Source organism: Oncorhynchus kisutch, linkage group LG8 (assembly GCF_002021735.2).
Source record: "Oncorhynchus kisutch isolate 150728-3 linkage group LG8, Okis_V2, whole genome shotgun sequence".
NCBI lineage: Eukaryota > Metazoa > Chordata > Actinopteri > Salmoniformes > Salmonidae > Oncorhynchus > Oncorhynchus kisutch.
Window position 1 is genome coordinate 59,409,262 of NC_034181.2, and position 72,089 is coordinate 59,481,350.

General features: G+C 41.3%; 1 protein-coding gene across 1 annotated transcript; it reads right to left on the minus strand.

The window, feature by feature from the left end:
- Nucleotides 1-37,015: 37,015 nt before the first annotated feature.
- On the minus strand, nt 37,016-41,214 carry LOC109895485 (cytochrome b-c1 complex subunit Rieske, mitochondrial-like). The gene is made up of 2 exons (XM_020489193.2): nt 40,904-41,214; nt 37,016-38,344 (listed from the first exon to the last, which is right to left on the minus strand). The coding sequence occupies exons 1-2, from the start codon at nt 41,112-41,114 to the stop codon at nt 37,734-37,736; spliced, it is 822 nt and encodes a 273-aa protein (XP_020344782.1). The 5' UTR covers nt 41,115-41,214; the 3' UTR covers nt 37,016-37,733.
- Between the last annotated feature and the right edge of the window lie 30,875 nt (nt 41,215-72,089).

The window sequence follows — 72,089 nt, forward strand, 5'->3', positions numbered from 1 at the left end:
CAATGGCTTTTTCTGGCCGCTCTTCTGTAAAGCTCATCTCTGTGGAGTGTACAGCTTAATGTGGTCCTATGGACAGATAATTCAATCTCCGCTGTGGCGCTTTGCAGCTCCTTCAGGGTTACCTTTGGTCTCTTTGTTGCCTCTCTAATGCCCTCCTTGCCTGGTCTGTGAGTGTTGGTGGGCTGCCCTCTCTTGGCAGGTTTGCTGTGGTGAAATATTCTTTCCAAGTTTTAATAATGTATTTAATGGAGTACCATGGGATGTTCAAAGTTTCGTATCTTTTTTTATAACCCAACCCTGATCTGTACTTCCCCAAAACTTTGTCCCTGACCTGTTTGGAGAGCTCATTGGTCTTCATGGTGCCGCTTGCTTTGTGGTGCCCCTTGCTTTGTGGTGTTGCAGACTCTGGGGCCTTTCAGAACAGGTGTATATATACTGAGATCATAGATTGAGCACAGGTGGACTTTATTTTACCAAGTATGTTACTTCTGAAGGTAATTGGTTGCACCAGATCTTATTTAGAGGCTTCATAGTAAAGGGGATGAATACATCTTTTCATTTCACTTCACCAATTTGGACTATTTTGTGGATGTTCATTACATGAGATCCAAATAAAAATATTTTTAAATGACAGATTGTAATGCAACAAAATAGGAAAAACACCAAGGGGGAAGAATACTTTTGCAAGGCACTGTATGTATGTAATGTTTACTTTATTGGCACATAATCCTTGCCTTCTGTTATGTCTCCTGTTTTGTTGAGGAGAAATGTCAGCCATAGTATGGAGCAAATGCTCCACGGTTCAAATCAGATGGTTGTATGCTAAGACGACTGTTCATGCGTTCCTTTGATTATAGCCTACACATGGTCATGTAAGAGATGAAAAGAAAAGTAGGCAGTACAAGAGTTTTCGTCATGAATCTTGTTCTGCAGGTAACTCTGCAAAGTGGTCACTACTGTAGCTGGCACAGCCACAAAGTCATCAAAACCTTAACCCTACCTATAACCACTCTGCTAACCCTAATGCCTTACCCTAACCTTATATTATGACCAAAAAGCACATTTTTGTTTTCATAAATTTTTACAATATATTCTATTTTGACTGGCCTATCTAAGGGGAAATCGCTCAGTTCTGCCTCCAGGACAAGAATCCTGACAATAAACGTCAATCTAAGAAAATTTGAGACTTTGCAAACATCTCAGTGTTTAGTTCGGTCTTGAAATTGAAACAGGCATGACTGTCTACTGTACTGGCCTACTGTAAAAATATATTTAAAAAAAAAAAATTATAATAATAATATATATATATATATATATACAATATCTGTCAAAAGTTTGGACAAACCTACTCATTCCTGGGTATTTTTTTTGTATAACGTGTTAAAACATTTCTTGGCAATTTAAGTTCAAACAGTTCAAACATAAAATAGCAAACCACCAGACAGCTTTGGGAAACAGAAAGGTCAAGCACCAACTGTTTTGTCAACTTTAATTTTCATCAAAGTGAGTCAAGTTTGTAGTAACTGTTAAAACATCTAATGAGAATGTAACAGTCAACTTTGGCAGCACACTATTTATAGAAATTATTAATCACGGCATGCCAATTACCAGTATTACAGATGCCATATCTTAATTTAAGCCAGTTTCACTCAGCAGGAAAATAAATCCTGCAGCAACAGCAAATGTGAATTGTTACGTGGATTATAATTAATGGACATTTTCTTTGTAGGGTTCGTATTTTTTCGTTAGGGCAAATCAAGTCTGACGATTTAAAGAGGAAATTACAAACTTTAGAAGCCTCTTTATACCTTGGATACACTACAAGTTTGCATTTCCTGCTGTGCAGGAAAATTCCTGCAACACAGGATGATCAAATTAAGATGCAGCATCTGTATTTGTTGGTATCATGTATATCAGGGGTGTTCAAATATTACCCTACGAGGTCCAGAGCCTGCTGGTTTTCTGTTCTACCTAATAATTAATTGCACCCACATGGTGTCCCAGGTCTAAATCAGTCGCTGATTAGAGGGGGGAAATGAAAGGAAACAAAGCAGCTGAACTGGCTTCGAGGACCAGATTTGAATTTGAGGGCTCTATACACGGATTCTATACGTTTTCGAACTTCATAAAGGTTGAAACAATCCCTTGGATGCTCGCACATAGCTCGCCCATAATTCCTGATTACATTTTTGATCGACACTACAAGTTACAGAGGGAGATGGAAGAGAGGGTAGAAGCCAACCTTAGCTCTGAAACTATAATCTTACAGACTCCCAGCTGCTAGCATTGATAACAGGCATGTCTTGTTTGTCACGTGTGGCTGATATCACAGTGTGGGCTTTATGGCAAGAAAAGCAACATAGCCTTGACATCAGCTCTGGTTATATCTCTGTTTTGCTTGTCACTCTGGGCTAAACTAAAAATAGAAGCCTCTCTGCAGGGGCAGCCTGGAGTCTCATGAGCAACCCACATCATAAAACACAGGTAACAGAGTAAGGGCCTAGGGTAAGGGACATGTGAAAAAATAATATGTACCTGTCCAGCAGCAACAGAAGTTACCTTTATTCACTTCAGTACTGATCAAGTCAGAATTATTTGCATCATAAAGCCATCCGAGGTTGTACATTAATTGATGTAGTATGTGTTGTTTTGTCAGAAAAAAATCAAGTGAGCGGTCCGCTTAAAAAAGGATGAAATATTGATATATGAAATATCCTCTTCCTATTTGTAATGTAGACCAAGCCAATTACATGTTCTCATAATCTGTGTACATGATTTCTGTACTTGAGGGCAGTGGTGGAAAAAGTAACCAAGTAACCAACTTTTACTTGACTAAATGTAATAATACCTTAATAGAAAATGACTCAAGTAAATGTGAAAGTCACCCAGTAAAATACAACTTGAGTAAAAGTCTAGAATTATTTGCTTTTAAATTTAGTTAAGTATCAAAAGTATTTGCTAAAATATAATATTACATCCAAAAACTGTATTTTGGTATTAGTTTCATTAGTCCATGGTTGACATAGTCTTAAAAGCTAAGCCTGTGTCCTATTAAGAAGGAAACGGAGCACATGGGGCAGCAGGTAACCTAGTGGTTAGAGCGTTGGACTTGTAACCGAAAGGTTGCAAGATTAAATCCCTGAGCTGACAAGGTTCTGTTGTTCTGCCCCTGAACAATGCAGTTAACCCACTGTTCCTAGGCTGTCATTGAAAATAAGAATTTGTTCTTAACTGACTTGCCTAGTTAAATAAAGGTCAAATAAAAAAACATGATTACAGCGTAACATTACATCACCTAATTTAATGTTCTCTCAAAAAACAGCAATTACCTGGTTTTTTTTTCAACTTGGGATTGTAGACTCAAATAAAACATTTAAACTTTGTAAGACACAATAACCCAAACTGGATAAAGCAGTGGTGTAAAGCACTTAAGTAAAAAATACTTTAAAGTACTACTTAAAAGTCGTTTTTTGGGGGATATCTGTCATTACTATTTATGCTTTTGACAACATTTACTTTTACTTCACTATATTCCTAAAACAATGATGTACATTTTACTCCATGCATTTTCCCTGACACCCAAAACTACTCTTAACATTTTGAATGATTAGCAGCACAGGAAAATGGTCCAATTCAATAACTTATCAAGAGAACATCCCTGGTCATCCCTACTGCCTCTGATCTGGCAGGACTCATTACCAATCAAATTTTCAAGATATATGACTTTCAAAAGACATAAATTTACTTCACAGCATAATTTTTTACATAAGGCTGGCCATCTCCACATCCTCCCATTATCATTGTACAGCTAAACATCCATACTGATAGAAGTGGGTCGAGCTTTTGATGTAAATGTATTCCTGGAGGATGACAGTATTTGCACGGCTAGGTTTGGTGCCAGAGGTTTCTCCTACCACCCTAATGTAAATGCCAACTCCAAACTACAGTATCTGTGAACCAGGGGTGTTGCCTTTGGCTACCCACCTGAGAACTGCCTGAGAACTGACACACACAGCCAAAGAAAATGAATCCATTAGCTTTATTCCAACAAACTTTGTTTGACAACAACTTTGCCCTAACTGACTAAAATTATTATCCTCATAGCCTAATCCTATTAATAGGTTTCTCCTGACATTTTAATGTATGTCAATGTAATGTACATATTTCAATGGTCATTAGGATAATTTTTAAATATATTTTTTAAAGAATATTGAAAAATCTATATTTTATTGCTCTGCCCGTCCATTTCCTATGGTGACAGGCTATTTGAGAACGGCCATTCAAACCGCTCATATCCTTTGGGAGCACAAGGAAACAGAATGCTCAAATAATTAAATTAGCAGATGCAAGTATGAAATGCAGCCAGAGATTAGTCTCGACAGCTGTCATCTTACCCTATACCTGCAACCTAGCCTGACAGGCTCCAGAGCATGAGCTTCGTTACAACTGGAAGCATCTCGATTACATTTGAAATGAGATTGTGGATAAAGATACACCCCAGAGTTCACCCCATGTTTTAGCATGGTTTAGCGTGGTCTTGCATATAACAGTAGCTAAGAATGTTTCACTATGTGGGCCATTTTAACTGATTGCTTTGTAGTTTGGTTCAAAACACAAAACCTAAATTCTGCTCCGTACTAAGCTTGACTTATTAATTAGAAAGTCGAATGAATGGGCTACTGCACACCCACTGGGCACAAACGTCAATTCAACATCTATTCCACGTTGGTTATAATTTCATTGTGATGATGTGGAAACAACGTTGATTCAACCAGTGTGTGCCCAGTGGGCAGTCACTATGGGAGCTCTTTATAGAGCACCCGGTTAAATTGTGCATAAGCAACCAACAAAAAAATCTCTAAATGGTTAAACTAGTGAGAAATATCTGTGATTATTGAAAACCTCTGTGAGTTTGCTTAGTTTACTATCATCCTAAATTAAGATGTCAAATAATTTTGCTATATCTAATTCATTTATGTTATGCTACTGTCCTTGATGTGGACAGTTTGTGTTACTACATTACACAAGCTGACGTTTTGACCATGTTTAAAGAGAGCATACAACCCCCTGTTCTATTGATTTCAATGTGTAATTATATGTGTCACACCTCGATCTGTTTCACTTGTCCTTGTGATTGTCTCCACCCCCTCCGGGTGTAACCCATCTTCCCTTTTACCCTCAGTGTATTTATACCTGTGTTCTCTGTTTTCTGCTGCCAGTTCGTTTTGTCTTGTCAAGTCAATCAGCATGTTTTTCCGTGCTCCTGCTTTTTCCAAGTCGCTGTTCTTCTTGTCTTGCCGGTTCTGACATTGAGCTGCCACTCTGTACTTCCTGGACTCTGACCTGGTTGATGATCTCTTGCCTGCCCCTTGTTTTATAATAAATATCGGAGACTTTGTGTCTGCCTCCGGGTCTCGCCCTGTATCATATGTATTATATGAGTGATGAGCAAAACAGTGTTGTGCTACACTTACCTTGTTGGCGACCCACTTCAATCAAAATGCAACACTTCAAAATGTAGCTGGCTGTCTTCTACAAGTTGTCCTCTACCAGTGATATACATATTATTCCCAGACGCCGTGTGTTTTATCAGCTGTGCTAGTGGTATTGCACTTAATCAGGTAAAAACTGCGATGGATTGATCTTGATGATATACCAGAAATCACCAAATCGCATTTGCCCTGCCTATTATTAATGCATCAGTGTTTAATCTTGAGTTTCACAACCATACAACTTTCTGTGCTTCAACAATACAAATCAGGACTCACCATAGCATGAGATCTATGATCAACTGATCAATGAGAGTGTCGTGCAGTTCCCACTGCCCGACCATGACAATAAAGAACATCACAGTGTGCTTCATCTGGGCCAAACATGAACAGTGGGGGGGGTTACTACAGTTTGATCTGCCATCTCAACTTTGTGGTTGTAACACATCAAGGTCATAATGAATGATTATGTGCCAGTAGATATACTGAGAGAGTGAGGAGAGGAGAGGGATCCTAAGGTTCTCCTTCATCAGCATCCCCTTGTATTATTTTACAGAACTCAGAAGGTCTTGCTGAGTATGTGGCATCGATTGTTATTCTGTCTTTGACTTCTCCAGAATCTGTCAACATTCAGCTGGGCCTTCTGCCGAGAGCGGTGAGATGGCCAGTGTGAATTCTGGAGTTGCCATGTACCATCTGTCATTATGTTTACTTTCCTCATGTTTTTCATCCCGTTGTTTTGTTGTTGATTCTGAGTTGTTCTGGCCTGCGGAAGGCATACGGATGGTCAGTAGGGGCTTGGGAAATGCATATGGGCTTAAAGATATCATTTACATTAACTAATGAAATCAATCATAGCTCGCTGTCAGCTCCTGGTAAACATCTGGCTGGAGATCTGAGCCCCTGTTGTTCAAAACTGGCCCTGTAGAGTAAAAGCTGGGGGATATTGAGGCTCGGAAGAGATCTGTGTGGCCCCTTGGGCTTCTGTTTAGCCCAGTGGCAGGGGCATCAAAACCACACACCCCTTTTCCCCATGCTCTAATTGCACAGTGTAGAGCCAGGCCAGGCACTTCATTCATTTTTATATTACAGTAAGAATCCTCTGTGTCTCTGAATGTGGTGTGTACTGTATTATACATGAACTGCTACTCCCTGATTTGTTGCATGGTCACTCAATATTTTGTTGGAATTTCCCCCTCAAAATGACCTTTTTCATGTATAGACTAGACAGGGTGAAATTCTTCTTACATTTGTTTTGTCATTTAGCAGAATGAACCCACAACCCTAAACGTTGCAAGCACCATACTCTATGAACCGAACTGCACAGGACTCTTTTCTGCGAGTCCACAAAGGCCTGGCTATTTTATGTATGTCACCCTAAGTGGAGTGGAGTCACGGCGATGAGAATGGATGCATCAGAGAGTGAACGTCACAGCAGAACCATGACTGGACCACAATAACACACAAAACAGCTAAAGATAACACTGAATTAAACATTGTATTTCAAATCAACAAAGGCCAGAGATGTGTGGTTCACTCTTATTCTGTGGTAAGCACAAAACAGCATTCTCAGTGCACAAAATAAGCTTCACAGTGGACACCTGACTAAGCTGATTGCCAGCGTTGTTGTCTTTGAATGGCATTAATGAAAGACCCACCTAGCCACTCTTAACGGGGCCTCATGGGAGAAGTGACTTAGTCATCATACCTTTTATAGAAATGTTCAGATCTTTATTCGCTCTGTGTGATTCACTGTAATGGTGTTCTTTCTATTCTTAAAAATGTTTTTGGCCCAGTCCATGATTATTTTGAAGAAAAAAAACAGCTTTTTGAATGATGTGAGCCACCATGGGGCTTCATTCTGTTCTTTTCGAAGTACTCTGATTCATAGCACACAGGATAATGATGATTAATCATTCAGTGTAATTTCCATGTGGAGGAATGTGCAGTGGTATACAAAGCAGTCATACCATCATGCATGGCTTTCTATTGCCAAAGATCTCAGTTCCCATTAAACTGTTTTATATGTTCAGAGTGGTGTGATGGTGATTAAAAAAAAGATTAGCCATGCTGATAGTGAACAGGTTGATATTGATTAAGCAGTGTGGAGTAGGCGTCATGCTTGGAAATGTCGGAATATTGTTTCTCTTTATATAAGTGCAGTTTTTCCTCACCTCTGACCTGTGGAGCAGTTACACTGACCTCAGTGGGACCCAGGGTCAAGGAAAGACACAGTGTATTAACACAGTATAGATGAGCTCACACTGGGATTTACTGCTACTTCACTGGGGATGGTTAGATGCCTCAAATGGTCCTGCTGCAAACCAGCCTCTGGGGTAATGGTATTGCACTGCAAAGTAATTCCTACATCAATTCAGCCATCTTAGACACTGCACGACATACCAAGGCAGTTTGTTTACTAATGTGTGAGTCATACAGCTTGCATTTGGCTTTTAAGGAAACTCTAATTGCTTTAATGAGTGACAACAACAAAAAAGCAAGCAGAATGTGAAAGGAAGACAGGGTCTTCTTCTAAATCAGGCACGGTGAGCCATCTTTCTAAACGGGGCTAAACAAGTGTCCATCTATAGATTTTCCCCCTGAAAAGATTTAATCAGATATCTGCCGAGATTCTGAAAGAACAAAACGCTCTACTTAACCCCATTGTCACACATTTCAGTGGTCAAAGATTACATAATGAGTAACAGATAGCACAGTAAGGGCTCTATTCAATCTGTAGCGTTGAAGATCCCATTTATAGTACAATTGAAGGCAATGTTCCGCCAGTTGCGGTAAACATTGCATATGTCACCTCAATTGGAAATTACCTTTACATTTTAATACGGATGGTCCACAGTACTTCGGCGAAACGGTTGAATTCAGCCCTAAGAGTAGAGATAGGCATACTTGTTCTAAATAGCCACACTCTATTGCAAAACTCATATCTGGTGGTATCACACATTATCACTACTGTAAAACCAAAAATAACTCAACCGTAATTACATTCTATTCTAGTAGTATTCATGCTTCTCATTACCGTATTGCTGTAGGGAGTGGAATGGTCAATTAGAGGGTCGATTAAATGTGTTGGATGTTTTTATAATGTACAACTGCAAAACACGCTTTAATACAACGAGCACAACAACGTTACGATGAAGTATCAGCCATTGGAAACTAATTCCTTGGAAAATCACCTTGTATTGTTATTTGAAGTACTATTAGGGTCGTTATGCTCCTGTACACCTTGTTCCTCACTAGGCATAGCCAAGGAGAGTTAGAGACGTTATGTAAATCTCTGAATTGTTCATATTTTATGCATTCTGTGACTCAGGACCCCCCCCCCCCTAAGTGTGTGTGTGTGTGTGTGCGTGCGTGTGTGTGTGCGTGCGTGTGTGTGTCAGGAGTACAGTGTAGAGAGGTTTTCATTGAACCTCGTTACTATGCTAAGGGTGCAAGCGGATTTGCAAACAGCCTCTCCTTTCCTGCATGTGCTGTGTGCCTCAGACATAACTCACCAAACGCTAATTACACCCCCCCTCCACCAAAGGCACAGTGAGAGGTTCCACCTGCTGTGGAAACCTCTCCCTGACCTACCTTGGAAAAAGCCCCTCTGCACAACCCTCCATTCATCCATGGAATAATGAAATATAATACAAATAATGGAACAAATGAGGGAGTTCTGAGAATAGAAAAAGACCCTCACATTTCATACCATTACACCCACATAACCTTAATTGGACTTTGATGTTGCTGCCGGCTCACAGGAAATGGTACCCTTGCCAATGCTATTGGGAATAAGTTGAAATGTATCACAGATGATCGGGCGACCACCTGTGTAATACTCTTAGGTAATTGAAATTGAGGATATGTTCTCACTGGGGTATTTATTTCCCCCCAAAAAGAAAGACATCCAAGTTAACTTTTTGAAATAACTTTTGCAAAGCAAGTACTTTTAAATATGTCCTGCTGAGAAGTGGATTACCTTATTGATTGGTTCATTATCACTCACGCAGTATCAAAGCGGAAAGTGATGGAGTGAACCCCCCCCCCCCCACCATCTTTAAGTTTAAAATAATATATTACAATATTTCCTGAATTAGAAACGCTTATTGAAGAATCACTGCATTAGTAGAATAGCTGTGGGGCATGTTCCTTCATCACAAGATAATGACATTGTACACCTTACCTTAGCGGACATAGCATTTACATCAGCACATATTCTTTTGGCCGTGTGATTCATCCAACTAAAGATAACGCACACGTACCTGGAACATTCCAATCCCATCCTCAGTACAGGCATACACACCAGTTGGAGGCTGCTTAGGGGAGGACGGCTCATAATAATGGCTGGAAAGGAGCGAATGGAATGGCATCAAACGCATGGAAACCATGTGTCGGATGTGCTTGATACCGTCCCACTCGTTCCAGCCGTTACCACAAGCCTGTCCTCCCCAATTAAGGTGCCACCAACCTCCTGTGATACACACACGCCATACTCTGTATGTATGGCACCTGGCCAACGTGTTGTTTGCATACATTCATTGTCTGTATATTTGGGCTACAGTCTTTGTCTGTATATTTGGGCTACAGTCGACAGTCTTTGACTGTATATTTGGGCTACAGTCGACAGTCTTTGTCTGTATATTTGGGCTACAGTCGACAGTCTTTGTCTGTATATTTGGGCTACAGTCGACAGTCTTTGTCTGTATATTTGGGCTACAGTCGACAGTCTTTGTCTGTATATTTGGGCTACAGTCGACGGTCTTTGTCTGTATATTTGGGCTACAGTCGACAGTCTTTGTCTGTATATTTGGGCTACAGTCGACAGTCTTTGTCTGTATATTTGGGCTACAGTCGACAGTCTTTGTCTGTATATTTGGGCTACAGTCGACAGTCTTTGTCTGTATATTTGGGCTACAGTCGACAGTCTTTGTCTGTATATTTGGGCTACAGTCGACAGTCTTTGTCTGTATATTTGGGCTACAGTCGACAGTCTTTGTCTGTATATTTGGATTCAGCTACAGTCTATGCATCTCAAATGATCTTCTGTAGCTCGTGTTGGCACTGTCAGAGCTATGTCAGTCCGACATTTGTACAGGTGACTATTTGCGAGGAAAACATCTTCAAACAATGTGCACCAGTGACATTTTAATTGGATGCAGCTGAATTAGCTGGAGGGTGATTGAGCAAAATGTTGATGTTGTCTTGCTTTGCACATTATACACATATGTTGGGGGGGACAGGGGGGGCTTTAGTTTTATTTTGGTGACTGCATAGCGGTAAGCTGATGCACTCGCTGCCAGGTTTTGGAAAGTTAAAATGGTTTGGAACCCGTCCCAAAGTGCTGTGTCACATGTTGCTCAGGTAAGTGCAACCCTTACGAGCTGCTGTATGCGCTCTCCTGCCTTTGGAAAACAATGGCTCGTCTCGTACAATGACGTTCTTGTCTTTATGATATGAAACCCACTTTAAGTGGGGCAAAATCTGTTTTCATCTTAAAGTGTCATCTCAGTGTGGTAAGCATCAAATCTGCCGAGACAAAATGGTATTTTTGTGTAATGCCTCATTGCGAATCCGTGACGTTCGACGCAAAACAAAAAAAACATGTTCAAGCCGACAAGGGAACACATTTGACAGGATATTTATGAGGTGTGAGTGACAGGCACTGTGGGATCAGTTCTTCCAAGCTCAATCACACAAACACATGCACGCATAAGCATAAACACAAGAACACAAAGGCCTACACCTTGCTGAGACAGACTGCATGGATTTTCTGCTTTGACAACTGTTTCATAATATTTGACAAACTTTCCATAATGTGGCAGTATGCCATATGCCCCCGCATGCCGCAGAGGCAAATGATGCTGCATACATTACAGGAAGTGGGATTCGAAAATGGGACATGTGATTAATAAAAGAAAATGTCATAGAGAGAGTACAATCTGATACTGGTCAAGTTGGTCTCAACCTCTTTCTTTTTTTTGTTTTTTTAAACATTTTAGCCATCTAACAGACTCCCATCCAGAGCGACCCACAGAAGCAACCAGGGTCAACGCCCTGCTCAAGGGCACGTCGACAGATCTCCCACAAAAAAACGGGGACCCGTACCAGCGACCTATCAGTCACCGGCCCAAGCTCCCAACCGCCAGGCCTCCAGCATTCCAAGATCCCTCCCACAGTTCCCCTCACCCATCCAAGACCCCCCCCCCACAGTCCCCCCTAGAAAATTTGAATTAAATAATTCCATTCCCCACCCTCCCATGCACCAACAACCAACAAAATAAACAAAAGAGAAAAAAGACAAAGGAAAAACAGAGTACAACCATGCAAAAAAACAAAAGACACCAAGGACAACAAAAATCATAACAGCAAGGCCAATGGAACATGTTTGAGTGTATGTCTGTGTATGTGCAGGTGTGTGCATTTTAATGAGAGTGTGTGTATATGCATGTGTACAAACACCTGCACGGCATCAGCCTCGGGCAAACAGGCATTAAACATAAGAATGAGTGTGAGTTTTGTCACAACCCGGCTTGTGGGAAGTGACAAAGAGCTCTTATAGGACCAGGCCACAAATAATAATATAATAATAATCAATAATGTTGCTCTTTATTTAACCATATAAAACCTTATTTGTTCATCATAAATGGTGAATAACTCACCACAGGTTAATGAGAAGGGTGTGCTTAAAAGGATGCACATATCTCTGCAATGTTGGGTTGTATTGGGGAGAGTCTTAAATCATTTTCCACACAGTTCATGCTAGTGAGGGCCGAGAATCCACTCTCACATAGGTACAGTAAGTGGTTGCAAATGGCATCAGTGTCTTAATAGTGCAATTTGCCAAGGCAGTGGCTTCTGATTAAATCCAATTTTCACAGAACCGCTTGTAGCAATTTCAATGAGGCTCTCTTGTTCCGATATCGGTAAGTGGACTGGAGGCAGTTGTTTGTGTCGTCCGTTTCGGGAAAGAACCTGCGCAATTGCGCACCCAGCTCACTCAGGTGCTTCACTATATCACATTTGACGTTGTCTGTAAGTTTGAGTCCATTTGCACACAAAAAAATCATACAATGATGGAAAGACCTGTGTGTGGTCCTTGTTAATGCAGACAGACAAGATCCCCAACTTCTTAATCATAGCCTCAATTGTATCCCGCACATTGAATATAGTTGCAGAAAGTCCGTGCAATCCTAGATTCAGATCATCCAGGCGAGAAAAGAAACCTGTCATTATGCAAGCAGTCAGACAAGTGACAATTATGGTCAGTAAAGAAAACTTTAAGCTCGTCTCTCAATTTGAAAACATTTTTTGTAAATACTTTGCCCCTTGATAATCAGCGTACTTCTGTATGTTGTAAAAGCGTCCCATATCATTGCATATCATTGCATATATGCCCATATCATTGCATAATGCAAAAAACCCACAAGAGTTCAGGGGCCTTGCTTTAACAAAGTTAACCATTTTCACTGACCTGTTGTCTGATGCAGCACTCCCGAGAGGACATGTCTATCCCCTCTCCTATGCGGAGAGCGAGGCCATGGAGACCTACAGGAGAGTCTCATCTCCACGGAGGGAGTGGAGATGGAGGAGCAATGCGTCAGCACAGTCAGGTCATGGCCGTGAAAGCAGTCCAGCGATTCCTGGGGTTCGCCAACTATTTTCAGAGGTTCATCCGGGGCTTCAGCACAGTGGTTGCGCCCCTTACCTCCCTGCTGAGAGGAGGTCCCCAGTGGCTTCGTTGGACAGCGGAGGTGGAGAGAGCGTTCGAGACTCGGAAGGCATGTTTCAACACTGCTCCTGTGTTGGCACATCCCGACCCCTCACTCCCTTTCATCGTCAAGGTGGATGCCTCCAATGCAGGAGCCGGGGCAGTGTTATCCCAGCGCAACAAAACCCTTTCAAAGCTGCCGTCCTGCTCTTTCCACTCCAAACAGCTGAGCCCTGCCAGGTGGGCTCTATTCTACATCAGGTTCCAGTTCAAGATTTCCTACAGGCCAGGCTCGAGGAACGTGAAGACGGATGCCCTGTCTCGCCTCTATGACGCAGTGGAGAGGCAGGGAGAAGAGACCCCCATCATCCCTCCATTCCGCATCATCGTGCCAGTGGTCTGGGATGTGGACACCGACATACGGCAGGCCCTCTGTATGGAACCCGCACCTGCACAGTGCCCGGAGAACGTGCCTACATGCCCACAGGTGTGCGAGACCGCCTCCATTCCTGGGAGCACACGGAGCCTGTGTCGGGTCATCCTGGGATAGGCCGTTCCCTCGCCTACCTAACGGAGAAGTACTGGTGGCCCATCTTGGATAGGGACGTCCGGGCATACATCTCTTCCTGCTCCATCTGTGCTCAGTCAAAGACACCTCCCTTATGGAAATCTCCATCCCCTGCCAGTTCCACAAGAACCCTGGTCTCACCTCTCAGTGGACTTTGTCACTAACCTTCCCCCCCAGAGGAACACCACCATTCTCGTCGTTATGGACCGGTTTTCCAAAGCTTGTTGCCTCCTTCCTCTGCCTGGGCTTCTGTCGGCCATGCAAACCACAGAGGGTCTTTTTACACACGTCTTCCGGCACTACGGGATCCCGTAGGATATTGTGTCAGACTAACCTCACTCCTTTCCAGGGCGTTTTGGGGTATTAGCTGGCCCAAGCCAGACCAAGGCCCCTGCGGTGGATGAGTGGTTTCATCGCACTGGAATGCTGCGCACACTCGTCTCCAGCCCGCCGTGCATCGGCACAAGGAACAGGCCGACCACCACTAAAGTAAGGCGCCAGTGTTCTCCCCAGGCGACCGGGTCTGGCTCTCCACCCTCCGCTTGCCCCTCCGCCTGCCATGCCGGAAGCTGAGCCTGTGGTTTGTGGAGCCGTTTAACCTCTCTGGCCAAAAACCAGGGAAAATGCAGAGCGCCAAATTCAAATAAATTACTATAAAAATCGAACTTTCATTAAGTCACACATGCAAGATAGCAAATTAAAGCTACACTTGTTTTGAATCCAGCCAACATGTCAGATTTCAAAAAGGCTTTTCAGCGAAAGCAAACAATGCTATTATCTGAGGATAGCACCTCCGTAAACAAAGAGAGACCCTTTTCAACCCTGCAGGCGCGACACAAAACGCAAAAATAAAATATAATTAATTCCTTACATTTGACGAGCTTCTTTTGTTGGCACTCCAATATGTCCCATAAACATCACAAATGGTCCTTTTGTTCGATTAATTCCATCGATATATATCCAAAATGTCCATTTATTTGGCGCGTTTGATCCAGAAAAACACAGCTTTCAACATGCGCAACGTGACTACAAAATATCTCAAAAGTTACCTGTAAACTTTGCCAAAACATTTCAAACTACTTTTGTAATACAACTTTAGGTATTTTTTTACGTAAATAATCGATAAAATTGAAGACGGAATGATCTGTGTTCAAAACAGGAAGAAAACAAACTGTAGCATGCTTTCTGGTCACGCGCCTCTATCTAACAGTACACTTCAAGTGACCCTAGTTCAAGATGGCCGTACTTCTTCATTACACAAAGGAATAACCTCAACCAATTTCTAAAGACTGTTGACATCCAGTGGAAGCGATAGGAACTGCAAGAAGGTCCCTTAGAAATCTGTTACTGTCACAGATCCCCAGTACTGCTGCTCATTCTGTTCACCAGTTCCGGACACCGGCCTTCTAGGCTACGCTGAACTGTGTCATTACGCACACCTGGTTACAATTCCTCACTGATTGTATTTGTATAAATGTGCCCTTTGTTTCCCCATTGGGCTGTCAATTATTGTTCCCATGTACATTGGTGGTGTGAGTACCTATGCGTTGTCTCAGCCTGTGCAGCGTGTTTTGTGCTTTGTGTATTACCAATCTCGTCCCGTGTCGTTCTACGAGGTTTACCCTCGCTCTTTTGTTTGGGGACATCCCAGTGTCTTGTATACATGTTTGTTTTGGGTGCATTAAAAACACAGATGACGCATTCCTGCGCCTGTCTCCAAATCCTTTATACCAGCGTGACAGTAGAGCTGGTACGTGTCTCTATGGACGCAGGCCTTACTTTTTTTCAACCATTTATCAATTTTCAAGCAAACAGAATGAGCAGCAGCTACGTTTGGCTAGATACAGACCGTTAGTGGAATTCCTGCGTGAGAGGAACGGTAAATTTGATTGGATGTTAATTATTTGACTGGGCTACCCGTATTTGACATTGTGTTGTTATTTCACTAAACACTAGAGGGTTTAATTTGATTTTGGGCAGTGAAACGAGGCTACTCAGGCGAGAAAAAAACATCACCCAAATGTATAGACCTGTTGGAAAATCTAAATGGACTGTTTGAAAATGTGAATCACATTTTTATTTGGCACACCCCTGACGACATTATGCGTACCCCTGCTTGGGAATGAATAGCCGTTCTAGAATAATGAGCATGATCTGATTCTGTTTTATCTTGAAAGCAGAGGGTTCACTAATTAGTATCTTTTGGATGCTGAGAGTGCTGAAACTGAGGTCTCTGACATGGCCCTTGACAAATGGCTTAACTTGTGTTTTGATCATTGCCCCTATGCCTATATTGGTTCTGTGGCGTTCACTGTGGGAAATCAAAAGGACATTTAATTTGCAGTTACATGACTAATATTTAAATTATCCGCACGCATCTGTCACAGCTTTCCGTCATCTTAATGTCCTTATAATAAAACAATATATATATATAATAGTAATAATGCACCACCATGTGAGGAATTATTGTTATGAAACAGAAACATGCATACACATCATGCATAACACAAGGCAATTAAATGATTGAAAAATAATTGTAAACTTTTTTTTTAGAAGGGCTTTATCAAAATATGCTCATGGTACATACTGTAACTCAATCCTGCTTAAAAGGTATGCTCTCTGTACACGTAAGCTAAAAGAGTGAGCGTAGGAGTCAATCATATATAATCTTGGAATGCTGCTTTGGTAAGACTATGAAGTCTCAGATGATAAAATATTCATATCATAACTAAAGCTGGGTGATGGAAGATTGACGTATACAGCTCCCTTTGAATGTCTATGTCTGTTTTGCATACAGGTTTCTGTAAATGATTTCAGAGAGCTCTGTGAAGGAGAGTTGTTTCCATGTGGAGATGGAAGCGCCACAGTGTTGAAAGGCCATGGTAGCAGACCTTGTGCCACAGCACTCCTGGCTGAGATCACTAGGCCTCATCACCTCCATGTGTTATACACCCTAGTCAAAAAAAGGATAATTGGGCTTAAATTATTTATGGGCTCTTGTAGTTATTTATGCTTTTCAGTAGCCATATTTTTACCCCTCCGGTGCTTATCAATAATAACAAATAAACTTGTATTCCCTTTGAAGTAAACAACAACACATACAGTGCCTTGCGAAAGTATTCGGCCCCCTTGAACTTTGCGAACTTTTGCCACATTTCAGGCTTCAAACATAAAGATATAAAACTGTATTTTTTTGTGAAGAATAAACAACAAGTGGGACACAATCATGAAGTGGAACGACATTTATTGGATATTTCAAACTTTTTGAACAAATCAAAAACTGAAAAATTGGGCGTGCAAAATTATTCAGCCCCCTTAAGTTAATACTTTGTAGCGCCACCTTTTGCTGCGATTACAGCTGTAAGTCGCTTGGGGTATGTCTCTATCAGTTTTGCACATCGAGAGACTGAAAATTTTTCCCATTCCTCTTTGCAAAACAGCTCGAGCTCAGTGAGGTTGGATGGAGAGCATTTGTGAACAGCAGTTTTCAGTTCTTTCCACAGATTCTCGATTGGATTCAGGTCTGGACTTTGACTTGGCCATTCTAACACCTGGATATGTTTATTTTTGAACCATTCCATTGTAGATTTTGCTATATGTTTTGGATCATTGTCTTGTTGGAAGACAAAACTCCGTCCCAGTCTCAGGTCTTTTGCAGACTCCATCAGGTTTTCTTCCAGAATGGTCCTGTATTTGGCTCCATCCATCTTCCCATCAATTTTAACCATCTTCCCTGTCCCTGCTGAAGAAAAGCAGGCCCAAACCATGATGCTGCCACCCCCATGTTTGACAGTGGGCATGGTGTGTTCAGGGTGATGAGCATTGTTGCTTTTACGCCAAGCATAACGTTTTGCATTGTTGCCAAAAAGTTCAATTTTGGTTTCATCTGACCAGAGCACCTTCTTCCACATGTTTGGTGTGTCTCCCAGGTGGCTTGTGGCAAACTTTAAACAACACTTTTTATGGATATCTTTAAGAAATGCATTTCTTCTTGCCACTCTTCCATAAAGGCCAGCTTTGTGCAATATACGACTGATTGTTGTCCTATGGACAGAGTCTCCCACCTCAGCTGTAGATCTCTGCAGTTCATCCAGAGTGATCATGGGCCTCTTGGCTGCATCTCTGATCAGTCTTCTCCTTGTATGAGCTGAAAGTTTAGAGGGACGGCCAGGTCTTGGTAGATTTGCAGTGGTCTGATACTCCTTCCATTTCAATATTATCGCTTGCACAGTGCTCCTTGGGATGTTTAAAGCTTGGGAAATCTTTTTGTATCCAAATCCGGCTTTAAACTTCTTCACAACAGTATCTCGGACCTGCCTGGTGTGTTCCTTGTTCTTCATGATGCTCTCTTGCGCTTTTAACGGACCTCTGAGACTATCACAGTGCAGGTGCATTTATACGGAGACTTGATTACACACAGGTGGATTGTATTTATCATCATTAGTCATTTAGGTCAACATTGGATCATTCAGAGATCCTCACTGAACTTCTGGAGATTGTTTGCTGCACTGAAAGTAAAGGGGCTGAATAATTTTGCACTCCCAATTTTTCAGTTTTTGATTTGTTAAAAAAGTTTGAAATATCCAATAAATGTGGTTCCACTTCATGATTGTGTCCCACTTGTTGATTCTTCACAAAAAATACAGTTTTATATCTTTATGTTTGAAGCCTGAAATGTGGCAAAAGGTCGCAAAGTTCAAGGGGGCCGAATACTTTCGCAAGGCACTGTATGCAAACAAAGACACATCCACTCGAAACCTCATAGTAGGTATCCATTACAGCAGGTATCCATCAGAGAGTGTTTCTATTACAGCAGGTATCCACCAGAGAAGGTTTCCATTACAGCAGGTATCCATTAGAGAATGTTTCTATTACAGCAGGTATCCATCAGAGAATGTTTCTATTACAGCAGGTATCCATCAGAGAATGTTTCTATTACAGCAGGTATCCATTAGAGAATGTTTCTATTACAGCAGGTATCCATCAGAGAATGTTTCTATTACCGCAGGTATCCATCAGAGAATGTTTCTATTACAGCAGGTATCCATTAGAGAAGGTTTCTATTACAGCAGGCATCCATTAGAGAAGGTTTCTATTACAGCAGGTATCCATAAGAGAATGTTTCTATTACAGCAGGTATCCATTAGAGAAGGTTTCCATTAGAGAAGGTTTCCATTACAGCAGGTATTCATTAGAGAGTGTTTCTATTACAGCAGGTATCTATCAGAGAATGTTTCTATTACAGCAGGTATCCATCAGAGAATGTTTCTATTACAGCAGGTATCCATCAGAGAATGTTTCTATTACAGCAGGTATCCATTAGAGAAGGTTTCTATTACAGCAGGTATCCATTAGAGAATGTTTCTATTACAGCAGGTATCCGTTAGAGAAGGTTTCCATTACAGCAGGTATCCATCAGGGAATGTTTCTATTACAGCAGGTATCCATTAGAGAAGGTTTCTATTACAGCAGGTATCCATTAGAGAATGTTTCTATTACAGCAGGTATCCATTAGAGAAGGTTTCCATTACAGCAGGTATCCATCAGGGAATGGTTCTATTACAGCAGGTATCCATCAGAGAATGTTTCTATTACAGCAGGTATCCATTAGAGAAGGTTTCTATTACAGCAGGTATCCATTAGAGAATGTTTCTATTACAGCAGGTATCCATCAGAGAATGTTTATATTACAGCAGGTATCCATCAGAGAATGTTTCTATTACAGCAGGTATCCATTAGAGAATGGTTCTATTACAGCAGGTATCCATCAGAGAATGTTTATATTACAGCAGGTATCCATCAGAGAATGTTTCTATTACAGCAGGTATCCATTAGAGAATGTTTATATTACAGCAGGTATCCATCAGAGAATGTTTCTATTACAGCAGGTATCCATCAGAGAATGTTTCTATTACAGCAGGTATCCATCAGAGAAGGTTTCTATTACAGCAGGTATCCATTAGAGAGTGTTTCTATTACAGCAGGTATCTTTCAGAGAATGTTTCTATTACAGCAGGTATCCATCAGAGAATGTTTCTATTACAGCAGGTATCCATCAGAGAATGTTTCTATTACAGCAGGTATCCATTAGAGAGTGTTTCTATTACAGCAGGTATCCATTAGAGAATGTTTCTATTACAGCAGGTATCCATCAGAGAATGTTTCTATTACAGCAGGTATCCATCAGAGAATGTTTATATTACAGCAGATATCCATTAGAGAAGGTTTCTATTACAGCAGGTATCCATTAGAGAAGGTTTCTATTACAGCAGGTATCCATTAGAGAATGTTTCTATTACAGCAGGTATCCATTAGAGAAGGTTTCCATTACAGCAGGTATCCATCAGGGGATGTTTCTATTACAGCAGGTATCCATTAGAGAAGGTTTCTATTACAGCAGGTATCCATTAGATAATGTTTCTATTACAGCAGGTATCCATCAGAGAATGTTTCTATTACAGCAGGTATCCATCAGAGAATGTTTCTATTACAGCAGGTATCCATTAGAGAATGTTTCTATTACAGCAGGTATCCATCAGAGAATGTTTTGTATTACAGCAGGTATCCATCAGAGAATGTTTCTATTACAGCAGGTTTCCATTAGAGAATGTTTCTATTACAGCAGGTATCTATCAGAGAATGTTTCTATTACAGCAGGTATCCATCAGAGAATGTTTCTATTACAGCAGGTATCCATCAGAGAATGTTTCTATTACAGCATGTATCCATTAGAGAGTGTTTCTATTACAGCAGGTATCCATCAGATAATTTTTATATTACAGCAGGTATCCATTAGAGAAGGTTTCCATTACAGCAGGTATCCATTAGAGAAGGTTTCCATTACAGCAGGTATCCATTAGAGAGTGTTTCTATTACCGCAGGTATCCATAGGAGAATGTTTCTATTACAGCAGGTATCCATTAGAGAATGTTTCTATTACAGCAGGTATCCATTAGAGAATGTTTCTATTACAGCAGGTATCCATCAGAAAATGTTTCTATTACAGCAGGTATCCATCAGAGAATGTTTCTATTACAGCAGGTATCCATTAGAGAAGGTTTCTATTACAGCAGGTATCCATTAGAGAATGTTTCTATTACAGCAGGTATCCATTAGAGAATGTTTCTATTACAGTAGGTATCCATTAGAGAAGGTTTCCATTACAGCAGGTATCCATCAGAGAATGTTTCTATTACAGCAGGTATCCATCAGAGAATGTTTCTATTACAGCAGGTATCCATTAGAGAATGTTTCTATTACAGCAGGTATCCATTAGAGAATGTTTCTATTACAGCAGGTATCCATTAGAGAAGGTTTCCATTACAGCAGGTATCCATCAGGGAATGTTTCTATTACAGCAGGTATCCATCAGAGAATGTTTCTATTACAGCAGGTATCCATTAGAGAAGGTTTCTATTACAGCAGGTTTCCATTAGAGAATGTTTCTATTACAGCAGGTGTCCATTAGAGAATGTTTCCATTACAGCAGGTATCCATTAGAGAGTGTTTCTATTACCGCAGGTATCCATAGGAGAATGTTTCTATTACAGCAGGTATCCATTAGAGAGTGTTTCTATTACAGCAGGTATCCATCAGAGAATGTTTCTATTACAGCAGGTATCCATCAGAGAATGTTTCTATTACAGCAGGTATCCATCAGAGAATGTTTCTATTACAGCAGGTATCCATTAGAGAAGGTTTCTATTTCAGCAGGTATCCATTAGAGAGTGTTTCTATTACAGCAGGTATCCATCAGAGAATGTTTCTATTACAGCAGGTATCCATCAGAGAATGTTTCTATTACAGCAGGTATCCATTAGAGAAGGTTTCTATTACAGCAGGTATCCATTAGAGAATGTTTCTATTACAGCAGGTATCCGTTAGAGAAGGTTTCCATTACAGCAGGTATCCATCAGGGAATGTTTCTATTACAGCAGGTATCCATTAGAGAAGGTTTCTATTACAGCAGGTATCCATTAGAGAATGTTTCTATTACAGCAGGTATCCATTAGAGAAGGTTTCCATTACAGCAGGTATCCATCAGGGAATGGTTCTATTACAGCAGGTATCCATCAGAGAATGTTTCTATTACAGCAGGTATCCATTAGAGAAGGTTTCTATTACAGCAGGTATCCATTAGAGAATGTTTCTATTACAGCAGGTATCCATCAGAGAATGTTTATATTACAGCAGGTATCCATCAGAGAATGTTTCTATTACAGCAGGTATCCATTAGAGAATGGTTCTATTACAGCAGGTATCCATCAGAGAATGTTTATATTACAGCAGGTATCCATCAGAGAATGTTTCTATTACAGCAGGTATCCATTAGAGAATGTTTATATTACAGCAGGTATCCATCAGAGAATGTTTCTATTACAGCAGGTATCCATCAGAGAATGTTTCTATTACAGCAGGTATCCATCAGTGAAGGTTTCTATTACAGCAGGTATCCATTAGAGAGTGTTTCTATTACAGCAGGTTTCTTTCAGAGAATGTTTCTATTACAGCAGGTATCCATCAGAGAATGTTTCTATTACAGCAGGTATCCATCAGAGAATGTTTCTATTACAGCAGGTATCCATTAGAGAGTGTTTCTATTACAGCAGGTATCCATTAGAGAATGTTTCTATTACAGCAGGTATCCATCAGAGAATGTTTCTATTACAGCAGGTATCCATCAGAGAATGTTTCTATTACAGCAGGTATCCATTAGAGAAGGTTTCTATTACAGCAGGTATCCATTAGAGAAGGTTTCTATTACAGCAGGTATCCATTAGAGAATGTTTCTATTACAGCAGGTATCCATTAGAGAAGGTTTCCATTACAGCAGGTATCCATCAGGGGATGTTTCTATTACAGCAGGTATCCATTAGAGAAGGTTTCTATTACAGCAGGTATCCATTAGATAATGTTTCTATTACAGCAGGTATCCATCAGAGAATGTTTCTATTACAGCAGGTATCCATCAGAGAATGTTTCTATTACAGCAGGTATCCATTAGAGAATGTTTCTATTACAGCAGGTATCCATCAGAGAATGTTTTGTATTACAGCAGGTATCCATCAGAGAATGTTTCTATTACAGCAGGTTTCCATTAGAGAATGTTTCTATTACAGCAGGTATCTATCAGAGAATGTTTCTATTACAGCAGGTATCCATCAGAGAATGTTTCTATTACAGCAGGTATCCATCAGAGAATGTTTCTATTACAGCATGTATCCATTAGAGAGTGTTTCTATTACAGCAGGTATCCATCAGATAATTTTTATATTACAGCAGGTATCCATTAGAGAAGGTTTCCATTACAGCAGGTATCCATTAGAGAAGGTTTCCATTACAGCAGGTATCCATTAGAGAGTGTTTCTATTACCGCAGGTATCCATAGGAGAATGTTTCTATTACAGCAGGTATCCATTAGAGAATGTTTCTATTACAGCAGGTATCCATTAGAGAATGTTTCTATTACAGCAGGTATCCATCAGAGAATGTTTCTATTACAGCAGGTATCCATCAGAGAATGTTTCTATTACAGCAGGTATCCATTAGAGAAGGTTTCTATTACAGCAGGTATCCATTAGAGAATGTTTCTATTACAGCAGGTATCCATTAGAGAATGTTTCTATTACAGTAGGTATCCATTAGAGAAGGTTTCCATTACAGCAGGTATCCATCAGAGAATGTTTCTATTACAGCAGGTATCCATCAGAGAATGTTTCTATTACAGCAGGTATCCATTAGAGAATGTTTCTATTACAGCAGGTATCCATTAGAGAATGTTTCTATTACAGCAGGTATCCATTAGAGAAGGTTTCCATTACAGCAGGTATCCATCAGGGAATGTTTCTATTACAGCAGGTATCCATCAGAGAATGTTTCTATTACAGCAGGTATCCATTAGAGAAGGTTTCTATTACAGCAGGTTTCCATTAGAGAATGTTTCTATTACAGCAGGTGTCCATTAGAGAATGTTTCCATTACAGCAGGTATCCATTAGAGAGTGTTTCTATTACAGCAGGTATCCATTAGAGAGTGTTTCTATTACCGCAGGTATCCATAGGAGAATGTTTCTATTACAGCAGGTATCCATTAGAGAGTGTTTCTATTACAGCAGGTATCCATCAGAGAATGTTTCTATTACAGCAGGTATCCATCAGAGAATGTTTCTATTACAGCAGGTATCCATCAGAGAATGTTTCTATTACAGCAGGTATCCATTAGAGAAGGTTTCTATTTCAGCAGGTATCCATTAGAGAGTGTTTCTATTACAGCAGGTATCCATCAGAGAATGTTTCTATTACAGCAGGTATCCATCAGGGAATGTTTCTATTACAGCAGGTATCCATTAGAGCAGGTTTCCATTACAGCAGGTATCCATTAGAGAAGGTTTCCATTACAGCAGGTATCCATCAAAGAATGTTTCTATTACAGCAGGTATCCATTAGAGAAGGTTTCCATTACAGGACGTATCCATTACAGTAGGTATCCATTGGAGAAGGTTTCCATTACAGTAGGTATCCATTGGAGAAGGTTTCCATTACAGTAGGTATCCATTGGAGAAGGTTTCCATTACAGTAGGTATCCATTGGAGAAGGTTTCCATTACAGCAGGTATCCATTGGAGAATGTTTATATTACAGCAGGTATCCATTAGAGAATGTTTCTATTACAGCAGGTATCCATTAGAGAATGTTTCTATTACAGCAGGTATCCATTAGAGAAGGTTTCCATTACAGCAGGTATCCATCAGGGAATGTTTCTATTACAGCAGGTATCCACCAGATAATGTTTCTATTACAGCAGGTATCCATTAGAGAAGGTTTCTATTACAGCAGGTTTCCATTAGAGAATGTTTCTATTACAGCAGGTATCCACTAGAGAAGGTTTCCATTACAGCAGGTATCCATTAGAGAGTGTTTCTATTACCGCAGGTATCCATAGGAGAATGTTTCTATTACAGCAGGTATCCATTAGAGAGTGTTTCTATTACAGCAGGTATCCATCAGAGAATGTTTCTATTACAGCAGGTATCCATCAGAGAATGTTTCTATTACAGCAGGTATCCATCAGAGAATGTTTCTATTACAGCAGGTATCCATTAGAGAAGGTTTCTATTTCAGCAGGTATCCATTAGAGAGTGTTTCTATTACAGCAGGTATCCATCAGAGAATGTTTCTATTACAGCAGGTATCCATCAGAGAATGTTTCTATTACAGCAGGTATCCATTAGAGAAGGTTTCCATTACAGCAGGTATCCATTAGAGAAGGTTTCCATTACAGCAGGTATCCATCAGAGAATGTTTCTATTACAGCAGGTATCCATTAGAGAAGGTTTCCATTACAGGACGTATCCATTACAGTAGGTATCCATTGGAGAAGGTTTCCATTACAGTAGGTATCCATTGGAGAAGGTTTCCATTACAGTAGGTATCCATTGGAGAAGGTTTCCATTACAGTAGGTATCCATTGGAGAAGGTTTCCATTACAGCAGGTATCCATTGCAGCAGGTATCCATTGCAGCAGGTATCCATTGCAGCGGTTTCCAATTGCAGCAGGTATCCATTGCAGCAGGTTTCCATTACAGTAGGTATCCATTAGAGAAGGTTTCCATTACAGTAGGTATCCATTACAGCAGGTATCCATTAGAGAAGGTTTCCATTACAGTAGGTATCCATTGCCTTTATTAATAAAGATGCGTCATTCTCCTGGAAGATCCCTATCCATCTCTCTCTTCCACCATCCCTCTGTAGCCTTCTCTTGCAGCAGCAGACTTCCCAGGTGGGTGGGTTATTGATCGTTGGAGGTGTTGCCTGAAGTGACAGCATCTGAATAACAGACACACGGGGTCTCCACGTCAATACCGCTTCTTCTTAGCACTTCCACCTGAGCACATACAATTTATTTTGCATAGATATTAGTAAATGTGCAGCCCCAAATTGCTGTACGGGATGCATAGTATGAAGATCTACAATCATATTAGATCTACAATCATATAATTTTAGATGTAGTCTTTAGTCTTATATTCAGCAAAAACAAAAAAAAACATTAATATTTCCAATCGGCACTAGCATTTGCAAACCGGGAGAGCGAAAACACAGATTAATAAAAATAGAGCCTCTGATGTGATCAAAGCAGAAACAGCCTACATGAAAGTAAGAGAGGTTGAACATTACTGTTTCTACTTTAGGTTAGTTACAATTGAAGTGTCCTGGTTGTGTAGAAGTTCACAAGACTGATGAGTGATTGAAGTAACCGCCTGGGAGCTGTGTGGAAGAGCAGGGCAGATTAGCCCAATCAGACCACGCAACCGAAATATGTTAATTCTTCCAATGAGAGGATTGCGTTACATATTTTGTAAAGCTATGCATGCTTATGATTGGACAAGACAGGTAAAAAGGAGCTTTCATGTTAAACTGAATGTCCATTCGTCTCACATGGATTTCTGGTCTTTTCACATTTCCGTCAAATAAAATGAAAACTCCCTTGTTACAGTTACGTTTTCTTTCTTGGTATCAGGCAAAATAGGTTGTTGACACGTTTTTTCATCATCGTTGGTTTTGTTTGCATGAACTGATATCCAATTGCATTCCCAAAACAAGTGTTACACTTTAATGTCCTTAGCACTTAAATTGTCCTTTGAATAACCCGTTCGAAGAGTAAATCGGGCCATCAATTTAACAAACGAAACCTACCATAAAGTCAGTAGATTGTATGTATCGCTATTGTCCTTGCTAATAATAACATTTATCCTAATGGCCGTTACATTTGAAAGTCTGTCAACACACCTATGAAAGAGTGCAGAGTGCTTGCGAAGATGGGTGCTGAATGGACAGACAGGTTCACCTAGAGGTCTAGAGAGGAGGGTTGAGTTAGGCTGTCTCTGTTAGAATATGCCATATGTGTGCGTGTGTGCGTGCGTCCGCGTTAGTTATTGTAATAGAAGAAACCACCTACTAAGCCTTGTTTTCCCTAACATACAGTACAAGTTACTCTCTCTTCCTGATTAAACGACGCAGACATTTTATGTGATTGTTGTTCACCTGTGTCTCCAACTGAACTCTATTTGTTTCGTCGTTGTATTCAATCATGTTGACAAAAAAAAGAAGAAAAAAGGAATATAAATGCATTACAGTAGTCTATAAACATTGATCATAACAATGTGTTAAACCAATGAGGGGGACATTCACGAGTTGGATTTGGTAAAGACCCTCCGTTTATCATCCAGATGTTTTATCAGCGTTTAATGATTACTGCAGAAACGAGCATGCATAATTAAAAGAGAGCGAGTTCTCTGAATGCTCGGGGCAGTGCAGATATGGGCTGGGGAAAAGTTGTGAGTTAATTTAGATTACCAATTAAATCTGTGTTGCCAAAGTCATGAGAGGGAGGAGAAACCAGAGGAGACATAACAGGCCTCAGAATGGAAGGAAGTAGCCCAGGCTTGTAAATAGATATATTGTTGTGCTTGTACAAGATACATAACCCTTCTGAGAAAAATGCTAAGCAAAGCAGGTTTGCTATTCAGCATAGATATCTGATGTACAGTACCTTTCTTATCTATTTCCAACGGGCTTGACTTCTGTTCGAGGGAGTTTTTCATATGAAAGCAAGTGGAAAATGAGGAAATGTCCAACAATGGGACATATTTATATGTTTCTGTGGTAAGGGGTGTGGAACCTACTTCTCATCAACCTCTCTCAGAGGAATGCAACCTAACTCAACCTGTTCTGCACCCTCTGCAGTTTGTTGGAGGCTATGAGAAACCCCAACACGCTGAAAAAGAGACATGTAGAGGCCAAATCCACAGCTTCTATGAATAATGAATGAATCAAGTTGATCCGGGTCCTTTTCTTGGAACTAATTGTGTCTACAAAATACGAAAACACAAAAGCAAGTGTCTCTAAAATGACTAGGTACTACGTAAGCAAGCAGAATTAAAATAAAATACATTTGGAATGACATTTCCATCTATTTAGTCACACACAAATGTATAAACTTGTGAAGCACTTTTAGCAACTAAGGATGTAGTGTGTACCATCTGGGAATATTAAAGACACATTTTTATAATGCATAATATACCATATGTTCTAGTTGGCAGTAAGTAATAAAACATATAATGATGTGCCTGTCCCCCAAAACGTTTCCCCCAAGCCTACCAAGTTACTTCAGACAAAACATCATATCTCCTAAATGACTGATGTAAAATTGAAGCAAAAGTAAACACCTATTTTCAGGTAAGATATTCTCATGCCTGAAGGGCAATGCAGCAGCTCGTCTTCCATGATATTCTGCTCTAGTCTGTACCAGAGATCTGTAAACAGACCACCTGACCCGCACCTCTTCTGTTCAGTGGCTGCCGATGATGAATCTGTGAATCATAAAAAAAACTGATTGCCTCTGCCAGCATCCGTACAGAGAAATATATTTGACCACGCCACCGCTGCCATAGCAGATGTGCTAACCCCTAGCCTGTGCATCTGTCTGGCTCTTCCCGACCTCATCCTCCATATGACAGTCCTTTGCACCGCTCCCTCTGAGATGGGAGCGCAGCTGCTGTGTCTCCCAGACAGCGGGCAGAGAGGTACATGTATGTCTTGTCCACCCACCTGTCGCCTCGCTGGGGTGATTGATCACCTTCTCAAAGGGGGAGACCAGTAACATGAAGGTTTTTAGCATGTCACAGGCATCAAAGCAGAACAGTGTTGGCCCCAGCCTAGTGACCCGCCTATACAAGGCCACATGGAGAAGGAAACACTCTCTCTGAACCCCGAACATCTCTGCCCTCAAGCTTGTCTGCTTTACAGCCATGCAATTGTCTGTCACAAAAATGCTAATGGTCTTACAAAAGGCTGCCAATACAAAATTTCCTCAGATAAGAGATCAATGGCTAGATTCATTTTCATTTTCAGTTTGTTCATTTTCATGTTAGTTTGGGCAAATTTTCCACTTACAGTGCCTTCAGAAAGTATTCACACCCCTTGACTTTTTCCACATTTTGTTGTGTTACAAAGTGGGATTGAAATGGATTTAATTGTAATTTTTTGTCAACAATCTACACAAAATACTAATGAAAAAAAATAATGATAAATAAAACACTAAAATACAGTATCTTTAATATAAAATACTCAACCCACTGAGTACATGTTAGAATCACCTTTAGCAGTGATTACAGCTGTGAGTCTTTTTGGGTAAGTCTCTAAGAGACAACCATTTTCAGATCTTGCCATATATTTTCAAAGTAAAATGAAAGTAAAAACTGTAACTCTGCAATTCAGGAACATTTACTGTCTTCTTGGTAAGCAGCTCCAGTGTAGATAGATTTGGCCTTGTGTTTTAGGTTATTGTCCAGCTGAAATGTGAATTAATCTCCCAGTGTCTGGTGGAAAGCAGACTGAACCAGGTTTTCCTCTAGGATGTTGCTTGTGGTTAGCTCCAAACTCCCCAGTCCTTAATGATTACAAGCATACCCATAACATGATGCAGCCTTGCTTGAAAATATGGAGAGTGGTACTCAGTAATGTGCTGTATTAGATTTGCCAGCAAAATAACACTTTATATTCAGGACAAAATGTGAATTGCTTTGCCTCATTTGTTTTTGCAGTATTACTGTATTTCCTTGTTGCAAACAGGATCCATATTTTATTATGTACAGGCTTCTATGTCAGTTAGGTTAGTAATGTGGAGTAACTACAAAGTTGTGGATCCATCCTCAGTTTTCTATCACCGCAATTTAAATTCTATAACTCTGTAAAAGTCACCATTGGCCTCATGGTGAAATCCTAGAGCAGTTTCCTTCCTCTCCGATAACTGAGTTAGGAAGGACACCTGTATCTTTGTAGTGCCTGGGTGAATTGATACACCATCCAAAGTGTAATTAATAACTTCACCATGCTCAAAGGGATATTCAGTGTATGCTTTCTTAGAAATTTTACTCATCTACCAATATGTGCCCTTTTTTGCAAGGCATTAGAAAAACCTCGCAGGTCTTCGTGGTTGAATCTGTGTTTGAAATTCACTGATAGACTGAGGGACCTTACAGATAATGAATTGTATGTGGGGTGTACAGAAATTAGGTAATCGTTCAAAAAACCATGTTAAACACTAGTTTTGCACACAGAGTGAGTCCATGAACGTATTTAGGCATTCCATAACAAAGGGGTTGAATCAAATAATTACTGACTCAAGACATTTCAGCTTTTTCATTTTTTATTCATTTGTAAACATTTCTAAAAACATAATTCCACTCTGACATTGTGTGGTATTGTGTTTGGCCAGTGACCAAAAAATACATCTCCATTTAACCCATTTCAAATTCAGACTAACACAGCAAAATGTAGAAAAGGTCAAGGAGTGTGAAAACTTTCTGAAGCCATATAAGGAGCCATAGCTGTTTGAGCTTCCTTAGCAGGAAGGAGGGTTGAATAGCTTACTGTCATTTCAGTGATAGTGGTGTAATCTGTTACTTCATGAGAGGCATTTGTTGTGCGTGTTGGAGAGGAATAACTGCCTCTTGCGAAACATGCCCAGTGATATGCAAGTAGTATCCATTATTAAGTGCTTGAATTCAATTTGGTCAATGATTCAAAATATTTAATGCATCACAATTCCATGAAAAAATTGTATTATCTAATGTCTGATATAAAACTAAATATCACAAAATGTATTTTGTCGAATTCAACACCTCTGAATAACTCAATGAATTGGAAAGAACGTGAAAGTATTAGCCTTTTTCCTGTAGATGCATATTAGATCAAATACAATGCCAAATGACACTAAAAAATACTAATATAGCAAGTAAAAAAATATCCACATATATTTGCACCAAAGAAAACAAGTGATAAACAACAACACAGATAAAAACAAACAAAACGGTGTGCAGATGTAGTTCGATGCCCAATGGCTTTGGGTTTGTTAAAATAGATAAAACATACTCATTATGAATGTATAAATTAAATGATCAGTAATCATGAGAAAAACAAATAATATTTGTTTTGTTTAAATGTATGTATGCATATGAATGTATGCATATGAGTGTTCAAATCAAATTGTATTATTAGGCACATGCGCCAAATACAACAGGTGAAATGTTTACTTACAAGCCCCTAACCAACAATGCAGTTTAAAAAATAATGAATAAAAAATTAAAAGAACAAGTCATTAAAGAGCATCAGTAAAATAACAATAGCGAGACTATATACAGTGGGGTCAATGTCAATGTGCACGGGCACCGGTTAGTCGAGGTAATTGAGGTAATATGTACATGTAGGTAGAGTTATTAAAGTGACTATGCATAAATAATAACAGAGAGTAGCAGTGGCGTAAAATATTGGGGGGGGGGGGGGGGGGGGGGCAATGCAAATAATCTGGGTAACCATTTGTTTAGATGTTCAGGAGTCTTATGGCTTGGGGGTAGAAGCTGTTTAGAAGCCTTTTGGACCTAGACTTGGCGCTCCGGGAACTGCTTGTTTTTTTGGGGGCCTTCCTCTGACACCGCCTAGTATAGAGGTCCTGGATGGCAGGAAGTTTGGCCCCAGTGATGTACTGGGGGGTACGCACTACCTTCTGTGGTGCCTTACGGTCGGAGGCCGAGCAGTTGCCATACCAGGCAGATATGCATCCAGTCGATGGTGCAGCTGTAGAACCTTTTGAGGATCTGAGGACCCATGCCAAATCTTTTCAGTTTCCTGAGTGGGAATAGGTTTTGTCGTGCCCTTTTCACGACTGTCTTGGTGTGCTTGGACGATATGTTAGGCTATATGGAGAAGATTACTGAGGTGTTTGGTTCATCAGTCTGACCCCCAGTCTTCGCTTGAAGTTATTGAGGGATGATGATGTTTTGGCAATGTGAAGATAAGAATTCCAGAGTATGGTACCTCTGTATCTGATAGAGAATTGACTATGTGAGGTACGGCAGTGGGGAGGGTGAAGGTTGTCACAGTGTCTTGTGTTATATAGATGGATTCCAGATTTAACCTGGAAGAATCCATTGAAGGGCTTAGGTAACTGTCTGGGAGGTATGAGTGTGTGTAGATGAATGTGCATAATTGGCATACATTAATGTTGTAAATAGACAAGATATTGAGTTTCTTAAACAAAGGTGCAGATGGAGCCAGGTAATTAGAGGTGGAAGCTTTAAAATGTATTTTGCATGATGGGTAATCTGAGCTAATTGTATCTGCGTGAAATAGGCTTAGAATTCTTTTCTGCCTTTTTGGAAGAAATGAGCTGGCATAACGACACAACTTTAAAAAATGAAAAAAGCAACATTCCACTGGCAATACTGACCTTTATTAAAACACTTCTGTAGCACCCACAACAAGGGATGATTCAGAATTCAAAGAGCACATGGTGCAGAAATCAAAGAGCACATGGTGGGTCCTGTGGCATGTCCCATGGACACCTCCACACCACCAGTCACAGACAGCACCATGAACAGCACAGCAGCAAGAACCATGGACAGTGGTCCTTCTGAACTCCTTTGGCAAACCATCAAAGTGTCCCCACCCTGTTCCAATGTTTACAATTGTAAGATGAGTACAAACTTCTTCAAATATATTAACTGAACCAGTTGTTTATGGGCCGGAGAGAAAAGTATGTTATATTCTTCTTGAGGAATGGCAGTAGCAGTTAATTGGAAATGCCAACTGCGATGAGTTCAAAGAAGTGTTAGTTACACTGATATAAACTATATTAAGATTCCTGCTGAGAGTCACGTCCCCATCACTCAAAGAGCAGTACTTCTCTTTCCCTAAGAGATAGAGAGCATGAGCGGGGTAGAGAGTATTATACAGAAGTGAAAGGGGGAAGGGTAGGCAGAAAAAGGCTGAGTGAGAAAGCGAGATTAACGTGTAATACATAGATGAGATATAGATATACGAGGCACGTGAGAAGAGTACATGAGGAAGAAAATAAGCAAACTATATAGAAAGATAGAGAGACCCTGTCTGAAACGCTGTTATTCAGCGACGAAGAAGGCAACAACAAAAAATTGAAACAACTTCACAAAAGAGCCAGCTCAACAAACTAAAAGATGGAGGACAGTGATTGCTCATTCAACGCCGCCGTGCCTCTGTCTGTGACCCGGAGCAGTTCCCCTCTTCTGCACAGAGAGGGGATGATTCAGTTGTTGCTGTTGTTGTTGACTGACAGGATTAATGAGGCCGTTTACACCCGCAGATCAGCAGCCGCTTGTGAGAGCATAAAAGGGTTTAGTGCATGAGGAGGAAAAATAAACTTATATTAGGCTTGATTATCCCGTCCCGACACGTCAGCTCCCCATGCGCTCCGATCCCACCGGAGAATCATTTTCATCTCAATTTGTGGCACCGTGTACCACCGGGCGCCGGCACAGTCGCTTTATGAAACTCCAGCTGCAACCAACATGGCAGAGTTAGCTGAAAAGAGGAGATCAATTTCCTCTAATGATCTGACAGTTTCTATGTGATGTCTCAATTTACACTCATTCATTCAGATTGGTGAGGCTTTATTTTCTAGAGTGAGTGTACAATTGCACATTCTGCTACACTTCCCACCACAGATAAATAACACGCAAGCGCCCATACGAAAAAGAAAAAAAAAGATAAAACAAGGACAACAACCACACGAGTCACTGCCTGTCACTACAGGTGCATCAAAGCTGGGACCGAGAGACGGATTTTTTTTAAATCTCAAGGCCATCAGACTGTTATATGGCCATCACTAGCACTTTAGAGGATGCTGCCCTATATACATAGACTTGAAATCACTGGCCACTTTAATAATGGAACACTAGTCACTTTAATAATGTTTACATATTTTGCATTACTCACCTCATATGTATATACTGTATTCTATCCTATTCTACTGTATCTTAGTCTATGCCTCTCTGACATTGCTCGTCCATATATTTATATATTCTTAATTCCATTCCTTTCCTTCGGTTTGTGTGTATTGTTAGATATTACTTGTTTGATATTACTGCAATGTTGGAGCTATAAACACAAGCATTTCGCAACACCCACAATAACATCTGCTAAACACGTGTATGTGACAAATAAAATGTCATTTGATGCACACACTTATAATCATCATTGCATTCAGTGTCTTGGTAAGTTAAAGAAACCAGGCATTTCCCTTGTATTTTTGTACTTCGGTAGTGGTGCAACACATGTGGATGAGTGCATGACCACAGAAGTAGCAGAGACATTGAACGTAGCTTACTATCTGAAGAGATGGGTATTCAGTCTGTGATGGGAAGATGGACATCGACTCAGCTGTCACGACTGTGTAGAGGGAAGGTCCTTCCACCACCGTTGGGTCATAACAAGAGCTGTGACAGGGATGTGAGCAAGGATGGAAGTGCCAAGTTTCCAGCGGTGGCAGAGCAAAGAGGTCGAGCCAGGGTGGAAGGTCTGATCACTGCCTGGCTGCAGGTGAAGGGTAGTACCCCTCACTGCCCTAGGCCTGTAGGCAAGCAACAGGAACCGGTGGCACCATCTGAGCATATTCCGCTAGTAGAAGGAACAAAAAGTAGAACACAGACAAAGTAGCAGAGTAGAAGGCTGCCACAAAATCTGAAATATGTTACAAACTGCCACCAGGAACCAGTGAAAATAGTTGAGGAGAGAGGTGACATGGGAGAATGTGAGAAGTTAATCACTCAAAATGCAATTAAGACATTTTTGTTCACTGAGAGACAAAGTACGAGATGACACGACAACGAAAACATAAAAAATAAAAAAAGATTTAATGAAGTTGGAAAAAATACATTTCCAGCTATGTTCTACGGTGAAACGCCTTATCACTATGCAAATTTACGCAACACAAGTTCAAATGAATCACGAGATCCAAATACACTTTCATCATAATCTGATACCCCCTAGAGACAAGTAGAGGATTAACATGTTCATTTGACACATCAGATTGGGGAATATTAAATCAGTTTGCAGCTAATTGTTTTATTTTTCTGGTTCCATCGTCAGTAACGAAAAGCAATATACCCTCTTCACTCTTTAAAGAGAACTGCTCCAGCATCTTAAGAGTTTTCAGACAAACGCTACATTAGATGCTTGCACCATGCAGTTTCGAAGAGATTAATTCAAAGTAGTCCACGAAAAAGGGACTTGCAAAGTAATATAACGAAGGGGAGAAGTTTAACTGTACAAACAGTATATCACCTCCTTTGTTTTTACATGGATCTGAGCCAGGCCGAATATAATTAGCCTAGCCAGCATCTTATGTGTTCCCTAGAAAAACTTTGAGAACACAAGTGGTCAGCTGAATGAGGTAGCATGAGAGCCCTTCGGATCAGCAGTCCGTTCACAAGTAGAAGTTCCACTACATAAAACGGTGCATTAGAGAGCTTTACAGACATGCACAATCATTAAGCACCGACAGAGGAAGTACGCAGTGTTCAAAATGGCTATGACCTCTAAGAATTAATGATCAGATGGGTTGATACCGAAATAAAGAGAAGGCTTTTGGATGTAACGAGTGCCACAGCAGGACCGGGGAATCCAGCTTTCAAATGTCAAGAGTGACGTGGTGTCCTGACATCCCTGGTGATATAATTAAGCAATAAGGCCCAAGGTGGTGTGGTATATGGCCAATATACCACGGCTACGGGCTGTTCTTAGGCACGGCGCAAAGCGCCCTTAGCCGTGGTATATTGGCCATATATCACAAACCCCCCGAGGTGCCTTATTGTTATTATAAACTAGTTACCAATGTAATTAGAGCAGTAAATATAAATGTTTTGTCATACCTGTGCTATACGGTCTGATTTACCACGGCTGTCAGCCAATCAGCATTCAGGGCTCGAACTACCCAGTTTATAATCATATATCAATCACACCTGAAGGGCAAAGGGGCATCTGGCAGGCAGAGTTGACATGGCACCAGTGAGCAAGCCTGTGTTTGTCCGGGCAGGTGGCGTGTCAGACTATCAGGAACAGAGGTCACTCTAAGCAACAAGGCAGAGTGAGGGGGTTGTACTGTGGCGAAAGCCATTAGATAATTAAACCACACATACAACAGTGTGAAGTTTTCATGTTTTTGAAAAAATAAGAGTCATCTGAAACCTTATTGCGCAGAGGAATTATCTTTGTTCTGTTGACAGGGAATGCTATCTGAAAAGCTACAGCAGTTGCTTATTTTCTCTATATAAAATAGGCCTACAAATAGATGTTCCATTATTATACTAATTAATATACATGAAATGATATGTAAATAAAGTGCATTCTACAAGTTTGCTTGGTTGGGAGCGATTATTTATTCTCATCTGATCCTTTCAGCTCCACTCAGGAGAATGGGCAATTTTGACCTAAAGAATGTCAGTCATCTGTCAAAATACAGGGAAATCTGCAAAAAAAATAAAAAATAAGGCATTGGTTAGAGGCCTCTACATATATTATGTGAAAGGGTTGTCAAGAATCTGTCCAAACAACGTGGCTGCTTTAGAGAGCACAACATCCAGCAACATTACTCGTTTGGCATTCTGCTATAGCCTTCCCCCTAACATAAGTTTTACCAACCAATCAGCAGTATGAATGCCAGTGGGGAATTCAGTGTCAATGTCACAACCAAAACCTTTTGATTCATCAGACAATGCAAAAATAAAATGTACAATAGATGGCAATTTACAACCAATATCATGTATAGTTATGGGAGTCTTTGTGGAATTCCAAGGGGGACATTTCTTCAAGGTTGACCCGAAACAGTAACAGGTCACATCAATCCTATTTAATGTACATGGATTGCAAGGAATCCATCGGGATAAAATAAATATGCACACAGGCAGTTATGCATAGCTTGTCTCTGTGGCTCCGGAGAGAGGAAGACATCAAGCACTTTATTATTAGCTAGTTATTAGTCAATGAAGCGTGGGAATGCCAGGCGGGTTGGGCAGCCATTTCCCTCCTAATCACCAGAGCTCTTCGTCAAGACCACCTCAGACACCAGGCTTCTCTTCATACCAGACTATGACACACCTTGAGCAGTTACCCTTATCCGTAACTAGCCAATGTCAAACCATTCATTTCTAGGAACTATACCAGACCGTAGTTTTGACTTGTATGTAAAGTCAAATGAGGGTTCGTGTTATTAACCCAGCCTGATAGCTAAATGCAAAGTACTCGCAAATCTGAGGTTTGCTTTAGCAGGTGCATCGGAAATGTTCAAATGCCATTCAGACTATAGAGGCAAGCTGCTGCTGTGTACTGCACTAGCAACTCAGTCTGAGCTGCAAACTGTAAATAGCACACAAAAGGAATATGATTTTCTGTGAAACATTTATTAGCTTAACATGAGTATACATTTTTACATAACTCTGTAGGCAGATAGCTCATCAATAGAAAAATGTGACTGTTCTGTTGCTTTAGCATTGATTTAATGCCTGTGTCAGCCCCTGCTGACCGCTTTTCTTTCTCGCGTAGAATGTGTAACGTTAATCTATGTGACGGCGACCGAAACAAAAACAGGGATATCGATAGGAAGAAAACATACAACCCCTCGCAATATTACCATTAAACAACTTTACCTAAGCACTCTAAATCGTCCCAACAAAATCTGAGACAAAACTTTTCCTGTAGCTCTCTGAAATGGAACATAAAGGCATCATTCATGACATTGACCCTTGAGAATCACCTTCGGACACAATTGTAGGTAACGGTCTGTAAGCAGGTGAATGTTTTTTGGGTCAATCCTCTTGTACCTGCACTATTAAAACATCACTACTATTAGTATGCTATTCCACGCTAAGGCGAAATAAACCCCATCATTCATTTTACAACCCAGGTCGTATTTTGGTACAGTATTAGATGTAGCTGAGATTGGGAAATAAATAACATGAGGTTTTCAATCAGATAAAATGTACATTTATTACTTACAATATACCACCCTGAAACAGAGTTTATGCCTGCTAATGGATGGAATAACGAGTCAGACAGAAACATACCAAACATACTGATCTGTGATCTCAGTCCAGCAATTTAGCCTACAATTACAGTGTCCTCATCTGGGAACTCATAGTAAGGCACCTCCAGGTTGAGTGGGGCTGGGCCTTTCCTGATGCGGCCAGAGGCATCGTAGTGAGAGCCATGGCAGGGGCAGTAGTATCCGCCATAGTCACCAGCATTGGCGATGGGTACACAGCCCAGGTGGGTGCACACGCCGATGACAATGATCCATTTTGGTTTGGCGACGCGGTCCTTGTCGTGCTGGGGGTCACGAAGCACAGCCATATCCACAGCTTCCTCGGTGGCGATCTCTTTCTCAGTCCGGTGGCGGATGAACAGAGGCTTGCCCCTCCACTTGAAGGTCATATTCTTGCCCTCTGGGATCTCTCCCAGCTTGACCTCGATCTTGGACATGGCCAGGACATCAGCTGAGGCACTCATGGAAGAGATAAACTGTGTGGCCACGGTCTTGGCTGTGTAGACACCCACCACGGCTGTGGCCCCGGTGACAAGGTAGGAGAAGGTTTTCCTGGACTCGCTGCTCTCCTGAGAAGATTTATTGGGGTCAAGCAACTCAGGCCGACGGTAATCAGAGAAATCTGGCACCTTGATGTCAGTGTGAGCGAAGCGGACTGCAGCTTTTGCTGAAAAATAAAACAAGTTGTCCATTAGATAAACAATCAAGACAGTACTAAGAGATAAACAATGGCATGTGATAGGAAAGTACCGGAGGGCACATTATAGCAGCAGATACATCCAAGTCAATAGCTAATTAGATAGAAAATGTATGAACAGATTGTTTAAAAGTCAAGTTTAAATATTCTATAAAGTAGCTAACTAGCAAGCTTTCTAAGTTAGCTAGCCCATTAGCCAGGGCATAATCAATGTGTCTTGTAACGGAAACCGTTTAAGAACCAAACAGAGCAAACGTAATGAGAAGGGACCTTCCTGAATTTGTCCAACAGAAACCCTTGTTTCATTGCAAAACGTTTTGCAACAGACTAAACGTTTTACAACAAAATAATAGAAATGAATACACCTTTGGCCTACATGTAGTGACCAAGAAAGCACTCCTCACTCTATGCAGAAGATTCCAGCTCTACCATTACACTTGTTGACACTGAGCTGCATTGGGTTCAGAATGCAATCATGGTTACATTAAGACACTGGAAACGGTGTTATGAAAACCAAATCAAATCACATTTTATTGATCACATACACATGGTTAGCAGATGTTAACGCGAGTGTAGCGAAATGCTTGTGCTTCTAGTGCCGACTATGCAGTAATATCTAACAAGTAATCTAACAAATTCACAACAACTACCTTATACACACAAATGTAAAGGGATGAATAAGAATATGTACATATAAATATATGGATGAGCGATGGCCGTGCGGCATAGGCAAGATGCAGTAGAAGGTGTAGAATACAGTACTTACATATGAGATGAGTAATGTAGGATATGTAAACATTTTTAAGTGCCGTTATTTAAAGTGACTAGTGATTCCTCAATGTAAACATCATTAAAGTGACACCTTCATCAAGTCTGTTTATTTAAGTGGCCAGAGATTTGAGTCTGTATGTTGACAGCAGCCTCTCCATGTTAGTGATGGCTGTTTAACAGTCAGACGGCCTTGAGATAGAAGCTGTTTTTCAGTCTCTTGGTCCCAGCTTTGATGCACCTGTACTGACCTCGCCTTCTGGATGATAGTGGGGTGAACAGGCAGTGGCTCAGGTGGTTGTTGTACTTGATGATATTTTTGGCCTTCCTGTGTCATCGCGTGCTGTAGGTGTCCTGGAGGGCAGGTAGTTTGCCCCTGGTGATGCATTGTGCAGACCGCACTATCCTCTGGAGAGCCTTGAGGTTGAGGGCGGTGCAATTGCTGTTCCAGGTGGTGATAAACCCGACAAGAGGCTCTCGATTGTGCATCTGTAAAAGTTTGAGTGTTTTAGATGACATGGCCTGCTGCGCCTTCTTCATCACGCTGTCTGTGTGGTCCATTTCAGTTTGTCCATGATGTGTACGCCAAGGAACTTAAAACTTTCCACCTTTTCCACTACTGTCCCGTCGATGTGGAGTGCTCCCTCTGCTGTTTCCTGAAGTCCACGATCATCTCCTTTGTTTTGTTGACGTTGAGTGGGAGGTTATTTTCCTGACATCACACTCAGAGGGCCCTCACCTCCTCTAATCAGGCCTACCACTGTATTGTCGTCTGCAAACTTGATGATGGAGTTGGTAGCGTGCATGGCCACACAGTCATGGGTGAACAGGGAGTACAGGAGAGGGCTGAGAACGCTCCCTTGTGGGGCCCCAGTGTTGAGGATCAGTGGGGTGGAGATGTTGTTTCCTACCTTCACCACCTGGGGGTGGCCTACCTCAATGCATGGATGGAATATGCCACTGTACTCAATTTGACCTTACTCCACACTGATACATTGAGAAGATTGAAATACTGTTTCATCCTCATGCTAGCTAGCAGTAGCCATTATGGAATGGCAAATCACTTTGAACAACAAAAAATGCTGGTTGGAATGGCTGTGTCAACCAAACTGGCTGCAGTGGCAATTGCTAGCTAGCATGAGGACAGAAATGGCAGTTTTCTGGGAAAACAAGCAGTATTTCAATCTTGTTGATCTATCAGTGTGGATTAAGGTACAATTTGGAGTGCGGTTGCATATCCCATCCCTGCATAGAGGTAAGCTTTATAACCAATATCTCCATCTCACGCCAGCTCCATAGTGACTTAATATATTCATCATTGCGTTCTGACCTCCAGTGCAGCTCAATGTAAACAAGCTTAATGGTAGTGTCGGGATCTGCTGGCTAGCATCTCTAAGGCCCACCTGAATGGGTTATGTAATGTTATCTTAACTAGAATGGACACCCCACTTACTTACCTAGCAAGTAAACTAAATTCTTGTTCTAAGCGTTTGGTCCTGACCTCGCAGTCAGCTAGTTACCTTAGTTAGCTAGTTAACTACTTGGCTGGGTACTAGGCCGCGTCTAGCCAATGCTAATGAACACTAGGCTAATTTATTAAAACAATCCTCTCAGATTCTACAGCATACACACTGGACTTTGGTAAACTACACCAGCACGTCCTAACATCTTATGTCAATGACTCATCCACAAGTAAAACAAATAAACCGATTATTAACGTTAGCCATTAGATGCTGTTAGCTAGCTTGCTTAGCTACTTACCATTTATGCTAACTGATACTGCCGGCCCGGTCTTGGGGCTCTGACCGTTCAGGGACTCGCGGGTTAGGAAAGGTTTCTTCGTGTCTACCAACACTTTCTCTCCCTTGACAACCACCCCTGGAATAAGTGCTTTGAGTGGTCCAGCAACTGCATAGTTCGTTGCCTGCAAGTATGGGGAAAATGCCCCCGAACGAGCGGCAAGGGACATCATCTTTTAAGCGAGGTAGGCTCCTTGCAATGCTAGCTAGCTACGACCTTGCCTGGATTGTGCAAGGGGCGCAAGCGCTGTCTGCTTACGCAACACGTCAAGTTACTAAATGACGTCGGTCAGAAGGGTTACCTTTTTTTTTTACTGTGATGAGCAATAACTAATCAATTATTCTCTTTATGAATTCTTATCTGATTAAAATACTTGGGATTTTTCTGACACTAAATTGTGTTATGTGTTTTGTTTTACACTACTCCATTGTTCAAGTTATGAGATAACTAAACATGACCAATCATCATTTGCATAAGCTAATGCCCTTTGACATCACATTAGGACCTACATTTAATTATTATTCTCACCATGGAGAAAATTACAAAACATTATGCATAGCTGCTATTTGTGGAATGGTTATACACTGACTTCCTTGGTGGTGACATTATTAAAACATGTATTCCAAATACATCTTCCTCCAAATGTAGGCCCCTGTCATGCATTGAAGACATACAATTAATTCATGAGTAAACTAGGTAGCTAGCTAGCTTACTTGCAATGATTGACTCCAAAATGCAAACATAGCTGACAACATGACTTTGTAAGCTTTGGCTGTTATGTTGCTAGGTAAAAACTCTCTTGTGTGTGTGTCTGTCCCATTTTGTTTCTGCAGGCTGATGCAGAGTCAGAGAAGAAAAGGTGAAACTGTATATATACACCAACATCTTTGGCTGAAGTTATTGGAGAGATGTGCTGTGCATGATACTGTAAGTAAGCGTTTTAGCAGAGATGAATAAGGCCTGGAATGCTATACATTTTCTTCCAAGGGAATGGACAAAATGTAAAAGAAAGATGTTTGGCAAGCTGCAATCCTTTAGCGAATCATGCAGTGTCACTATTAATTCTAAATTGCTGATGCATAACTAGCCCAAGATGTACTGTTAAGGAGCGTCAGCACTGTTGTACACATTAGCCGCGCCGTCTTCAATGCTTCAATTAAGAACCCAAAAGCTAATGCATAACTGAAGGGCACCGGAGTCCAATGAAGGGGCGATTTTTTTTTTAACCATCGACAGTGAACTGAAGGCCTTTGAGAGTTCAAAACTGTCATTGGTCAAAGATAATGAGAATGTTCAATTAGTCTGATGTTCAATTAAGTCTAATGTTAGCTCAGCATTAGTTTTTTATTTTTATTTTATTTTACCCCGATTTCGATCTTCGTCGAAATCGCTGCACCTCCCCAAATTCAAGAAAGTATACAGAATTATATAGAGCCCTTATTGCATGAAACTTCCTTCCATCTCATATTGCTCAAATAAACAGCTAACCTGGTTTCAAAAAACAGATGAAGCAACACCTCGCAGCACAACTCCTCTCCCCTATTTGACCTAGATAATTTGTGTATATGCATTGATATTTAGGCTACGTATGCCTTTAAAAAAAATGTATGTCATTCTGTCCTTGACCTGTTCTTATCTGTTGATGTTCTGTATGTCATTCTGTATTATGTTCTGTGCGGACCCCAGGAAGAGTAGCTGCGGCTTTTGCAATAGCTAATGGGCATCCTAATAAAATAACAAATACCCAACAGGCTCTGGAGGCGAAAGTCAAGTCACGTGTCCTCTGAAACGCGCTTCTTAACACCTGCCCGCTTAACCTGGAAGCCAGCCGCACCAATGTGGCGGAGGAAACACCATTCACTTGACGACCGAGGTCACCCTGCAGGCGCCTGGCCCACCACAAGGATTCGCTAGAGTGTGATGATCCAAGTAAAGCCCCCCTGGCCAAACCCTCCCCTAACCCGGACGACGCTGGGCCAATTGTGTGCCGCCCTATGGGACTCCCGATCACGGCTGGCTGTGATACAGCCCGGGATCGAACCCGGGTCTGTAGTGACATTTCTAGCACTGCAATGCCCCAGACCTCCAGGGGTCCCCTAACCAAAGATAGCATAATGTAATTACTCTCTCTCCTCTCTCAGTTTAGCCCTGATGTATCGCCATCTGAGATTGGCATCTGTCCAGTACCACAGTGCACAGCTGAAGCACGAGCAAGAACTGGTTGATATGAAGGGACTGGTGGAGAGAACCAGGCCACTAATGACAAAAGCAGAACATGAAAACATCCTGCTAGCCAATGAACTGTGTTTGAAACTGAACAATTAAAAGTAATTGCAAAAACTTATGACAATGAATGAGCACAAACTCTTAAAAAAAATCGTTTTCTACAGGAACAACTCGATCTAGCCAGAACTAAATACAATGAAGTCCACGCCAAACTAGATAAATCTAGTCAAGCTATCTACAAACAGGAGCGTGCAACTTGATAACATGCATGCAGTTTTGATGCACGTTACTCAAAACAATAATTTTCGAGTCCAAATGCTGCAGACGAAAGACGATCAGTTAATGAACACAAGGACCAAGATGGTTGACAAATCAGCAGAACTCATTGAAGTCGCTTGACCAAATGAATGATGAGAGAACTCAGGTGATGAAGATGGAAATATTGATTTCTAAGCTAGCGGAGGAAATCTCATCACTGAATCTCTCGCTCTGTACTCAAGACCTCTACCTGCAAACTATGACAGATAACACTCACATGTCTAAATTCAGTACTCAAAGTGCCCAAGTGGACTCTGCTATGCAGCAGAATACCTCCCTTAGGTACCATCTGCAGGAATTCCAGAAAAGTCACGCGCTACAGCGTGAATACCCAACCAAGCAACTGGAGCATTGAGAGATGACACACAATAATAGTTTTTGCCACGAAACCACGAGACCAATACCCACCGCAGTCTAAATAACTGGAGAGTACGTCGCTATTCGAAATGACTACCACTACAATCAACCTCTTTTCACCATGAACAGAAATGACACATCACGTCATTGCGAACAACCACTCCACTTTGTGGGGAATATGACCACAAAACGCAACTCAAACAGCCCATAAACAGTCCTGGAGGACTGCTTAACTTGTGAAGCGCTAATTGATTTGGGCTCGACAATATCGCTCGTCTCTCAAACATTATTCAATGGTCTCAAAAGATCTTTGAAGCCAACTAAACGTTGGTTAAAAAAGGAACGATGCAACTCTACACTTCGAGGTTTCACTCAGACCACCGCGCCTCTCACATTGAGACTCATGCTGAAACTACACTTCCAGGACGTATCGCTCGTTCAACCTGTGTATGTTACCAGCCTAGAATCTGAACCACTGCTACTCGGAACAGATTTAAAGGATCATTTGGATTGAAAAACCAACCAAGTATGGTCACAGGTCACCGTGCCATCTCCACTGACCACACTGTCTTCTCCTAACGCTAGCTGCAATGCAGTCATCCACGAGGGGTATCTGTCGGCAGCACCCCTTGGGTAAAAGACACTTGAAAACCTCTTGGTGCAGAATCCAACCCAAGGAGATATTACAATATCTCGTCACATTCAATCAGCAAACCCGATTGACCCTTATTTTCATGATTTCGAGCCAGCAGTCTCTGTGAATGAGCAACTTCCCTCCTCCTTAGTGTCGTACAATACTGTAGCTGAGATGAACTTCTCTTGTTCTTGGACACTTCCGCAAGCCCTGCGGCACAGGAATAAAAACATTGAGTGTACTCTGCTTCCGATTATACATTTTCCTCTTTGCGGGGGTACTGAAACCCCTTACAATAACACCAGTGGCGTCAGTCCCAAACTGACCCGATGAAACACTGTGCGATTTCGCAGACAGATATCCTCTTCTCATTTCCCAGGTACTGGATAGGTTGCCACACGTGGATACTGTAGTGACTGACAGGCCTCGACAGCCTCTGAGCGGTTTGAAGCACAAACACCAGGAGATTTGTTTGAAAGGTTACAGCCAATCTAATAACAACGCGGCTGCTGACAACTCGTACGAAGGGTCCGACCTTTTCGTGTGTGCCTCGGATACCAACACCAACCTCTGGTGGTGGTGGTGGTGGTGGGGGGGGTCTGAGACTACATGCAACTCTGTACGAGGCCGCCAGGGCAGGAAACAAATCTTGCTGTGAACTTTCCTATGAGAACAGATAGGAGCAGGCAGGCCCCTCGAAGGATAACCTTAGAACACATCTAAGATATCACTGAGGTGTACCACACTGGTCGTAAAATAAGTTGAGTGGGCTTTCCACCTCCAAAACAAATGATTATTCCTTGCCATGTGTAGTTTCAACTACCATGCAACTAGTAAAACGCTCTTATCGTGTGTTCTGGTCGGATAACATTTCAGAATAAATCGGTAGGATAACTGGTCCCATTGAGTACCAGGACCAATGCCAGCACAGTTAGTCCAGCTACAATCAGTAAGAAGGTTAGAGACCTCACAAGTCAAATTGCTATTGATAACAGCGACAGAGGAGTTTGTAGTCACACAGATTGCAACATGTGGAAGGGAATCTCCAAAACACTCTTCTGATGGTTAACACACAAGCCTCTAATAAATAGAATCCTCCATTCAGTAGGAAAGTTATTAGAAGTCATGAACCATGATCACACCGCGTACGAGTGGTTCAGTGCTTAGAGAGTACTTCCGTCGTGAGGTTAGCGAGCTCCTCAGTGGATAACTTAGCTATGAAATAGACTCTTTAATACCTATCACCACTACAATGGTGTAAGACACAGTGACTGGTAGTAAAACTACAACAGGTCCCCTTAACATACAGTTGAAGTCGAAAGTTGACGTACACCTTAGCCAAATACATTTAAACTCTGTTTTTCACTATTCCTGACATTTAGTCAGAGTAAAAATTCCCTGTCTTAGGTCAGTTAGGATCACCACTTTATTTTAAGAATGTTAAATGTCAGAATAATAGTAGAGAGAATTATTTATTTTTAGCTTTTATTCCCAGTGGGTCAGAAGTTTACATACACTCAACTAGTATTTGGTTGCGTTGCCCTTAAATTGTTTAACTTGGGTCAAACGTTTTGGGTAGCCTTCCACAAGCCTCCCACAATAAGTTGGGTGAATTTTGGCCCATTCCTCCTGACAGAGCTGGTGTAACTGAGTCAGGTTTGTAGGCCTTGCTCGCACAGGATTTTTCAGTTCTGCCCACACATTTTCTATAGGATTGAAGGCAGGGCTTTGTGATGGCCACTCCTATACCTTGACTTTGTTGTCCTTAAGCCATTTTGTCACAACTTTGAAAGGATGCTTGGGGTCATTGTCCATTTGGAAGACCCATTTGAGACCAAGCTTTAATTTCCTGGCGGATGTTTTGAGATGTTGCTTCAATATATCCACATCATTTTCTTCCCATCAGCTAGGCCAATGGCTGACAGATAGCCAAACTCTCTCTCTCCTGGGGGAGTTGGCCCGGTTTTATGACACTAACAACTAGATTGTAAATACCTAGCAGAAACTCTCCCTTTGGCTCTGCAGTATTGAGAATGCAACGTCTGAGTGTTACAGAGAGACTCTTGCCAAAGAACTTCAACATCAAGCAATGAACATTGGGACAATATACTTCAACATCCAAATGTTGGTAATGCTGTGAAATGGAATATGGAAAATTAATGTATATTTTGTGATGTCATTAAAATAATCAGAAAGACTTATAACAAGATAACTGTAACTCTGAAAGGGTACACATCCTAGTTATCAGGTTTGCATCTCAATATAAAATAAATGATTAAGTATAAGAATACGTTCGAAAAGATCGAAATGTGAATTCAGACTTCTAAATGAGATAATTGCTTTTCACATAAACCTGGGCCAAGTCAGTAACCACGCCCACGTGAGCACAGACGTTGTGTCAACAGGACGGAACACCCTCCAAGGCCAGAGTGGTTCAACGGACTCACTGAAGAATTAACATATTAGACCAGACAGCGTGGAGGGGTGGCTACACGGCTGGAAATAGTTAAAACTTCAAGACCAGAAAATGTTCAGACCCTCTGAAACTCTTGACAAGTGATAAATGTGAAGACTAGACCGAAACATGCACCGCCTGCAGCTCTGTATGTAATGCAGTCTAGGACAATTGACCAAGACAAGAGGGAAGGACAAATTCGTCTTACCAGGTACAGTGACTTGCAAAAGTATTCATTCCCCATGGCGTTTTCCTATTTTGTTGCATTACACCCTGTAATTGAAATTGATTTTTATTTGGATTTCTTGTAGTGGACATACACAAAATACTCCAAATTGGTGAAGTGAAATGAAAAAAAAATCACTTGTTTCAAAAAATTCGAAAAAAGAAAAACGGTAAAGTGGTGCGTGCATATGTATTCACCCCCTTTGCTTTGAAGCCCCTAAATAAGATCTGGTGCAACCAATTACCTTCAGAAGTCACATAATTAGTTAAATAAAGTCCACCTGTGTGCAATCTAAGTATCTCATGATCTGTCACATGATCTCAGTATATATACACCTGTTCTGAAAGGCCCCAGAGTCTGCAACATCACAAAGCAAGGGGTGCCACCAAGCAAGCGGCACCATGAAGACCAAGGAGCTCTCCAAACAGGTCAGGAACAAAGTTGTGGAGAAGTGCAGATCAGGGTTGGGTTATAAAAAAAATATCAGAAACTTTGAACATCCCAAGGAGCACCATTAAATCCATTGTTTAAAAATAGAAAGAATATGGCACCACAACAAACCTGCCAAGAGAGGGCCGCCCACCACAACTCACGGACCAGGCAGGGAGGGCATTAATCAGGGAGGCAACAGAGAGACCAAAGATACCCAAATCGCTGTGGAGCTTTGAAGCTCCTTCAGGGTTATCTGTCCAGAGGACCACTTTAAGCCGTACACTCCACAGAGCTGGGCTTTATGGAAGAGTGTCCAGAAAAAGCCATTGCTTAAAGAAAAAAATAAGCAAACACATTTGGTGTTTGCCAAAAGGAATGTGGGAGACTCCCCAAACATATGGCGGAAGGTACTCTGTTCAGATGAGACTAAAATTGAGCTTTTTGGCCATCAAGGTAAACTATGTCTTTATCTGGCGCAAACCCAACACCTCTCATCACCCCGAGAACACCATCCCCACAGTGAAGCATGGTGGTGGCAGCATCATGCTGTGGGATGTTTTTCATCGGCAGGGACTGGGAAACTGGTCAGAATTGAAGGAATGATGGATGGTGCTGAATACAGGGAAATTCTTGAAGGAAACCTGTTTCAGTCTTCCAGAGATTTGAGACTGGGACAGAGGTTCACATTCCAGCAGGACAATGACCCTAAGCATTCTGCTAAAGCAACATTCGAGTGGTTTAAAGGGAAACATTTAAATGTCTTGGAATGGCCTAGTCAAAGCCCAGACCTCAATCCAATTGAAAATATGTGGTATCACTTAAAGATTGCTGTACACCAGTGGAACCCATCCAACTTGAAGGAGCTGGAGCAGTTATACCTTGAAGAATGGGCAGAAATCCCAGTGGCTAGATGTGCCAAGCTATAGAGACATACCCCAAGAGACTTGCAGCTGTAATTGCTGCAAAAGGTGGCTCTACAAAGTAGGGGGGGTGAATAGTTATGCACGCTGAAGTTTTCAGTTTTTTGTGTTATTTCTTGTTTGTTTCTCAATAAAAAAATATTTAGCATCTTCAAAGTGGTAGGCATGTTGTGTAAATCAAATTATACACCCCCCCCCCAAAAAAAAATATCAATTTTAATTCCAGGTTGTAAGGCAAAGAAAATAGGAAAACATTCCAAGGGGGTTGAGTACTTTCGCAAGCCACTGTACCTCTGAGGTATCGATTTAAATGAACATCGGGAAATACAGACCCCTCTGAACGCCGCGTGGTACACCTCTGATGTATCCATTCTAATTCACACTCCGTTACAAAGAAGCCTACAATTAGGAAGGACATTGTGACCTCTGGTGGACAACCAGAGACTTACATCAAACCACTTCCCATAGACAGATCGAGTTCAACAGAGACGACATAGACATCCACGTGTAAATATATACATTGTTTTTCTTTACGAATGAGTGGTTGTTCATGTACGAAGTATTCATATTCCCATGAGCATAGCTTCCCACATGTACGATAAGTCCACTCTCTTTGTCTTTCCCGCTCTACCCCCCCCCCCTTTTCATTTTGTAACAAACCGTCATATCGGGTTAGTCCACTAGGGACTTTTCATATGCATTATGTTAGTAATCGATAACCTATACCGTGTATGTGTGTGTTTATGTATTTCTGTGTGATTATTTATTTAGTTAGTTAGTAAATAAATAGATAAGCAAATTTGTGTATTGCTGATTCATCACTAAGGCTAGGGTTCTAGCGGATTAAGATATTTGCGACGTTCAGAATGAGACTGATGAGGTATTTAATAATTGACTGTATTGATGTAAGAGATATCTGTGTTTCTTTAGAGTTTGAGTCGGGAGATTGTCACTCTTTAAACATCTTTTCCCGTGATGCCCTAAGTTTCTAATGAGTTAATTGCTACATGATGAATTTAATAGAGTAATAACTAAACGGAGTAGGTAATTATTTGATAAATAGCAGTCATTACATTAGTGATAGTCACGTCACGACAATAATAATACAAAATATGTAGAATAGCAGGAAATTACCTTTAAAACGTCAAAATCTTATTTTAGCCTCATGGCAAAATGTGCACAATGGCATGAGATGAGATACAAAACAGCACATTTTTCTCTCTCACCCATGGCGAAAGGTTAGAATTGCAGGAAATTAGATTTAAAACTGCAACACTTAGCTTCATAACAAAATAGAAAGGATAGAACTTTAATGTCCCCAAGAGGGTATTGTCTTAAACACACAGTACTGCTGTACATTACACACTCAACATAATACCTTGCCCGTTATCCTTATAATACACATTGTACACTTCTCATATAGCCACATACATAATACTTAGCATATTCACTTATTCTGTAAGTGGTGTACTAACACAGTGTCTGCCTGAGGGGAGGAGGGACCCTATAGCGTCTGTCTGAGGGGAGGAGGGACCCTATAGTGTCTGTCTGTCTGAGGGTAGGACCCTATAGCGTCTGCCTGAGGGAAGGAGGGACCCTTTCGTGTCTGCCTGAGGGAAGGAGGGACCCTTTCGTGTCTGCCTGAGGGGAGGAGGAACCCTTTAGCATCTGCCTGAGGGAAGGAGGGACCCTATAGTGTCTGCTTGAGGGAATGAGGGACCCTATAGCATCTGCTTGAGGTGAGGAGCTGATACTCGGAGTGAAGTACATTGGAGGGATCTGAAATAATTTCCTGTGCTTGTCTGGTAACGGTCTGCTCAGAAATAGTCTGCAGGGAGGGATGTTGCCTCACACCCATGTTTGTATGCAATTTGGGTTTTCAGTGGGACTGATCAATTGCAAAACCAGACTGTGATGCCATATCTAGGATACTCTCTATGACCGCATGGTAGGAAATAAACATTATTTTTGGTCAATTCCAAAAACCTTGAGATTACACTACATAGGAAATAGAGGTGTCGTTGGACTCGGGAGCCGACACTCTCTACTTGGACCTTCCAGCTCAGCACATTGTCCATGTTGTACACCCAGAGACTTGAACGAACTAACCTGCTATGTTTGCATTGTGAGCAACCATAGGCGCGTGGATGCCGACAGATTTGGGGTCAAACACAATCGCCTCCGTCTCCTCTGTTTTCTTTACATTAAAGTATGAAATTGTGCTCATCACACCACTGGACAAACCTTTGAATCTATGAACTGTACACAGTAGTATCCGCATCTTTATACATCAGACCAAGAAGGTTTGTAATCATCTGAGGACTTGACAATATAGTTTTCAAGATTACTGCTAGTGCATTCATTTGTGTACAGTGTGAAAACGATGGGTCGAACTCACACAACCTTGGATGGCCCCCATGCTAATGTCTCTAGCCTCAGATAGGGTATCATAAACTCTAACCTGTTGAATATGGCTCGTCAGGAATGAGTGGTACCACCTGATGGTATCGGGGGGTTAACACGGCTTTAACTGGCTGAGTTGGACATGTGGCTGTATTGTGTTAAACACTGAACTGAAATCAATAAATAACAGTCTAGCATTGGCCTTGGGGTTTTCCAGATGCTTAACAATGAGATGCACTATGGCGTTGATTGCGACATCAGTCCAACGACTTTGCTTTTTGGCAAATTGATAAGGACTTAATCCATGGTTCACGTCTGAACGGAGCAAGTTCAACACTTTATTACGACGGGGGGTCAGAGCAACATGTGTCTAGTCATCATTTTCTTTTGGACCAGGCTTTTTGGGAACTGGAAGGATATTGGCCTTTTTCCACAATGTGTAGAATAGCATTATACAGCTGGATATTTATTCAACACAAAAAGGTTGGTACCCCGGGGCCCCAAATGTGGTAGTCCGGCCCTGTTTGATCCATATGATGCAGGCTACCCAACATTAAATCCTTTCTATTTCAGGCAGCACTTTCCTCACTGCCCACTAAAACTAAAGGCTATTGACATTTCTAATCTATGAGCATGCAGGGGAGCTCTTGTTCTCTCAACACTGTATCTGTCATATCACACTTGACATTTGGCGCCGCTGCTTCCACAAGCAGACTTCCCATTACTTTCACTGGCAAAAAGAAACTCAGACGTCATCAAGACACTGTCTCTCTGTCTGGCTTTTCAGAAATTCTCCTTTTAAAATAGCCTTACAATGGCATGTATCTTTTTTATGTATGATGGTAATGTTGAACTCTCCACTGTTCCTATTTCAAAGGAAAACACCGTCACACACATTCACACAAACATCGGTTTGTCTGGCCGGTAGTTGGGCACACTTCACCGTGCAGACTTACAAATGTGTAGGTCTGAGCATTCGTCGTTTCAGGGAGCTTGTGGACTTCCTGTCCTCAAGCCGTGGTAGCCAGAGAATTTAATCTCTTAAAGAGGTAATCCCATTGGGCCTTTAACAGACATACTAAGTCCTTGTACCCCACTGCTACTCCTACGCAGCTCACAGCACATTAAAAGCTGACAGCTACTGTAACCTTTGACCCTCAACTCCAGTCCCATGCCGGCCTCCCACTGATGTATTCTTCTGACACAGCTGGACACAGCAGAGAGGAGAGGATTATGCCACTGTTGCTTTGTAACACATGACATATCTGGACAGTCCCAAAAGTACCACTTGAGCAAACACTCACACACACTTTGTCATGCCCAGTTCCAGCCAGTAACATCATAGTGTTTGCAATTAAACACCTTGTCTCTTCAGATTCAGTGTGATAATATGTGGTGAATTCACACTTCAGAAGCACTGTACAATGCCAATATACTGTAGGTATCTGGAGAAAAGGACATGCTTTTGTCAGACAGACCATTAGGTGTGTAGATATGCAAATCAATGACCCATGTTACTGAGCAAAAAAAAAAAAAATGAAAGTGAACATTGGGTCAATTACTTTTTACATTTACAATGCCCATAAAGCTGCTACCTGGAGTCTTCTTGAAGCTATTCATAGATTTTTTATTTAAAGTCGCTTCAAGATAATGATTACCCATCACGTTTTGGTCACGTAACCTTTATATCCTAATATGATGAATCATGTATCATAGGGGACCAAATGCATTTTAATCAGTAAAGTCCCTTCAGTATCGATCACCCGTTGAGGAGATATTGTGATTGCGGAGGTCTGTAGTCGATGTGGCACTGAGGGATAATCGGTACCTGCCCAAATATAACATCACTTTTAATTGGACTGTATGCTTTCAAGTTAGGCCAGCTTTTAATTCCTTCCTTTGACCGTGAGGATTTTCTGAGAATAAATCACAAGGAACCTGAATATTCCACCAAATGTTTAGTGTCATTTGACATGATTGATGATTAAAATATGTTGTTAGTCATACTCTATTAATCAAATTACTTCATGATCTTTTTATACAGAGATGCAATTTTTGTAAGCAGATAATGCTCAAAGACAGTGCGATGGCACACTTCAATAGAGATATACAGAGTCCAATTAACTGAGTGTCATGCATAGAGGTTATCTCAATTAAAATCTGATGCCACAGATGTATTTTTCACAGTATTTCAGGCCAAAACTATCAGGGAAATGATGGTTGACTCATTCCTAATTATGTTGGTTTATCTGTGTCACCAGACAAGTTTGATCATTAATCTGGGTGTGTCACTCAACCACCCTCGCTAAATTATAATAGACTTGTCATAATTTCTGGAAATAATTTCCGGCAAAATGAAATATCCCAACTGTCTCACAATCTGTTGACAAGTTTTTAAAAATGAAGTTTGTTTGGACTTTGCGTAATAAACTTCCCCACATGTCCTCCTACTTTATATCCACCTATTGAAGCTCTTCACCTGGTAAGCCAGTACAAAGGGTTGGGCAAGGTGAGAGCAGATGGCGTGAAGTCACCCAAGTTATTTGATAAATGCCTCATATCTGGTTCTGTGTAGAACTGAGACTGTTCTGTGTAGCTGTGGCCTCAGATTTTGGAGGGAGGAATATGTTCTGGGCTCAGATAATATCATCCACTGTGTTAGAATATCCCCCCCCCCCCCCCCCCCCCCCCGAAAGGCTTGGTTCTGATACTTCAGTCTGATAAGCTGCCACAGATACCAGCTCTTATGACTTGCAGTCCCCTTGCCCCTCATGACCAAACATCTATACTACTGAAGTGACGGGACAGAGGAGAAAACCCGATGCAGCTGTCTCCAGTGAAGGGAGTCTGATGACCTTATCTTGGGGACAATGTCTTTAAGGCTGGGAGGTTTGTTAATCTCCATATACTATCTAAGGAAACAAACAGACAAGTGAACAAGAAATAAAATGACAAAAGAGGGGGGTGGTAAAGAAAAAGAAAGCACTGGCATCAAATTAATTTGTGAAAAGATGATAAAGAGTCACTGTGGGATGATTTGAGGAAAGTCATAATACGTTATATTTTTCATTGCGTTGTGAAATAATAGCCTAGTTAGGTAGTTTCACGATTCTTTTGTAATTTTCTTATATTTCAGATGAGTTATTTGTTTGAAGATCATCCGACACTCAAGCCAGATGTTTTGTGTTTCTTTGTGTCAACAGTAATGAGTTAATTCGTTTTAACTAAAGACTCAGAAGGGTTTTAAATGTACAGTTGAAGTCGAAAGTTGATATACACCTTAACCAAATACACTTAAACTCAGTTTTTCCACAATTCCTGACATTTAATCCTCGTAAAAATCCCCTGTCTTAGGTCAGTTAGGATCACCACTTTATTTTAAGAATGTGAAATGTCAGAATAATAGCAGAGGGAATGATTTATATCGGCTTTTATTTCTTTCATCACATTCCCAGTGGGTCAGAAGTTGACATACAGTACACTCAATTAGTATTTGGTAGCGTTGCCTTTAAATTGTTTGGCTTGGGTCAAACGTTTTGGGTAGCCTTCCACAAGCTTCCCACAATAAGTTGGATGAATTTTGGCCCCTTCCTCCTGACAGAGCTGGTGTAACTGAGTCAGGTTTGTAGGCCTCCTTGCTCGCACACACTTCTTCAGTTCTGCCCACATATTTTCTATAGGATTGAGGTCAGGGCTTTGTGATGGCCACTCCAATACCTTGACTTTGTTGTCCTTAAGCCATTTTGCCACAACTTTGGAAGTATGCTTGGGGTCATTGTCCATTTGGAAGACCCATTTTCGACCAAGCTTTAATTTCCTGATTGATGTCTTGAGATGTTGCTTCAATATTTCCACATCATTTTCCTTCCTCTATTTTGTGAAGTACACCAGTCCCTCCTGCAGCAAAGCACCCCCACATCATGATGATACCACCCCCGTTCTTTAAGGTTGGGATAGTGTTCTTCGGCTTCCAAGACTCACCCTTTTTCCTCTAAACATAACAATGGTCATTATGGCCAAACAGTTCTATTTTTGTTTCATCAGACCAGAGGACATTTCTCCAAAAAGTACAATCTTTGTCCTCATGTGCAGTTGCAAACCGAAGTCTGGCTTTTTTATGGTGGTTTAGGAGCAGTGGCTTCTTCCTTGCTGAGCGGCCTTTCAGAGTATGTCGATAAAGGACTCGTTTTACTGTGGATATAGATACTTTTTTTACCTGTTTCCTCCAGCATCTTCACAGGGTCCTTTGCTGTTGTTCTAGGATTGATTTCACTTGTTGCACCAAAGTACGTTCATCTCTAGGAGACAGAACGTGTCTCCTTCCTGAGCAGTATGACGGCTGCATGGTCCCATGGTGTTTATACTTGCGTATTATTGTTTGTGCAGATGAACGTGGCATCTGCAGGAGTTTGGAAATTGCTCCCAAGGATGAACCAGACTTGTGGAGGTCTACAATTTATTTTCTGAGGTCTTGGCTGATTTCTTTTGATTTTCCCATGATGTCAAGGAAAGAGGCACTGAGTTTGAAGGTAGGCCTTGAAAGACATCCACAGGTTCACCTCCAGTTGACTCAAATGACGTCAATTAGCCGACCAGAAGCTTCTAAAGCCATGACATCATTTTCTGGAATATTCCAAGCTGTATAAGGGCACAGTCAACTTAGTGTATGTAAACTTCTGACCAACTGGAATTGTGATACAGTGAATTATAAGTGAAATACTCTCTCTTTAAACAATTGTTGGAAAAATGACTTGTGTCATGCACAAAGTAGATGTCCGAACCAACTTTCCAAAACGATAGTTTGTTTCACAAGAAATTTGTGGAGTGCGTGAAAAATGATTTTTAATGACTACCAACCTAAGTGTATGTACACTTCCGACTTCAACTGTATGTTGTACTTCAGAGTCAATTTTAATAATGACATGTTGCTTATTGTTCAGACGTCCCTTATGGAGTAGCTACCGAAATAAACAAGCAGAAATCTCCGAGCTGTTTAGGATGTTTTAACAATATCAACAGCAATCTCCCCAATAACTTACAATTCTAAAAAAAAAAAATTCTTAAGCTGCTGCCTACATTGTTATTGTCAGTTTGAGTTTGTCCATCCTACACCTCAACCTGTTTTCTATTGATGTCAGACTGAATGATAGCAGGTAAAAACTCTTTCTCGCTCTGTCGTGGGAAGTGGAACTACATTTCTTTGGAGGGCCAGACCTAATCACAGCTTATAAAATGACAACTTCACCAGTATCAGGGTTGCTGGGTCTTAGAGGGAATCACTTGGGTCAAAACTCATCCCAGGCTGTAGAACCCTTTACAAAGAGTTGTGGGTTGGCCAAACTCAGGGAGACAGCACGCCATTGAGTACATTTGTTCAACTTTCCTTTTCGATTTCAGTCGTTGCTCTTTCCCCAGTATTTTATTAGCTCTGTACAAATCTTTTGATAAAACCCAAGGCACTCTGAGCCACAGCAGTGTGAGTTCTATAGGCCCACAGTGGGTTGCTGTGCTTAATTAAGGGTTATATAGCAGATCGTACCATGGCATGTCTTACACATGTATATGACTAGTCACATTAGAGCAGAGGATTTAAAAGAATAAAACTATAATGCTATCAATTGCTAATTTATATCATGAACAAAGGATATCCAGTTATTCATGTATTGTATGTGAATAATTGATCCACAGGCTTTGTAGATAAATCTTCAATTTCTCCCAGTATAAATCAATGACAGAGCAGTTAATTGAGGCGGCTTTTCCCATTGGTGTAGATGGAGTTGGCATCATAGCATGGTCACTAAAATCCGTTGTGATAATTCAAAGTTGAAATAAAAACCTCAATTTATCAGCAACACAGTCCTCCACCCACTCTCAGTTCTAATCTGAAGAAAGATCACGGGAATGCCGATGAAAAGATAACACTGTATTTGATCTGAATGCCAAGTAAGTAAATATCTGAATAATTACACCTGACAAAAAAGAAAACGGCCAATCTCATAACATTTGCACGTAAAGCGTTTATTAGGACGCAGAGGGGAAAACTCCCCATCATCAACATTAAAGAAGCATGCAGAGAGATGCATACTGATCCTTAGAGCCCTGCCTAATTAATCTCTTCGTCTCTGAGAAGGGCCCGCCCCAGCCTCAGCACCAGCCTCAGCCTGCCTCTAATATTCGAGGCTAGGAGATTAGCAGACTTAACTGCTCCTGAGAGACACAGCTTTGTTATCGGTCATTATTAACTTGAAGTACTAAGCGCCTGCATCCCCCCCCCCCCCCCAAAAAAAGCAATAGTATTTTCTGACGTGGACTGTGCATTCGTCTCTCTTTCTTGATTCGCTGCTAAGTAAAATAAGTGTTTTTGAAAGACAGAAGAATGTACAGTAAAAATTGAGAATTCTTGGATTAAATTAAATGTGGGCTGTGGGGAAAATAGACCACAACTCACATCTGTTTTGAGCTCCGACACAATTCAAAGGCTTGACTGAGGGACACCGGGAACAACATTAAACCAGGCACAGCCCCGTCAAAAGTGAGCCTCTTATTTCAATGAATCTCTTTTCAGTATCTGATTGGTATCAATGCTGCTAGTTTGGAAAATCCTGCCGGAAGGTAAACCCCATTTACTGCAGCAATAGAATGTTGCTCTAATTCTTATTGGACTGACAACCAGAACTGAGAGAACTGTACTGTCAGCTTACATTAGAATAGTCCCATAAATCACTGTCTTGGGGCAACTTCATACTGCTTGGACTCAGTAGCTAGTAAACATTGCACAGGGAAAATAGCTACCAATTTGCCATTGCATGGTTTGCTGTAGAGCAACTTACGCTATGTAGGCATTGAGATTACTTTTGTAAATGCTGTAGAAGGATGAATATAATTTGGACAATCAAAAACATGTTTACAGTTTAATTCAGACATGTACATACGTATACAGTTCAGAAGGCCGTTAATAACTGCTAGTCTATGGCTTGAAGTAGTGAAAAATAATGTCTTCAGTGCATCAGGGAGTATGCTGCACTGCAGAGGGAGAGTGGAAACGAGATGCAGGAGTGAACAAGGATAAGGGATTGTATTTCAGCACCATGGATAGCTCCTACTGTGCACCCTTTCCTTACGCTGAAGGAAATTGAGGAGTGAGAGTGTGTGTGTGTGTTTAGATGCACGTGTGTTGAAGAGTGGATAGAATCTTGAACACCATTCACCATTTTTTTCTGTTTTGAATCCAGCAGGTATCCAGCCATGCTGTAATGATTTAAATGGAAAAGCTTTCCCCACTAAATCGATACTCGTCCACAGCATACTAAGGGATGAGACACCCTTTGTTTTACAAAGAGGACAGCTCATCATGATAAAGTCAAAAGATCGATTGGAAAGACCTCAAAAAGCCTGTAGGTTGTTTGTTGGAATCCAATTATGTTGTTACACATGGTACAATATTATACTACATACAGAATATCAGTGGTGGCTGGTTGGAGGAGCTATAGGAGAACGGTCTCATTGTAATAGCTGGAATGGAATTAATGGAACTGAGTCAACCATGGTTACAATATGTTTGATGTGATTGATACCGTTCCATTGATTCCATTTCAGCTATTACAATGAGCCTCCTATAGCTCCTCCCACCAGCCTCCACTGCAGAATATGCATGTTTTCTGAATTCTTTTCAAAAGGATTAAGACATTCAGCTGAATGGTTACGCAAAATTGTTGAATCATTTGCTGTTAACAAAGGAAATATGCCTCTTCAATGCTCAACTTGCATTTAAAATATACTGCATCTTTTGGAGACAGAATATTGGTCCCATGTCTCCTTCCTCCTCCCTCTCTGCCTCTCCTTCTGTCTTAATGCAGTCACGTCAGCTTCGACATCTAGAGTCCAACCATTCATCACGCCTGTTCAGCACATTGCCCACTGTCATCAAATACCTTATTAAGCTTCCAAGAAATACACCATCCATAAACACAGAATATGAGATAAATATTTAGGTGTGTATGTCTCGGTCTGAATTACCCTAATGAGCTGTCACTCACAGGCATACACACATTCTGTTTCCTCGTATGTTTATACCATCATATTCTTTATCAACATCAAGCCTCCCCTCACTCTCTCTTTCTCTCTCTTTCTCTGTCAAACATACTCATGCACGTAGGCACACACACACTCTCTTTCTCTCTCTCTCTCTCTCTCTCTCCCTCTGGCTCTCTCTCTCTGAGATGGGACCCCAAGATGCCTTTCCCACCCACTCATTCCTCACAGATCCCAGGACTCTATTTACTCACATCTCATCTGATCTAAAGCAGCCATCTATGCAGCTATTATAGGGTTCGTTAAACCTAAGGTCATTTTGTACATATCATGACAAAATAAAAGTCAGCGTCATTTGCACACAAGTAGCACACAAACACATACAGTACATACTCACGCTCACACTCAGTCACTCTTAAAAAAATGGGTTCCAAAACCTCGTGGAGGGATAGTCTTCTACCAAGAACCATTTTTATCAGAATAACCCTTTTCGGAATCATCAAAGAACAAAGGTTCTTTGATGATACTTTGGAAGGCAAGAACGATTCTATATATATAATATTTTCTGTGTTTTTGCCTGTACATTGATCGGTTGATTAATTGTATGCTACACAAAGATAAATAACATACAGTTTTCTTAACTAATCCAATCAGTTGGATTTAGTGCACCCGTTACTGAGATAGTTGTTCCAGTTTAGATGATTGAGGTACAGTATTCCATCTTCCCTACCTTAGCAGTCATTCTGAATGCAGGTTGCGGATGATTAACAATTCCACTTGTTGGATATCCTAACTCTGACTGGATTCCATTAAGAATTACACATCACTTTGCAAGCCATCATAATGTGACTTACAGGCCTGATGTGGCCTGTAAACCAGGAGATTCATAACACCATTGTGTTAGGATATAACTAAATAAAGTGGTTCTTGGTAAAAAAACGTTCATAGAGAGTTCTATGTAGAACCACATATGAGGGGGTTATTTGAAGAACCCTACATAGAGGGTTCTAAGATAGAATGCTCTGCAAAGGGTTCTACCAAGCACCAGAAAGGATTCCCCTATAGGGACACCCTGTATGATTCTACTTAGCACCTTTTTTTTCTAAGAGTGCACACACCAGGCATGCACACACCTTACTTATGCTTGTGTGCGTATACCACCTCACCAGATGCATGACTTTGTGGGGCATATCAGGATTTGCAACAAAACATGTAGTGAAAACCTGGTATTTATAGGGAGATGAGTGATTATTTTGTCCGTCTCAATGTAATTCCAAGAAATTCCCCACTATGCTACTCAAGCAGGATCCAAAGGCATGGTTCATGTCTCCTACAAGACATCAGAAACATTACTCATATTCCTAGAAATATGTAGACATCAGTAATGCCTGTGGAAATATCTGATTCCTGTCTGAAGAAAATGTACAGCATTGCCTTGAAAAACACATGTTACTTAAGCCAACCTTTTGCTTTTCACACTTTTTTATTTATAGTTAGGTTTCGGGGATATCCTGTGATATCCGGTGCCTGTGGACCAGGGGAGGCTGGTGGGAGGAGATATTGGAGGACAGGCTCATTGTAAAGGCTGGAATAGCTTAAATGGAACCGGGTCAAACGTGTTTTCCATATGTTCAATTCCATTCCATGAATTAAATTCCATCCATTACAAAGAGCCCATCCTCATATAGCTTCTCCCACCAGCCTCCTCTGCTGTGGACGTCATTCTGTCTTAAACATGAGAATGTAGACCCTTCTAGAATGCGGTCTCATTCCATGGCTCCTCTGGAAAAGCATTGCAGCAAAAATGTAATTCTCTAACCTATACAGTACATGGTCAGGTCTGGGCCATTTACCTCAGAGCCGTTGGTGAATTGGACTCTTCTCACTCCGCCATGTTCCCCAACATGATTCAGTGGCTGGCCTTTAGGTTGTTATTGGTCCTTAATGTAACATAGCACTAGTTCACCTGGTGCCCAAACATGTTGAGGTCGAGTTAAGGCCAGCTATCTATTAGACCCCGCTCCACTCCGCCAAAAGTCACCACATGGTCTTATTAAATAAAAATAAAAATAAAATAGAAATGTTACACAGCTGACATATAAGGAAGGCTTTAAGGTAAATCATTACAGAGACACCTCACTCATACCAATTCATCAAAGTAACTGATGGATGAGGGGAGAAAGAGGTCAACGAACAGGGTGTTTATTCTCCCCACAGATTCACCGAAGTCCATGTTTCTTCCCTCTTTATTGTCGGATCGTTTTAAAACAAAAGAAGGAAGAGACTGGAGCGCAGGTGGCCTCTGTTCAGGGCCAATCATTTTTCTCCTCCATCATCTAAACTGTGTCCTCTTTGAAGACTATTGTATATGCCATTTAATTACTAGAACTAGACCAATCAGGGCATCTGTCATATGTTTCTCGCATTTACGTGTCTAGGAAGGTCGTCAGAGGTACTTAAAATACAGTTTTAGTAAATGGGTTGGACAAAACAATGTGATTTTGATCGATGACGCAGTTCATTCATTGGATAAACAGACAACTTTCTCATCCACTGCTCATGCTTCCTCCTTAAAAAAGATTCATTCATCTTGTGCCACATTACATTCATGAAATTGCCCATTTAAATCTCAGCCACACCTGTATCACTACCACAGCTGAGAGATTTTCTTCTTGATCTCTCTCTCTCTTTCTCTCTTTACAGCATCAATTACATATAATACTTTCCATCTCTCAATAAATTGTAGCCTTGTGTTAACGTTCAGTGTACACAGTACGTCCAACCAAATATGCCTAGAACACACAATGCCTTGACTTTGATGAGAGACTAATTTCTGTGGTCCATCGTAACCATTTCTGTTCTAATTGTGTTCTGTGGCATGAACACTGCTTTCTGGCAGTGACCATCCAAGCTTCTGTCACGCATGGGGAGCTGAATCACAAACACACAGTACCATGATGTTGGGAGTACAGAGGAAAACAATGACTTTTGATTCAGCATGGGGAGAGCAGTGAGGAGGTCCGGATCAAGCCATGGAACGGGAAACATGTTCATTCTGTCACTTTAATTATGATATTGTTGTCGACCTCACCTCCAAATATTGTTTCATAGGGATCACGCAACATCCCATTATGTTATGGCAACAGTGTTCCTATGTACGCCTACAGTCCCACAGTGATGTCGGCGCATTTTGGAATCCTAACCAATTTGAAACACTGTGTGTTTGAGCTAAGACTGCTGGGTTGTTGCATTGGATTTGTTTATTTCTTCTGCATCTGCTGACACCAAACATTAGCCTGTGTGATCAACGAGGGCTGAGCTAGAGCACTGTTTGTGAGACAAGGGTGGATCCCAAAAACGTTTCTTCTCACAAAAAAAAGTCTGTAAAAAGTAAAAACGATTTGAGCTATTATGACCCATCAAACTATTATGACCCATCTATGAAAAGCGGAGACTCTCACAAACAAGGGATACAGCGCATTCGCTAAGCTTTCAGACCACTTGACTTTTGTCACATTTTGTTACGTTACAGCCTTATTCTAAAATGTTTTTAAATTTTTTTAATCCCTTATCAATCTACACACAAAACCCATAATGTCAATGCAAAATACGTTTAATTATATACATTTTTTACAATGTATAAGAAAAGAAAAACTGAAATATCATATTTACATACAGTTGAAGTCGGAAGTTTACATACTCCTTAGCCAAATACATTTAAACTCTTTTTATCACAATTCTTGACATTTAATCCCCCCCAAAAATTCCCTGTTTTAGTTCAGTTAGCATCACCACTTAATTTTAAGAATGTGAAATGTCAGAATAATAGTAGAGAGAATGATTTATTTCAGATTTTCTTTCTTTCATCACATTCCCACTGGGTCAGAAGTTTACATACACTCAATTAGTATTTGGTAGCATTGCCTTTAAATTGTTTAACTTGGGTCAAACGTTTCGGGTAGCTTTCCACAAGCTTCCCACAATAAGTTGGGTGAATTTTGGCCCCTTCCTCCTGACAGAGCTGGTGTAACTGAGTCAGGTTTGTAGGCCTCCTTGCTCACACTCGCTTCTTCAGTTTTGCCCTCAAATTTTCTTTAGGATTGAGGTCAGGGCTTTGTGATGGCCACTCCAATACCTTGACTTTGTTGTCCTTAAGCCATATTGCCACAACTTTGGAAGTGTTGCTTGGGGTCATTGTCCATTTGGAAGACCCATTTGCGACCAAGCTTTAATTTCCTGACTGATGTCTTGAGATGTTGCTTCAATATATCCACATCATTTCCTCCCTCATGAGGCCATCTATTTTGTGAAGTGCACCAGTCCCTTCTGCAGCAAGCACCCCCACAACATGATGCTGCCACCCCCGTGCTCATGGTTAGGATGGTGTTCTTCGGCTTGCAAGCCTCACCCTTTTTCCTCCAAACATAACGATGGTCATTATGGCCAAACAGTTCTATTATTGATTCATCAGACCAGAGGACATTTCTCCAAAAAGTACAGTCTTTGTTCACATGTGCAATTGCAAACCGTTGTCTGGCTATTTTATTGTAGTTTTGGAGCAGTGGCTTCTTCCTTGCTGAGCAGCCTTTCAGGTTATGTCGATATGGGACTCGTTTAATTGTGGATATAGATCATTTTTGTACCTATTTCCTCCAGCATCTTCACCATGTCCTTTTCTGTTGTTCTGGGATTGATTTTCACTTTTCGCACTAAAGTACGTTCATCTCAAGGAGACAGAACGCATCTCCTTCCTGAGCGGTATGACGGCTGCGTGGTCCCATGGTGCTTATACTTGCATACTATTGTTTATACGGCCTGTACCTTCAGGCATTTGGAAATTGCTCCCAAGGGTGAACCAGACTTGTGGAGGTCTACAATTTATTTTCTGAGGTCTTGGCTGATTTCTTTTGATTTTCCCATGATGTCAATGTCAAGCAAAGAGGCACTGAGTTTGAAGGTAGGCCTTGAAATACATCCACAGGTACACCTCAAATTGACTCAAATTATGTCAATTAGCCTGTCAGAAGCTTCTAAAGCCATGATATCATTTTCTGGAATTTTCCAAGCTGTTTAAAGGCACACTCAACTTAGTGTATGTAAGCTTCTGACCCACTGGAATTGTAATACAGTGGATTATAAGTGAAATAATCTGTCTGTAAACAATTGTTGGAATAATTACTTGTGTTATGCACAAAGTAGATATCTTAACCGACTTGCCAAAACTATAGTTTGTTAACAAGAAATTTTTTATGACTCTAAACTACATGTATGTAAACCGACTTCAACTGTAAGTATTCAGACCCTTTTCTCAGTACTTTTTTGAAGCACCTTTGGCAGTGATTACAGCCTCAAGTCTTCTTGGGTATGACACTACAAGTTTTTTCCATTCTTCTCTGCAGATCCTCTCAAGCTCTGTCACGTTGAATGGGGAGTGTCGATGCACAGATATGTTCAGGTCTCTCCAGAGATGTTCAATTGGATTTAAGTCCGATTTAAGTCAAGGACATTCAGGGACATTCAGAGACTTGTCCCGAAGCCACTCCTGCGTTGTCTTGGCTGTATGCTTAGGGTCGTTGTCCTGTTGGAAGGTGCGGCAGTCTGAGGTTTTCATCAAGGATCTCTCTGTACTTTTCTCCTTTCATCTTTCCCTCGATCCTGACTAGTCTCCCAGTCCCTGCGGCTAAAAAACATCCCCACAACATGATGCTGCCACCACCATGCTCCACCATAGGGATGGTGCCAGGTTTCCTCCAGACGTGATGCTTGGCATTCAAGCCAAAGAGTTCAATCTTAGTTTCATCAGACCAGAGAATCTTGTTTCCCATGGTCTGGAAGTCTTTTAGGTGCCTTTTGGCTAACTCTAAGTGGGCTGTCATGTGTCTTTTACTGTCTTTTACTGAGGTGTGGCTTCCGTCGGGCCACTCTATCATAAAGGTCTGATTGGTGGAGTGCTGCAGAGATGGTTGTCCTTCTGGAAGGTTCTCCCATCTCTACAGAGGAACTCTGGAGCTCTGTCAGAGTGACCATCGGGTTCTTGGTACCCTTCCCCAGATCTGTGCCTCAACACAATCCTGTCTCGGAGCTCTACGGACAATTCCTTCAACTTCTTGGCTTGGTTTTTGCTCTGACATGCACTGTCAACTGTGGGACCTTTCCAAATCATGTCTAATCAATTGAAATTACCACAGGTGGACTCCAAGTTGTGAAAACACATCAAGGATGATAAATGGATACAGGATGCATCTGAGCTCAATTTGAGTCTCATAGCAAAGGGTCTGAATGCTTATGTGAATAAGGTATTTCAGTGTTTGAATTTTTTATGAAAAATATTGAATTGTTTTCCTTTGTCATTAGGGATGTATTGTGTGTAGATTGATGAGGGAAAAAACAATATCATCCAGTTTAGAATAAGGTTGTAACGTTACAAAATGTGGAAAAAGTTAAGGGGTCTGAGTATTTTTTGAATGCACTGTATATCTATCCGGACCCGTTTTACTGCCGATGCGGAGCCCCACCTGGCCTTACGACTGGACTTCCGACGTTATCTGCCCGAGGGAGTTATCCAACTGGCCCCTCCGTCGCAACGTTACCTGAACGCGCATCTGCGGTCCGCTAATCGCCATCTGTCTTATCGGCTGCTATCTGAATAGGTCTATCGGACAACTTTTCTTGGGTCACTATAACTACAGTATATCTATTTTGCCAATTGGATTGATCCCCTCTACCACACGGAACCCCACTAATCTACTGACGGAAATGCACGAGTTGGCTAAAAACAGACCTCCATCCTATGCTAGCTTGCTACCGATAGCCCGGCTAGCTGTCTGAATTGCCGTGACCCCAACCAACCTCACTACTCACTGGACCCTTATGATCACTCGGCGAAGCATGCCTCTCATTAATGTCAATATGTCCTTGTCCATTGCTGTTCTGGTTAGTGTTTATTGGCTTATTTCACTGTAGAGTCTCTAGCCCTGCTCACTATACCTTATCCAACCTTTCAGTTCCACCACCCACACATGCGATGACATCACCTGGTTTCAATGATGTTTCTAGAGACAATCTCTCTCATCATCACTCAATACCTAGGTTTACCTCCACTGTATTCACATTATACCTTGAAGCTATTTTATTGCCCCCAGAAACCACCTTTTACTCTCTGTTCCAGACATTCTAGACAACCAATTCTCATAGCTTTTAGCTGGTGATGTAGAGTTGAATCCAGGCCCTGCAGTGCCTAGCTCCACTCCTATTCCCCAGGCAATCTCTTTTGATGACTTCTGTAACCGTAATAGCCTTGGTTTCATGCATGTTAACATTAGAAGCCTCCTCCCTAAGTTTGTTTTATTCACTGCTTTAGCACACTCTGCCAACCCGGATGTTCTAGCCGTGTCCGAATCCTAGTTTAGGAAGACCACCAAAAATTCTTAAATCTTCATCCCCAACTACAACATTTTCAGACAAGGGGGGCTGTGTTGCAAAGATAGCCTGCAGAGTTCTGTCCTACTATCCAGGTCTGTACCCAAACAATTTGAACTACTTTTAAAAATCCACCTCTCTAAAAAACAAGTCTCTCACCTTTGACGCCTCCTATAGACCACCCTCTGCCCCCAGCTGTGCTCTGGACACCATATGTGAACTGATTGCCCCCCATCTATCTTCAGAGCTCGTGCTGCTAGGCGACCTAAACTGGAACATGCTTAACACCCCAGCCAACCGACAATCTAAGCTTGGTGCCTTCAATCTCACACAAATGATCAATGAACCTACCAGGTACCACCCCAAAGCCGTAAAGACGGGCACCCTCATAGATATAATCCTAACCAACTTGCCCTCTAAATACACCTCTGCTGTTTTCAACCAAGATCTCAGCGATCACTGCCTCATTGCCTGCATCCGGTCAAACGACCTCCACTCATCACTGTCAAACGCTCCCTGAAACACTTCAGCGAGCAGGCCTTTCTAATCGACCTAGCCGGGGTATCCTGGAAGGATATTGATCTCATCCTGTCAGTAGAGGATGCCTAGTTATTTTAAAAAAATGCCTTCCTCACCATCTCACCTTAAATAAGCATGCCCCATTCAAGAAATGTAGAACCAGGAACAGATAGCCCTTGGTTCTCTCCAGACCTTAACCAACACAAAAACATCCTATGGCGTTCTGCATTAGCATCGAACAGCCCCCGTTATATGCAACTTTTCAGGGAAGCTAGAAACCAATATACACAGGCAGTTAGAAAAGCCAAGGCTAGCTTTTTCAAGCAGAAATTTGCTTCCTGCAACAGAAACTCAAAAAAGTTCTGGGACACTGTAAAGTCCATGGAGAATAAGAACACCTCCTCCCAGCTGCCCAATGCACTGAAGATAGGAAACACTGTCACCACCGATAAATCCACTATAATTGATCATTTCAACAAGCACTTTTCTACGGCTGGCCATGCTTTCCACCTGGCTAACCCTAGCCCAGTCAACAGCACTGCACCCCCCACAGCAACTCGCCCAAGCCTTCCCCATTTCTCATTCTCCCAAATCCAGTCAGCTGATGTTCTGAAAGAGCTGCAAAATCTGAACCCCTACAAATCAGACAGGCTAGACCATCTGGACCCTTTCTTTCTAAAATGATCTGCCGAAATTGTTGCCACCCCTATTACTAGCCTGTTCAACCTCTCTCTCGTGTCGTCTGAGATTCCCAAAGATTGGAAAGCAGCTGCGGTCATCCCCCTTTTCAAAGGGGGGGGGACACTCTTGACCCAAACTGCTACAGACCTATATCTATCCTACCCTGCCTTTCTAAGGTCTTCGAAAGCCAAGTCAACAAACAGATTACCGACCATTTTGAATCCCACCATACCTTCTCCGCTATGCAATCTGGTTTCAGAGCTGGTCATGGGTGCACCTCAGCGATGCTCAAGGTCCTAAACGATATCTTAACCGCCATCGATAAGAAACAATGCTGTGCAGCCGAATTCATTGACCTGGCCAAGGCTTTCAACTCTGTCAATCACCACATGCTCATCGGCAGACTCGACAGCCTTGGTTTCTCAAATGGTTGCCTCGCCTGGTTCACCAACTACTTCTCTGATACAGTTCAGTGTGTTGAATCTGAGGGCCTGTTGTCCGGGCCTCTGGCAGTCTCTATGGGGGTGCCACAAGGTTGAATTCTTGGACCGACTCTCTTCTCTGTATACATCAATGATGTCGCTCTTGCTGCTGGAGAGTCTCTGATCCACCTCTATGCAGACGACACCATTCTGTATACTTCTGGCCCTTCTTTGGACACTGTGTTAACAACCCTCCAGGCGAGCTTCAATACCATACAACTCTCCTTCCGTGGCCTCCAATTGTTCTTAAATACAAGTAAAACTAAATGCATGCTCTTCAACCGATTGCTGCCTGCACCTGTCCGCCTGTCTAACATCACTACTCTGGACGGTTCTGACTTAGAATATGTGGACAACCACAAATACCTAGGTGTCTGGTTAGACTGTAAATTCTCCTTCCAGACTCACATCAAACATCTCCAATCCAAAGTTAAATCTAGAATTGGCTTCCTATTTCGCAACAAAGCATCCTTCACTCATGCTGCCAAGCATACCCTTGTAAAACTGACCATCCTACCAATCCTCGACTTCGGCGATGTCATTTACAAAATAGCCTCCGATACCCTACTCAATAAATTGAATGCATTCTATCACAGTGCCATCCGTTTTGTCACCAAAGCCCCATAAACTACCCACCACTGCGACCTCTATGCTCTCGTTGGCTGTCCCTCGCTTCATACTCGTCGGCAAACCCTCCAGGTCATCTACAAGACCCTGCTAGGTAAAGTCCCCCCTTATCTCAGCTCGCTGGTCACCACAGCAGCACCCACCTGTAGCACGCGCTCCAGCAGGTATATCTCTCTGGTCACCCCCAAAACCAATTATTCCTTTGGCCGCCTCTCCTTCCAGTTCTCTGCTGCCAATGACTGGAACGAACTACAAAAATCTCTGAAACTGGAAACACTTATCTCCCTCACTAGCTTTAAGCACCAGCTGTCAGAGCAGCTCACAGATTACTGCACCTGTACATAGCCCATCTATAATTTAGCCCAAACAACTACCTCTTTCCCTACTGTATTTATTTATTTTTTTGCTCCTTTGCATCCCATTATTTCTATCTCTACTTTCTTCCACTGCAAATCAACCATTCCAGTGTTTTACTTGCTATATTGTATTTACTTCGCCACCATGGTGTTTTTTGCCTTTACCTCCCTTATCTCACCTCACTTGCTCACATTGTATATAGACTTATTTTTCTACTGTATTATTGACAATATGTTTGTTTACTCCATGTGTAACTCTGTGTTGTTGTATGTGTTGAACTGCTTTGCTTTATCCTTGGCCAGGTCGCAATTGTAAATGAGAACTAGTTCTCAACTTGCCTACCTGGTTAAATAAAGGTTAAATAAACCAAATTTAAAAATATGACTGTCACAAGCCACACAAGAGTTGTTGGAAGGTAAAGTGTCCTTCTACATAGATGATCATAGGAAATCCCTGGACACATCTGTCTATAATACCTAGTAAGATCACATAGTTGCTGTCACAAACTCCAAACTCCACACAGTTGTCACTTTCTAGTTGAATATTTATTCCCCACTGAGGAAACTTTTTCTGTACTTATAGTATTCTTAGAAATTCATTTCTATCAGGTTTTTGATTGGCAGAATTTGTTTTTGTATAATAAAACTACAACTCATGAATTCAGCTGTTTTGTATTCTACTTGTAGCCCTGGTTGTCCTGAATAGAAAATAGTAATACACTTCAATATGTGGGCAGAGCAACTGTGGGATTTCCTGGGACTGATAAGGTAAGGGCTTTTATTGTCCGTGGCATTCAGAATGTGCTGTTTCATAAACAGGAAGACGACAATCAATCAAGAAACTGAACAAAAACAAGAACATTGGTAGACACAGCAAAACAGATGGAAAACAGTGATTTATTAACTTAGCTGAAAACCTTGAGCAGATCTCCAACTCAGCTTTATGCTGTGCATATGTTTGTAATACTTTTAAACATTAGCGTGTTCACAACAAAAAGTAGATGTCATTCCTTGTTCTGTATCTGAATGCGTGCCCCTATTTTTCCAGGTCTCCCTTGAAAACCAACAGAAGAAAAAAAACATGGCATCCTTTTGATCCATGAGAGTCTTGCTCTGTGTATTTTGCAGGTGCAGTGTCTCAATTTATTGCCTGCATGAGATCCAGACCCAGATAGGACTAAAGGATAATCTACGCTCAGAACTCTTCTGTACCAGTCCAGTGGCTCTGAGCTTCCAATAATTGAACATACACACCTAGAGATTCCACACGTTCTATTATTCATAAGGACATATAAACACTGCCACCCCCCTGGCACTCACTCACTCTGGCTCGTAAAGGGCTCTGTGGACTTCCCCTACACCAGGTGACCTGTTCAGACAAGTCCTGTGAGTCACCAAAACACACCTCTGGAAGTGGGAAAATCTAAGTGAAGGACACTCACTATAAGTCATCACGTCTTCTGTGGCTGGCTCCACTGTTGAGTCATGTCCATTTGATATCAAGCTGGAGAGACAGTCAAACGCACAGCTGTCTAGATCTGTTGTACTCTTACATAGAGTATAGCAACTTGGTCCTCACGGGTGTAAATTCTGTGTCTGGAGAGTCAGCTAACCCCTTTATATCAGGACTTGGTTTGCATGACACACACAATGCCAGGCAGGGGGGAAGTGCAGATTGGAGACAAAATGCTAATTTACTTTTAGATAAATAATTCACAGACTTTGTTTGCAGGAAAGGTTGGTGCATGTGACATCTGCAATGCATACAAAGCTGGGAGGAATTCTCATCATGCATATTTAAGTAGAACACTGAATCTCTGTCTCAATGCTTGATGGGTATTGTTTTAAGTACGGGGGAAAAAACAGAAGCCATTTTCTTATTTAATTACAAAACTTGGATCCAGATGACAGGGATGCAGACTTATGAGGGATTGAGAAGTGATTTTGAATCCATGTATTTTTTTTATTTTCTCAGCACTGAGACGCAGAAGATGGGGCCACAATCACCAACAAAGTGTTCATCTTTTTCTCCACAACTCCAGAATGGCTGCGATCCACGACTGTGAATATACTGTAGCTACATTCACATTTCTGAAAGAGCAGTGACATCCTTTTGTCCAATCTGTTCTGGCCCTTCCTTCCCCCACCACCTGCACACACACCCGCAAGCACGTTCACGGGCACATTTTGATCTGATCAAAAATCGTATATAATTTTTGTTATGTCTATGCCTATGTATACCCTTTATCTCTGAGTATGCTCCATGGCTATTTGCAGTGTCCCCCGTGACAGTGAGACAGAGGTGTGAGTGAATATTTGAATAAGCAGGTATGTATATATCTTTTCTGTATGATAACTGCCTGTTCCCATGGCAACGAATCCCTGCCTTTAAGCCCTGGAGGGTGCGTCATTTTCTCTCCTTCGAGGAGCGCTTTCTGTACAGAAACAGACAGGTACTCGGATATTGCATCGTGATTAAGTTAACTCTTGTTTTTTCACTTTTGAAAGAAAAGAGAAAATAGTTAGTGTTTTTTTGTTTCCGGAAGAAAGTGAGTCTAGGAGATTCAATAAATAGCTTTATCCATATTTATCTTAAACTGAGACGTATTGATTTCACAGTCCTAGACAGAACATGCAGGTCCCTAAAACATGCTCACCTGAAGAATGATAATAATTACTCTGTTTTTCCTTCAGTGTTTCTCTTAGTAGTGCCCAAGGCTGTTTTTTCCTCTAAAGGGCAAATAAATTCACAATATGACTCCATGTTAAAGGTCACACAAGGTAAAGCAAGAGTAAAGCAACATTAAAAAAAACTCCTAAAATCTTCTGGCAGCTTGTTGTGCAAGTCTAGTCTCGGATATCCCAGACCTTGGAACAACGTAAGCTAGGCAACGGAACAAGGTCTGGGGAGGATGCTCTCTCTCTCTCCTTCTGCTCACCCTCTTCTTTCGTCTTATTTTTCCAGCAGGAAGGGCCTGTCTGGATTGTCAATCATGTTCACTTTGAAGGAAGTTGCTTCAATTTTCATTGGCAACATTGACATAAAGGTCACTCCAAGAAC

Bases quoted from the DNA above. Each gene is read 5' to 3' on its own strand.
- LOC109895485 (XM_020489193.2), bottom strand. From the start codon at position 41,114: ATGATGTCCCTTGCCGCTCGTTCGGGGGCATTTTCCCCATACTTGCAG. The intron at 38,345-40,903 runs GTAAGTAGCTAA...TTTATTTTTCAG, and splicing joins AGTATCAGTTAGCATAAATG to CAAAAGCTGCAGTCCGCTTC.